This window comes from Theropithecus gelada, unplaced genomic scaffold (genome assembly GCF_003255815.1).
Source record: "Theropithecus gelada isolate Dixy unplaced genomic scaffold, Tgel_1.0 HiC_scaffold_15884, whole genome shotgun sequence".
Classification (NCBI taxonomy): Eukaryota; Metazoa; Chordata; class Mammalia; order Primates; family Cercopithecidae; genus Theropithecus; species Theropithecus gelada.
In genome coordinates, this window is record NW_020257641.1 from 889240 (window position 1) to 961328 (window position 72089).

The 72089-nt window shown below is 39.9% G+C and overlaps 1 protein-coding gene across 6 annotated transcripts; it reads left to right on the forward strand.

Annotated features, from left to right (window-relative positions):
- The first annotated feature begins 17808 nt into the window (after window positions 1-17808).
- LOC112617169 (insulin-induced gene 2 protein) lies at window positions 17809-39572 on the forward strand. 6 transcript variants are annotated; one of them, XM_025373923.1, is made up of 6 exons: window positions 17809-17932; window positions 24488-24879; window positions 31325-31449; window positions 35286-35452; window positions 35639-35738; window positions 36857-38607. In XM_025373923.1, exons 2-6 carry the CDS (start codon window positions 24636-24638, stop codon window positions 36896-36898), a joined length of 678 nt encoding a protein of 225 aa, XP_025229708.1. In that variant the 5' UTR covers window positions 17809-17932; window positions 24488-24635; the 3' UTR covers window positions 36899-38607. The 6 variants fall into 6 exon arrangements, with proteins under 6 accessions (XP_025229708.1, XP_025229710.1, XP_025229713.1 ...); XM_025373925.1 differs by having other exon boundaries at window positions 17815-17932; window positions 24488-24495; window positions 36857-39572; XM_025373924.1 differs by lacking the exon at window positions 17809-17932 and adding an exon at window positions 17941-18057 and having other exon boundaries at window positions 36857-39572.
- Window positions 39573-72089: the final 32517 nt, after the last annotated feature.

Below are 72089 nucleotides of genomic sequence, written 5' to 3' on the forward strand. Positions count from 1 at the left end.
AAGCAATCTGTACCAAACAGATCTTTGCGTCCTCCAGAAATATTTTGCTGGTTGGTTCCATGCACATTCGGATGACCAGAACATTCTTGAACCCATTCCATTCCTATAACATCTTGTAATTGAGAATACTATAGCACCAGGGGTCTTTAAAGAGGTTTATGTGAACCCTAGGGTGGGGGGTGTTCAAGGGGATCCACTAGACTAGGGAAAAAATGCCAAAACTTAAAAAATTTTATCATATCTCTTTGAAACTTCTATTTTTGAGACCATTTTATAATGTGCATATAGTGAAATAGTACATGTTTATAATTTATAAATAAATATAGCTATTGAAGGTGCATGGTGTTGTTTGTTTTACTAATGGAGCACATGATCAAAAAACTCATAGACCATCAGTACTCATTATTCATCTATGAAGTAATTACATTCTGAAGTTTTAGGTAGACATGGAGTTTTGAGAACACTCTTCAGCTCAGACCAATTTAAAGATATGTTATTATCATTATTATAATTTTAGAAACTGGGTCTTACTCTGTCACTCAAGCCAGAGTGAAGTGGTGCAATCATAGCTCACTGTGGCCTCAAATGCTAGGGCTTAAGTGATCCTCACTCCTCAGCCTTCAAGTAGCTGTGACTACAGGCACACACCACCATGACTCATTTTTAAATTCTTAGTAGAAGTGGGGGTCTCGCTATTTTGCTCAGGATAGTCTCGAACTCCTGACCTCAAGTGATCCTCCCACCTTGGCTTCCCAAAGTGCTGGGATTACAAATGTGAGCCACTGTACCCAGCCCTGAATCTGTATTATTGATATGCAAAATGCTATATTTAGTTAAAAATACATTAAATAGCAGTACGCCTTGTGTGGTTCCATTTTTATATTTAAAAAGTATATGTTAATATTTGTATGTACATACATAGAAAAATGTTTGGAAGAGCATACACCAAAATGCTAATGATTATCTCTGTGTGGCAGGATTATGAGTGACCTGTGTTTCTCTCTATTCTTTGCCATACAGCCTGAATGTTCTGCCATAAAGAGAAAATGTTTAAAAAATTTCTAATTCCTTTTTTTAAAAAACAACTCCATTTTTGACTCAACATTTCCCTACATTGCAATGATGAATTATGAAGCCCTATATCATTCTTAGTATCATCAATACTTTTGATGCTTACAGAAAATCGCTTGGTGAAAAAAATGGTTAGAAAGGATTTTGCTTTATGCTTGTAAGAACAGCACTTCATCAGCTGTGTCTTTTGTCACTAGATATATCCCTCTGTCCCCCAATTAACTACAAAAAGCCCCTAAGTCCAATTTTTAACTTCTTGGTTACGGTTGTACATCTTTTTCCTCAATAGAATCTTTAGATATCAGGCAAAAGGTTTTAAAAGTATTTTACAGTGTTAATTTAGTGACCCAATATTAGTGAGTCTTACATTTCTTTGCCTTTCTACTGTGGCAACCTAGCTCTGAATAGAACTCAGCTAAAAAAAGTGGTTATCTGAATGACTGATCTCTCTATATAAAGATACCTTTTAAAAATAAACGTTTGGGCCGGGTGCAGTGGCTCATGCCTGTAATCCCAGCACTTCGAGAGGCTGAGGCAGGCAGATCACTTGAGGTCAGGAGTTCATGACTAGCCTGACCAACATGGTGAAACCCTGTCTCTACTACAAATACAAAAATTAGCCAGGCATGGTGGCATATGCCTGTAATCCCAGCTTCTCGGGAGGCTGAGGCAAGGAGAATCACTTGAACCTGGGAGGCAGAGGTTGCGGTGAGCTGAGGTCGCACCGTGGCACAAGAGCCTGGGTGATAGAGCGAGACTCCATCTCAAGAAATAAATAATTAAATAAATAATGTTTGGTTCCCATAATTATCTAACGTTTTATGAGTAACTGAAAGGTTTTCCCTGGTATATATGTTTTTTATTTGCCGCAAATCTATTTTTCTCAACACTTTAGTCACTGATATGATACAGTCAGCTAGTTGGATGGAATTATCTCTCTACTTGCCATTTCTATGTTAGAGTTCCAATCCCTAGGAATGTGTAGACTATTTTTGTCACTACCTTTGCAATTTTAGTTTCATGTTTTGTAATATGAAAAAAAAAAACTTTGGAGACTCTTAAGATTAATGTTGAGAATATTAACCGATATATGTATGTGTATATATGTGTATATATATTTTATGTATATATATACACACATAAAATCTGCTATGAGCCCCTACCAGGCTGAGAACTCTTTGAAGGCACAAACTGGATTTCCTTCCTTACTATAACCCACATGTAGCACCTTACTGTGTAGATATTTGCCATTGTTTATTCCACTGCGTTGCTGCAGATTTTTTAATAGGCCCTTGAGCCCTCTACACAGTTGACCCTGGAATGACACAGGTTCGAACTATCCCGGTCCACTTATATGCAAATTTTCCTCTGCCTCCGACACTCCTGACACAGTAAGACCAACCCCTTTTCTTCCTCCTCTTCCTCAGCCTCACCAATGTAAGATGAGGAAGATGAAGTCCTTTATAATGATCCACTTCCACTTAATGAATAGTAAATATATTTTCTCTTCTTTGCAATTAGTATCTTTTTTCTCTATTTACTTTATTGTAAGAAGAAATACATAATACACATATAAAATATGTGCTAAACAACTGTTTACGTTATAAGTAAGGCTTCTGGTCAACAGTAAGCTATTGTAATGGTAGTTAAGTTTTGAGAGATCAAAAGTTATGCAGGGATTTTCGACTATGCGGGGGGCTGGTGCCCTTAACCCTGCATTGTTCAATGGTCACCTGCGTTTGTTTTGTGTGTGAGGAGAGGAAGGCTAATATGTCCTACTCAACCATCTTGGTGATGTCACTGCTCTGTACCTAGCACTGTATCTGGCCCATGGCACTCACTGAATGTACTTGCTAATGTGACTTCTAAGATGCTAGACCTCTCATCAGCCTTATTAGACTGAAATTCTGAATATTCCTTTCCCATCAGGGATGAGCAGTGACAGTCTCTGGCTGAGGCCAAGGAGAAAGAGGGCCAGGAATTCCTTCTTACCCTGCTTCTGAGCATGCAAACTCCCCCTTGGGATATAAAGCATGCAAGTGTCTTGTCCCTCAGCTCTGGACACACTTACCTCTAACGTGTGATTTAGGGATGCAAGAAGATAAACAGTGGGAAAAGGAATTTCTTTAGCGAATATGAAAAGAATTAAAGGTCAAGAACATATTGCCAGCTCCCTGTCTATCCCACCCACCTCAGTCTCAGTCAGACACAGCATGTGAAACACTCCCTCTGCCTCTCCACTTCTAACCCCTGCCATACATATTCTGAAAAGGAACACCATGTTTGAACACCATGTGTGGCTCCTGGGGCGAGCAAACCCAGGATGCACATGCTCTGACAATGTCCATGAGTTCCACCAACCTCTAGGAAGAGTGCAGTGATGGATTGCACTTACATATTATTTGGTGAGTGTGTGGGGAGGGGCTGGCTGGGGAGAGCCAGGGTGAAATAGGCTCAGTGTTTCAGGAGGGCCAAGCACAAATACTTGATCCCATCATTTCTTGAAGGGACTGTGAGGACCACAGAAGAACTTTGGTTTACACTGTGGGAGCAGCTGTTGCCTCAATGCCAATGGTAATTTCTTCAGCGGTGGTAGTGAGACAGAGTCCTAATTGTAGAGGGAATTCTCCATCCCTTTCTCAGACTACATAAAAGATACAGTGCCAAAGCCTGCTGGATGTTGCCATTGTATGACTGCTGGCATGCCTGGCCTTGGTATTGTTTTAGCAATTGTCTCTCAGAGAAAGAGGCAACATTTGTTAAGAGAGGAGAACAGATTACTGGGTGGCTTCATTTAGAACAGTTTTCCGGATAATATCAGAAGTAGAGCGCACCTTCTTGCTAGAATATAAAAGAAAAGAAAGCAGCTGAATCAATTGGGAAGCTGAATAACTGAACAACATCCCACATAATTATTGGAGCAGCAAAGAAATGCCTATGTTATTTGCATCATTTCTTGCTTCAAAAAAAGAGAAGCTTAAAAACACCAATAAAGACAGATGTAAAATCTCTGTTTCAAGACTCCCAGTTGACACTGATAGATTCCTGTTGAAAAAAAAAAAAAAGATGTTTCCAAAAAGTAAAATAAAATCTTACTGCAAATATAGTAAAATTGCAAAGGAGGGGAGAAAAGTAGCCTCAGATTTGTGAGAAATGTCAATCTGCAAAGTCCATTATCCAAAGACCTTGTACATCAATACTAGATTTGAATTATGGAGCTGGGTTGCACCTTCATTTACATGGTATTTCCCCAAGTAGCCAGATAATATCAATATCTTGCATTTATATGATGATCATCTTCCCAGATGGCTTCATTAAATTGTATGTTTTATGAGACCCACTTTCTGAAATGTGGTCATCTCTGAATGAGAATGATGCTCCTGGGTAACTTGGGGCAAGGGAAAAATCGTGTTTTGCATTTATGCTGTCTTTCTATCAGTGATCATAAAAATCTTCAGTTAGCAAGCATTTCCTGAGCATCTGCGTGGGCAGAGCCCGAGACGAGACTCTATGTGGTAACATACGGAAGATTAAAAGGTGTGGTCCCAACCCTCCAATGCCTCAGTCTCCATTAAGAACAATTTTCTGTTTCACAAATGTGAAAACTTGTGGCCAGACAAGTTTAGAGAATTGGAGAAGATCATGTAGTAAATTTGTTCCAGAGACAGGAGCCCTTATTTCTAGGGCTGGGTCTACATAGTTTTGAGAATAATACCTAAAAATGTTTAAAATATGTCAAACCTGCATTTAAGTGTTAACACTTTGGTTTTTGTTAAGGGAGAAAAGACCAGTTCCCAAATAGGAAAATAAAAAAGGGTCTGTTACATTGTCAATATGAATTTGTAAATACTTCTAAATATCTAAGACTTGTGGTAATTATAGTGGAGGGACAAAAGGAAGGCAGGCTTCCAACTCTGAAGAATTTGGCTGATTTTAGAAGTAAAATCATTGCTGATATGTGGTAATTTCAAAGAAATAAGAAGTCTCCCTTGTGCCTTGAATGAAGATTCAATTTGTCGGCTTATTTCTTCCTACCTTGTAAAATTGCAAGTACTCTGGGAGGAGTCCTACATTCAGTCAACCAAGAAAAATGTCTGGCACATGCCAATCACTCCGTGAACAAATTCTGAGGAATTTAAACTGTGTAGATGAGTTTCTCATAGCCTTTCCTGAGAACCTAGATTTTAATGGGTTTGGAAGTAGGGTGGAGTGGGTAGAGGTCAGAGGTAATAGGTGCCAAGGAAGGAAAGAATAGCCAAGAGTGAAAAGGAGAGCCTAGGGGTTGGGGAAAACTAGTCTTTTTAATGTTGTTTAGGGACCACGGTGTGCAATGTACTGTATATCTAGAAATATGGGGATACAAGACTAGTATACTTAAAATACCTGCAAGCATAGAGATTAGAAATCTCAACTCTAATTCTGATCAATTTGGAATTTGGGGCAAGTCACTTCACTATACCTGGGCTACAGATATTCCATCTGTTAAACAAGGATATAGACTAGATAACCTCTAAGGTCAATTTCTATTACATAGGATTCTGTTATTCTAGCTATATGAGAATACGGGACCATTTGAAACAGGAAGTAGAAGAAGAGTTGTTCCGATGCTTACTTATCTTGGTGGAGAGAAGAGACAACATTAAAATCTAAAGTCCAATAATCTTTTCTTAGTGTAAGTCTAGTCTACCAATCAAAATATATTGGATTCTATACTGTCAACCATAAAAGGCCTCAGCCAACTTCAGATGCATTTTGAATAATAGAAGATTCATCTCTGTTCTAGAATTCTATACTTTTTTTCTTTCTTAAATTAGAATATTTTTAAGAAATGTCTAACTTGTGGCCCTACCAGTTGGTAAATAAAGCTTTTAAATGTTTACTTAAAAATTAAACTGTTATCTCCAAAACATTCTACATTTCAAAAACCTTTCTCACGAAATAAAAATGCTAGATTATATATTAAAATTACAGGTGCTGTGGGAATTCAGAAAATAGAAAGATCTTTGTGGTCATTAGGTAACCAGGAAAACCTTCAAAGTAAAAATGAGGTTTAAAGTTGGGCCCTGAAGGAACTTAAGACTGGAATTTTTGGAGAAGGGGGCCTTCTAGTTTTAAGAGGATCTGCCAAAGAGCAGGGCTTTCCAATGCACACAGATGAACTACAATGCTTGAGATGAAGTTTTCACTGCTCCATGACTACTAAGAAAACTAAAGGGCAATGTAGTCAGTATGTCCAATAACTAAATCAAAGTAATTTAAAGGGCTACCCCTTATTCTGAGACAGTGTCCTTCCTCATTTTAGTGTTAAAACATCCTTTTATAAATGATAGTGGTAGTAGATAATAGTTGTTTTCTTCTTCTTATTTTTTCAGATGATGTCTCTCTGTTGCTCAGGCTGGAGGACAGTGGAGTGATCTTGGCTCAGTGCAACCTCTGCCTCCTGGGTTCAAGCAATTCTCCTGCATCAGTCTCCGAAGTAGCTAGGATTACATGCACCTGCCACCACGCCCAGCTAATTTTTGTATTTTTAGTAAAGATGGGGTTTCACCATGTTTCAGCATGCCTTGAACTCTGATCTCAAGTGATCTGTCTGCCTCAGCCTCCTAAAGTGCTGGGAGTACAGGCATGGCCAGATGTTTTCATTTTGAAGTGATGGTATCAAATTTGTCCTCCATATGATGGTCTCTCTTGTTCTTTCTCTTCCTTTGAGATTTTGCTGGCCAATGAAATCTAAAGATCTGTGGACTACCAGGTAGGTGAGTATTTCTAAAATGTTTCCTTTATTGTAGCCTTTATTCACGTACACCAAGAAGTCAAGCACAGCTTTCTAGCAAGAGAAAGAACCACTTAATTTTAGAATTTTGTTTTGCTCTTCTTGTGATACTGTCATGGTAGTAAATGTTGATCAGGCTTAGCTGTGATGTTGATAGAGTCAAGCTTAATATGTTAGACCTAGGATGTGTTTCAGGCCTTTCAGTGACATAGCACCTAGAAAACAACATCTGCTTCGTTTTCAACTTTTACTTGGTTTCCAACCCATATTCCACATTGGCAGCAGATCAGCTGCTAAACTGTTTACCAAAGTCCTTGCTTTGTAGAGATTAAATAAAGAAACGATTTCATAATTCTCTCTCATTCCATTGATGTAGAGTGACTAGATCGTTAGATTTGCGGTATAAGCATGCCAAGTTTTTTTCTCAGAAGCCAGTCTTGGGCATTCAAAGTACTGCTTGCCTCCTCTCCTGGACACAGGGTATTCCCGCCCCTCTAAGCCACCAGGTATATATTCATTTCCCTCTGGAGGAAACTGTGAGGACACTGTTTTAGAACAAAACTTTACGGTCTTCCATTTCCACAGTTGCCGTTCTATCTTTTGGTCCCTGACTAAGGAGTACAGGGGAACTTTTCATTATGGTAATAGGGCTTGTGCTCTGAGAAGAGATAATGAGCTTGCTATATTTTAATTGGAAAATTGTGTATGTGTTTTTATTAGCTCACTATGATCACTGAGCTGATATGGGAAAAAAATAGAAACACAAACTCTGATTACATTTATTTCAATCCAGAGATGAAGGAAACAAAGGCCCAGGTTGGGTAGTAACTGGCTCAAGGTCACCTAGCTAGCTAGCTGAAGTACAAGGACTTGAAGTTGATCTAATGTTCTCTCTCCTACCTCCCTCCAATACCCCATCGGAATTGAAATCATTGCAATAGCCACTGCCAAGTACTTAACAATGGATATTTGATGGTGGTCCTTTAAGTCTGCACCAGGGTGGTTTTTAGTTTTTTACTTCATCAGCACAGGAAGGCAAGGACATCGCACTGACTCTAATATTTCATCCTTAGCTCTGGATTCCCTTGGTTTTACATTTCTGACTCTTCCCTCAGTTTCTTGTAGGGCTTTATGATTTAATTTAATTTCAGCTTATGGCTGGCTTTGGTACCCAGAAGAGTGGTAATTTGTCCTTTAAATTATTCACCCAGGGGAGTCGGTGTTCTTAGAAAACGAAGCGGGGAGAACCTATAAGCTTCGTCCCAGCAGAGGGATACATGACACACACTGATGCCTCACTCACTTGTTCTTCTCCCACAATACCTTATCTCCCATGTTCAGCCTTGGTTCCTATAATACCTTGTATTTCTGCAGCGCTTTTCACATTAACAAATAAAGCAATTTACAGCGTATTTACACACTGACTAGTGACTAATTATACACCTGCAAGCACTGCAATCACTCCAGACAAGCAACATTCCTCTACATTAGCTTCCCTGTAGGAAGGTGTCTTAGAGCTGTTTGCAGAGAGAATTCGGGGCAACAGTCAGTCTTGGCTCTGACACTCAGTTGTTGAATGTGGGGGCAGTTATATAATCTAGGATGCACCTCTAGACATTTTAGCTCAGGCCTGAGCTAGGGGCTAGAAAGATTACAAAAGAAGAGAAAGAGTGGATCGATCTGACCCTAGTAGACCTCACTAAAACTGTTGATAAAACCAGGCAAGGCCAGGCATGGTGGCTCATGCCTTTAATCCCAACACTTTGGGAGGCTGAGGCGGGCAGATCATGAAGTCAGGAGATCGAGACCATCCTGGCCAACATGGTGAAACTCCGTCTCTACTAATAATACAAAAATCATCTGGGAGTGGTAGCACATGCCGGTAGCTACTTCTAGCTACTCGGGAGGCCGGGGCAGGAGAATTGCTTGAACCAAGGAGTGGGAGGTTGCAGTGAGCCGAGATCACGCCACTGCACTCCAGCCTGGTGACAGAGCCAGACTCCATCTAAAACACAAACGAACAAACAAAAACCAGGCAAAAACATTTGCAACAACTCACAAAGAAATCATGACATTACAAAATCACCTGCCAGGGTGTTCTGCTTTAGGCAGAACTGAAGCACAGAATGCAGGAGACTATTGCAGTTGTCAATTAAAAAGATAAGAGATGAATATTGTTAAGAGCTACCATTTAATGAGTGCCTACTATGTATTTATACATTCTCACTTAATACCACTGTCATTTAACCCCCTCATAGTTTCCAATTATCACATAAAATTAATTGAAGTTCTAATACGTAAAATAATGTTCTCGAGATTACACAGACGGTAAGGGAGAGCAGGAATTAAAAGCCCAGGTCTGTCTGACTTTTAACCACTCCATTATGCCGTCTTCGGCCTAAGAAAGGGATGGCAAGCATTAACAAGATGCAAATACCTAGTGTGTAAAAGTGGGTTGTGCAGAAAGCATAAGAAAAGGATTGGTAGAATCCATTTAAAGCGGTGCTAAGAAAAGAAATGATATATTTTTAAAGTTTAATTTTTGGCAATATAGTGGGGTGGAAGCAATGGAGGAGCTCCTAAGAAACTAATATAGGCTCAGAGGATGTTCTCTGATGAATTTAAACAGAAAATAGACAAGTAATCACATTTAAAGATAAAGTAGCAATATAAGCCTGCAAGAATATTAGGTGCTAATGTCCAGAATGTAAGTGAGTTATATGAAAAATGCTAAGTTAGTAAAAGGAAGCCTACACCACTATGGAGAAGGGAAAACAAGTAACAAATATCTTTACTGCATGGAGCCTAGGTTCTGTTTGTTGGGCTCTGCTAATCCTAGTGTGGAGGCTTTAAAACTTGTCTGCAAATGTTCTCACTCTCCTCTCATTGAAAGGTGGAGTCCAGATCTCCTTTTTTTCCCTCTCTGGGATAATCTCAGTGACTGGTTGGCCAACACAGTATGGCAGAAGTGCCCATGTGTAACCTAAGAGGTGATACAGCTGCTACCTGGATTGATACAAAGCAATGAATCACTGAAACACCTGGTGAGAATGTCATAGCAGAGAGTTTCCACCAAGAGAAAAGCACACATTCGCTGATGTGAGGCATTTACTCCTGAGAGACCAAAGAACAAATTCGAAGTGTAGTAAGTATCAGGTCTAAGGAGTGACATAAGGGTGAAAGATGAAAATAAGTATTAAGGTCAGGCTGGAAACAGGTCAGACTGTGGAGTGCAAGCATTCACGACTGCACGCTATGAACAACAACCAGTGTAACTGGGTCAGGGCTGATGTGATGAGCCATACAAGGTACATTTTTATGTATGACACAGAAATGTTCCCAAGGTCAAAGGAGCCTGGAAGTCCTAGACACTCACAATGTTAACAGACAACAGGAGGAAAGGAGAACTCCCTAACCTCTTTAATTCCTACTTTCTCTCCAGATGAACAATTGTCAGATAGAGAAAGGCAGCACTAACATTGGTTTTTAAAAAATAAGGTAGATGAGGAATCTACAAGTAAGCACCGGCTACTGAAGCTGTGTGTAAGTCTCATAACCTGGATGAGGTACGTTTCTCAGACACTAAAAGAACTTTAGGATAAAACAGAACTCCTGTCAATCATCAGGAAGAATCTTGAGAATTAGGGTATCCTGAAAATGGGTAAATGTCTTCTTCTAAAAACAGAGGTGAATCCTGTGAACCCTAGATAGGTGGGCTTCAGATCTGGCTTATCTTTCAGAACAGATCCTCAAAGAGATTATTTATAAGCCCCCAGCGAAGGAGTCAGCATGAGTTAGTCAAGACAAAGTGGTTAACCTGAATTTCTATATGAATTTACCAATCTCTAATGACATGATTCTGAATATGAGCTGGGCACATAGAGAATGACTGTAGGCAAATAATTATTTCTGATGAATGGATTTATGTTAACCAAAAGGCACATCTCCAGAGTCCACCACAGGCCCCTGTCCTTGATGTTGCATTATCAAAAATGTTTATTACGAATAAGGTTCTGATGGCAGGATGGCGTGCTGACACAGATTGCAGGGAGCACCATTATATGAATGCTGGAATCTGTACCAAAAAGATCTTGATAGGCAGTAACTATGGACATGGTTTAATAAGGAGAAATTCAACAGGGAAGCCCTTTTGTTTAGGCACCTACCCCTCACTCCCAATAGGAAAAAAATCCAAATGCCCCCAAAATTTTACCCCAACAATAAAATAACAGGATAGAGAGAATGTGGTTTGTGCACATGGAAAGGTTTTAAGAGTTGTCTAAATTTAACAGCTCAATACAACTTAATAGTGGGATGTGGCTGCCAAAAATGCTACTGTGATGGGATGTTATGTTAAAAGAAGTTTATAGAACAAAAGATGTGATGGTGCAGCTCTGGTGTTTGTTCTGGACGTGGTCCTATGAAGGCACAGCGACAGACTGAAGCATATCTAGAAGAAAGCAACCATTATGGTTAAAGGATGGAGAACAAGTCATATGGAAAATGACTAAATAAGTTGGGTATATTTAGACAGGACGAGGATCTTTGGGGAGCGTGGAGCTGGAAGCGGATTTAGCAATTTAAAGGCTGGCATACAGAATTGAGTGGCAATGGGTGGGAGCCATAAAGAAGCTGGGAAGACTTGAATCCTAGGAACAACTCTCTTGTACCTGGACCTATGCAAAGATAAAAGCAGTTTCCTCAAGAGGTGAGGAATTCCCAAACCTGAAGGCATTCAACAGACATAGGAAGGTCATTTGTCAAGGATAATAGCAAAGTGAATAAGAAAAAATCTGCAAAACTATGACCTTTTACCACTACTTTATCACACTTATTCCTTACAACAGGAGGCACTTGTATGATGAAGAAATGGAAGGACAGAGAAATAACTTGTCCAAGAATATGCAGCTGGTAGTGCAGAGCACAGCCTGCAAGGCAGATATGCCTTATTCTAAATAGTGCATATGCCCCAGGCTTCCTCAAATAAAACTGAGCTCTTATTTCCAGGAGAGGACACTGGATCAATCTCTAAAAGGAGAAATGGGATTTGCTGAAGCTAGAGTAGCTAATACATCCTCTGAGAATATTAAACATCACCAGGAGTCTTCAGGCCATCTACGAGCTACACATACTGTTTCTCAGTTTGGAATGTCTTTTCTGATGATGGTTCTATCATAGCTCAATACCAAAATTAATTTTATAAATCTAAGATCTGCTTCTTAAACTCTAAGTTCTTTTAGTTTTCTCCAATCATTACCAAAGTATTAATTCCTAGCCTTTATAAAAAGTAATGCTTCTCAAATTCCAAGGGGATTCAATTTAAAATCATTTCACATAATTTCTTTACTTTGATGGGAAATTCTTTTGATAGTTTCTGGTTTTGGCAAGTCCCAATTCCAGAACAAATCTAAATTCAAGTCCTTGAGTTTCTATAGTGTGTTTTATGTCTGTTACATGAGCTAGCTTTATACATATTTCTTTCATGTAAGTTTAATTATTGGATCATCGTGTCCTTCATCTGCTATCAAATGAAACCCTCTGCTTTTGTGAACAAATGCATATAAATATATACATACATATAATTAGCAAGTCAGAGGAAATTCTCTGCTACTTCCATCAGTGTCTTATAAAAATAATATACACTCTTACACAACCGCGAGTCTAGCTTAAGTTCAGTTAGAGATAAGAATACATATACTGTCTTCGGGAGGGTCCTAACATTATATAAACCCCACTGTGTGTGAGTTCAGTTTGAACGGAGTGTCCCAGAGCTGAAACAACAGTACGGTGAATTAGCAGGACAAAAATCTCTTAGCAAATACCTTGTTACGTTTTTTGACCTCAAATTGTATGGGCCCTTGTAATAATTAATAGCTAGTGTCGCTTTTATATTCTGGGTCTCTATCATTGCCTCTCTGACAAAGAGTTTATAGTCTGCAATCTTTCCAGTTGTCTTCTCACTCTGATGTTTTACACCTCAGTAGCTTTGTCTTAGAGGTGTATTTTGCATTTGCTTGCTCATCCATAGTGACCTCGCTTGGGCTTTGTTTAGTTTATTTGTTGCCTGATGATACATACCAAGCCTTACAGGGACCATTTGACTTTATATACATTCAATTTATTGACTTTAGTTGTCACTGCTTCTGTACAGACCCATCCAAAAATGCCCCAAAGTGCTATGCCACTAAAAGATCAATGTCCTCATTTTCCTTTTTTGGAGCTTTTGATGTGCAAACCTCCCCCTGGCCCCCACCATCCACCTCAATATTGATGACATTATACATCAGTTTCAAGATGTCCTTTACATTACTATACTTTTAAGCTTATTTACTTTATGCTTTTCTTCATAGTTATTTTGCAAATGTTTTGCTTTTATGATGTATGTGAGCTTAAGCCTAAGACTTCTCTCTCCAGTTTTATGTTTAAAACATTGCAACTTTTTAAGGTTTAAGTAATATTATGATCAAAATAATTTAAGTCAGTATGAGGGGTACATAAAAATTATTTGTGTGAAAATGCTGTTCTAGGATATTCCTATTACATTTCTGAATGCATCGTATAGCATTCTTCTTAAATATTTACCCAATGTCTAAAATTGGTTTGCATTCCCTGGCTATGTCTCATCTATTACATTTGCTATGTGGCCAAGGAAAGCCTGGAAAGTATTAACAACTCATCATGGATAATCATGAATTGATTGTGTTTAATATCACTGTAGATAAAAAAAATAGCTTTATTGACATATTCAAGTATGGCAATGTCAGGGTTTTTCTTTTCTTTCTCCTATCTCTATTGTCTTTTTAAAAATCCCACACACAGCATACACGTTATGCAAGTCACGATTTCAACTACCTCCTATTAAGTCAATAATTCCAGATCTTCATTTCTAGACCAATTTGCTGATTCAAGTTCCAGATGCACATTTCCACTGCTCTACTAGACATTTTTACCTGAATGTTCAACAAGTATTTCAAACTCATTCAACCTGAAATTCAATTCTTGTACTCTTACTCTAGATCAGTGATGTTACTTTCACTCAGTCTCTCAAACTCAAAAATTTGAAATCATCTTCCACCTTCTTTTCTTCACTCTCAACATTAGCAGTCAGCAAGTCCTGATGATTCTTTGTATCCTCTGCCATAGACTTTGTTCAGTTTGCACCATCTCTCAGCAGACAATCGCACTAGCTGCCTACGTAGATTCCCTGTCATCAGTTACCTACATCAATCTAGCTTAAAATAGGAAAAATATATCTGATCTCATTGAGAGTTCTCAGTTGACTTGCTTCTGTACATGTGGGCTGACCTAACTTCTGCATTACCAGCCTGTGAATTTATTGATGCCAAGAGCTCGGTCTTATTCATCGTTGTGTCTCAGGTTTAACAGAGTTCCCACATGTAACTGCTGCTTACTATGTGCTTTTGAATGTTGACAGGACACTAGTGAGTGGCTAAGAGCATAGGGTTTAGAATCCAATAGATCTAGGTTCAATTTCTGCCTTCTCTGCCACTTAGCTACGAAGTGACCTTGGACAGACTAACATTAAGTCAGTGATTCTCAACAATCAGGTGGGGCTCAGGCACTAGAACTTTTAATATATCTATGGGTGATCCTAACATGCAGCCAAGGAATCACTGCTTTTACCCTTAATTTCTCATTTGCTATTTGGTATCTATTTCAAATGGGTTTGAGCATGTGAAATGAGATTTAACTTAGCACAGTGCCTGGCACACAGAAAGTGATTAACATCAATCATGATGTTAAAATACAACTTCAATTTGTAATTTTCTTTTCAATTGCTACCCCCAGCTCTGCCTCTCTTTCAATTCCCAGAATGCACCAAGTTTTTCAGCTTTTGTGCTCTCACACCTGTTCTTCATCCTGCTCTTAGCAGATCCCTCTCAATCTTCAGCTCACGCATAGTCTCCAGGTATTCCCCTTTATTCTCCATCACAGTATAGAGATGTTACATCTTCATGGCACTTGTCTCAGTTTGTAATTACATATTAATTCCACCATTTACTGTGTTTCCCCCACAGGACTGTAGTTTCACAAATGAATGTGCCTTGTCTGTATTGATTTCCTCCTAAAGTCCAGTGCCAAGTGTCCAGTACCTGCCAGGTGCTCAGGTGATAGTTGGATTAATAAATAATCCATTCTGATTTCTCAAAAAAAAAAAAAGCAAAATTTCTTGACGCTCTATGTCCTTCAACCATATCTCACATCAAAACATCGTAACAAAAACCAAAACGAAAAAAGTAGAATGATCTCTAGTGTGTGGGGTTCTAGCTACTGACTAGGAAAATTGTAATATTAAAAAAATTATCTTGGATGTTTTTAATTTGGGTAATGTTTCCAAGTCCAAGGTTCTTCGAGGCTTACTGAATGGCTTAGTCATCAACCTGTAGGCAATAATTAATGTGACTCCCACAATATCTCACTCCAACAAAGTCAATAAACTTTTGTGGGTGTTTGTACTAGCTAAGTAAAGGGCTTTTTGTTTTCTAACTTATCTTTTGATCTGTTTGGTTGGGAGACCAAACAACATATAAAGCTAATGGAAAAAACCTTTCTTGAAGTCAATAATTATCACATTGTTGATACTTCTACCTATGAAAAAGACCTCAGAAATCATCTAGACCAATCTCTCATTTCACAGATGAAAAGAAGAAAGCCTAAAAAAAATGAATTTAGTGGAAGTGATTACACACATATTGTCTTAGTGCTGAAATACAATCCAGGTTTCAAGGATCATTCACCAGCGTTCCACTGATCACATTACACGAACTTCAAAACAGCTCAGAGTTACTATGATTTCTTGATGTTCTTAACTAATTTATATTCTGGTATCAATTAATTTAGTATTTCAATGTTTCCATAACAAAAATTCAGTCCAAATTCATGAGCTTGATGTTTAGAACTCACATGTCTCACCATACCTCTTTCTACATGCCAGACTCTGCAATCTGTTTCATGTTTTTCCAACTCTGAGCTTCCACCAGAATGCACAGGCTTACCATATCTGCATATTTATCTTCAATGCCAACTGAAAGACCACATCTTCCATGAAAACTGCCCTCAAACCCAGTCAAAGAAGAGAATGGCCCTTTGTATTTCTCCTAGGGATTTTATATTCTGCCTTGTACTGCCGTAGGAATAACTGCATTAGATGCAGGAACCTTGGGAACTGGTGCTATATGGTTTTTGCTTTTAGGTTCTGTCACTACTTGCAACTAATACATATTTAAACTAAAATAAATGCCCCTCTAGGTTAAAATTTTCCATAAGGATTTTCTTGAACGCAATTTCTAAGTGTCCGAAAAAAGCTCGGTTGGAGTAGGCATGAACTGGACATACAGGACTTGTATTGCTTTAAGGAAATACATGATGTGAGAACATTTTCAAATTATTGTCTCTTTTCTGAGTGCTTTCTCTTTTCTTGTAAAAATCATCGTCCATTGTGCATAATTGGCCCAGATCTTTCTTACTGGTAGTCTGAAAACTTACAGGAGTGAAATTTGAGAGCTACAGAAAACATTAGAGAAAACACTAAGAGATATAGGAAATATTAGAGAAGCATCATGCAAATACTTGCCGAGAAACATTTTGTTGGAAATTCAGATTCTTTTTCAGTTTTCAGAAATAAATGTAGATAAAAAGGTCAGAAAAACGAAAATCTATCTTATCGTTTATCAGTTCAAAGTAAATAAAAGGAGTTTACCATCTGACAGTCCTTTGGAAAACTATTATGCAATTATTCTCGGCCCAGATTTCATCTAGAACATTCAAATCCATTGTAATCTTACCAAATCCATAACATGTTTTGGGTTAAGCCACCTCCAAATAGAATAGTTCAATAACTAATATACTCAAGAGAGATTTTTTTTCTCTCTCTTTTTAAAAAGAGTTGCTTAAAAAAACAAAATCGGGGGCAGCTCAAGCCTGTAATCCCAGCACTTTGGGAGGACGAGGTGGGCAAATCACGAGGTCAGGAGTTTGAGACCAGCCTGGCCAATATGGTGAAACCCCATCTCTACTAAAAATACAAAAAGTAGGCAGGCGTGGAGGCACGCACCTGTAGTCCCAGCTACTGGGGAGGCTAAGGCAGAAGAATCACTTGAACCCGGGAGGCAGAGGTTGCAGTGAGCCGAGATCATGCCAGGGCACTCCAGTCTGGGTGATGGATGGGGCGAGACTCCGTTTTAAATAAATAAATAAAAAAAAATTCAGAATAGGGAAGCAACTCCTTATGACGAGTACCTTTCGGCACTTATATGGGCTTGCTTTTGCACTGACGGCACCACTTTCATTCAAAAAAAAGAAGTTCGCTTGCACAATCTCCAAAGACCCGTTTGGCTTGGTTTCATGTTCTAAAAGTAAGGTTTTAGATTAAGTGAAAAACAATACTTCTGACACATAATTATAAGGTTTTTAAATTTTCTCTATGTTAGTGTAAACTTATAAAGTCCTTCCTATGAAAACTGTCCCCCAAATCACGTTACTTGGTCGTCCTCGAGGAACGATTTTGAATGAAAAGCACATAAAGTGCTGTAGCATGGAGACGAGAGACAAATAACTATGCTCTTCTCCCAAATTAAGTTATGACTTACTAGGGGAGGAAAAGGAGCAGTATAAAGCCCGGTCCTCTGCGGGAAGTACTCGGAGGCCTGCCCCGGAGCGCGCTCCTCTCGGCTACGAGATGAGGGGCACGCAGACGGCCGCGCCTCTCGGTGAGTGTGCGTGTATCAGTGCATGATTCCTTTACTCCGCCCACAGGGTCTGGGCATCCGTCATTACCCACGGCTGCCTGGTCAGCAAACAACAGCTGATCCGACAGCCGCCAGTCACCTCGACGGTCCACGCCCACCGCTAGCCTCCAGTCTCCCGCAGACCGGAAGCCCTTTTGCCCCGGCTCGCAGGTCCACCCTTTATTGACAGCAGGAACCGGAAGCTCTTTTGCCCCGATCGCCTGCGCGCGGCCTCGTTGGCCGCACAGGCGCAGTGGAGCTCGGGCGGAGTTGTGGGAGTGGAGGAGGAAGAGGCGGTGGGGGGTACGGGGGCTGGTCCCAGAAGATGGCGGAGGCGGGGGTGAGTAGGGGGTCTCCCGGCGAAGCGCGGGTGACGTGGTGCTGAGGAGAGCGGCCTGAGGAGGAGGGTGGCCCTCGGGAAGAAGAACTACTTGTGTTGTTGCAGCCTGGGAACCCTGGTGGCAGGTGCGGGGAGCCAGGACCACTGATGGGCCTGCAGGGCAAGAGGCTCCGCTTACCTGAGATGGGTCCGCGAGGTCCAGAAGGGGACTGCGGGATCGGGGTGGGGTCATAGGAGGCGTCCAGGCTCCTCGGGCAGTGGATGAGTGTCTGAGCGGGAAGAAGTCTGGAGGACGGCGGGAAGGGCGAGCCAGAGGTCTGATGAGGTGGAGGTCAGCGAGCTGTCAAGCATAGAGCTGCCAGGACTTGGGGGCTTGTAACTTGGGAGAGAAGACTCAGGTTTGGGCCGGGGTTGGATCCAAAGAAGACAGGTTATAATCCATTCAAAAGATAGGGCATTGGGTTGAGGAGTAGGACTCTGGCATTTTGGACTGGAATTGGTTACCTATGGAATAGGTGTTTCGGTAAAGCCAAAGAATTCTTGCCAGGGCCTGGAAGTGGATTTGATGATAGTTACTGGATTTTACGGTTGTTTAGTGGGGATTGGCAATATGGAGAAGGAAAGCAGTGTGGATTATGGGAGTGGGCGCGAGCAATGGTGCTAACACCGTGTCCAGTTAACGTTGGAAAAAGTTGTTAAAAGTATGATATTAGCTAGATACTCTAGGAAAATATACCATGAAGAACTTGCTGTTTTGTAGGATTGATGAAGAACTGCTTTAAAAACGAATGGTTAGGCTTGGCAGCTGGGCCGCTGAAACTGTTTGGTATCAGTATTGCGGTGAAGCTGAGGACTGCAGGGGAATGCGTGCTCCAGTCCTGGTGCAGAAAAAATAAAAGCAGCCAAACAGTAGCTAGATGGTGTTTTGTAACTTCTGGATTTGGCCCTGATAGTGAACCACTGAATGAAGGTAGATGAAGGGAATGCTACTAATGGGGGCCCCAAAGAAAACGGAAATTAGACGTGTACCCTTCCTGTTTTCTCTTGCTCAGTACTGTGTTTTATCATTGTGTTATGTCACAGTTATCGGTTCATGTCTGCTATCCAGTGACCAGGCTGTGAATCATGTACCTTTGGGAAAGAGGTTGATTCTGTTTAACTGACAACTGTTGCTTTTGCAGATGGTCACAGGGAAAGGAAAGGATAAAATGCAGTTCAGTAGTTTAAAGACAGTTTTCTTAGTTCAGAAACTTAAAACGATGGAGTAACTTTTTTAGGCACTGAGATGTGACATTTAAAAGCTGTAAGAGACTGTGAATGCAACTAGCTTACTGGTTTCTGTGTTTGGGTTTTAATGTTGAGAGGAAAGAGTTGCAGTGTTTCTAAGGCAAATATTTCTTTTCTTCCTAGAAATTTTTAACGTTTTTAGCCCATGATACATGTAGATGTGTTTTTATTTAGGGAGAATTAAACTGTTTCATTGATTTAACTATGTTTTTTTCTAATGTTAGTGCTTATCCTATTTCAAGAATGGTATTCTAATTAAGAGAGCATATGATGAAAAATATGTGAGGTAGTAATTCCACTTTATTGTTTAGTAGCTTATGTGACCTAAGCACCCGAAGAGACAGGGTTATCGGAGGGAGTAAAAATATTTCTTTTACTGCTAATCATTGGAAGAAGAATGGTCTTGTCATTTGGTTTTAGGGGGTGTTGCAGTTGTTGCAATGCAACAGGTTCTTAAGGTTACTGGAATATTTTGTATGTGTGTTTGTTTTCAAACGCTTGTTGCCTCTAAGTTGTTTCAGTGGCCAACATGAACTTTGATTTTTATTCACAAAGCTCATAATCACTTATAACTCTTTTTTTAACCTAAAAGTAATAATATCAATCCATTAGTAGGCAGCCATACACCTGGATTAATGTTTTTCCAGTATTGATGATTCATCACTGATCTATGCAAATTATTTGAACTGTTTTTCTTTCTGTTTAGTATTGTACTTTCCAGAAATTTTAGGCCAGGGCTCAAAGTAGAATTTTTCAAGTTTAGTGGAAAGTTTTTCTTTGTGAATTGTTGAAAACATTATTTTGGTATTTGGTAGTTTACCAACATGATTTTAAAAACAGTTTCTTGTGTGGCACTTAAATTGTTTTGTACCATGTTTGTGAATGGAAGCAATGTGGTGAAGCAGAAAGAACTCTAGACATGGGGTCAGAGTGGGTGGGCCTAGTCCTGGTGCTACCTGGTAACAGTTCTGTGATCTTAGAAAGTTACTTAACCTATTTTATTTCGTAATATGGGAACTAACAGCACCTGCCTATTTACCAGGATTGTTTTCGAGAATCTATGGAGATATTGTCCTTTAAACAGTACCTTTATACCAGAGACTTCTTCCCTGGTCAGCCAATTATTTGTCAAGTAATCTAAATTTTTCAAATATAGATTTTAAAAAAAATTTTGGAACCTCAAGTTTATCATTAATGTAAGACTAATATTTAAAGATATAGAACCACTTTGTTTTAAGAAAATGGTATCAGTACATAATCAGAAAAACTTCAAAATAAACGAAGGGAGCTTACTTTCCCTTGAAAATAACCCACTCCTCTAGTGTGCAACTGGTATCATAAACATCCTTTTAAAGGAATTTCATTGTTGCATGGTAGGGGGTGAAATGGTTTTGTGGAAGCCTCTATCCCTTTGATGAGTCTGGTCATTTTCGGGCATTCACTATGCATGTTTGTGGTAATAAGAACTGATGGTACTGTCTTAATCTTGTTACTCCAGTTGACCACTTTGCTTGTCATTGGCCTTGCTAGTAGAGTGAGAGAACTGTTAGATTACTGATTCTTTACTTTGGATCATGGACTTTTTTGAGTACTTGATAATAATTATGGAACTTTCGTCCCAGAAAAAAATGCATATATACACAACTTTTTTGCTTTGTTTTGCATGGGGGTCTCATACCCGTTGGAATAGATGATCTCCCAGTTCCCTGCTATTTCTTAAAGCTTTTACTTTTTGTCACCAGTAATTATATACTATTGTATTATGATGTAGTTACAAAATTAGCTTTTTGAATCTCATTCAAATAAACATCAAACAAATGTGTTATTTTTAAGGAGAACTTTTGGGGCAAAGTAGGAAACTGAACAAGCTCTGCCAGGAAAGGTTAAATAAACAGCTGTGGTAGAAAATGTAAATAAACAAAGTCTCCAGCTGTCTTGAAATAGAATGAAGTATCTAGCAATCAGTGGCTCTCATTGTGGTGACAATTTTGGTTATCACAAATCGGGGAGGGGGCATTTAGTGGGTGGGAGCCAGGGATGCTAAATGTTTTACAATGCTTAGAACAGTCTCATACAGCAAAGAATTGTCCTGCCTAAAATGCCAGTGCCCTTTGACAAATGCTGGTGAGTGTGAGATGGGGACTAGCATGACTGAAATAGCTTTTTTAAACTGAAGTTGTTTTCCTTTTTAAACATACTGTTACACATAAAATACCCCTTTCCATTAATTCCCTTTTGGAAAAATCACAAACAGAAACAAATGATATACTATCTCAATGTGGGTTACTCAGAAAGTATGCCCATCTTCTAGCTACTGTTAGCAGCACATGAGGGCAGTGTGCTATGTCTACTGGGATTTGAGGAAGTAAAGAGTCAACTTGTTCTCATACAGAGTGTTAGTTTGCTATTTTTTCTTTTTACTTTAAAACATATTTTTACACCTTGATCTAGTACTTTTAAAGAAAATTTCAAGGCGATTGTGCATTTATTCGCATCGTCTTCGTGCAATTGTATAGTCACTTACTTATTTTGGCTTACTACCTTAGAGTGTATTATAGTTGAGATGGTATTTCAACATCTAACCATCTTTTCAGTAACCAAACACCTTTATATAGAACCATGTGCCGAAAAAGAAGTCTGAGCAGTTGAGATGGAATGGAATTCAAGGTATAGAGGCAAGAGGATGAGCTTCGGAGTCAATTAGACCTGAAGTGAAATTTCAGTTTTGGTACTGCATGTCACATGACCATAAGCAAATTGCTGAATCTCTTTGACTTGGTAGCCTCATCTGTAAAATGAGGATGATAATTCCTACCTTTGTGATTGTTTTAAAGAGTAGAGTTACTATATGTCTGGCATGGACTAGGCCCTCCATAAATGGGTGCCCTATAAAGAATGATGATGATGATGATGAAGATGGAGAGTTCTGTAGCTACTGAACCTTGCCAGAAGCAACCAGGTGATGATGATGATGATGATGATGATGATGATGATGATGGATAGTTCTGTAGCTACTGAACCTTGACAAGAGCAACCAGGTGATGATGATGATGATGATGGATAGTTCTGTAGCTACTGAACCTTGCCAAAAGCAACCAGATGATGATGATGATGATGATGATGATAATGATGAAGGAGAGTTCTGTAGCTACTGAACCTTGCCAAAAGCAACCAGGTGATGATGATGATGGAGAGTTCTGTAGCTACTGAACCTTGCCAAAAGCAACCAGATGATGATGATGATGATGATAAAGGACAGTACTGAACCTTGCTAAAAGCAACCAGCATGCATGGCATGCTCATATGCCTGGATTCCACAGCAAGGAATGCTCTGCAGGACCAGGTCAGGAGGAGATGTTTCTGGGCATTTTCAGTTGGTATTTAGAATATGTTTTCCCATGAATTAGCTACACTGTGGGTTAGTTTTTTCAGTCCCTTAAGCCATAGAGTTCAATTACTTTATAGACTAAGTAGGTCAGTGAGGACTACTAGCCTGGGAACAGAATTTCCTCTTGAATGTTGAACACACAGCTTTGATGTGGCACAGCCCCAGGCCTGTTGTCTAAGTGTTTATCACATGGAACTGATAGGCTGTGGAGGTTACTAATACTTACAAATATTCTCATTTTCATACTCGTTTTTTTTTGTAATTCAGCCCCATTCTCTGCAGTTTACATGAGGGCTTTGTTCCAAAATTCTTTCAAAGGTTGTTTGAGACTGGAAAACTCAGAGGAAATGTATATATTTTAAGTGATGATTAGGAGCTAGGTTTGCTCTCATAAAGGCCTACTTTACCCTAAATGGTTTGATTCAGAAAGAGTTAACCCAGTTTAAGCAAATATGATTATGTGGAGCTCCCACTGTGGGCTAAGCAGGAACTTTTCTGGGTGCATAGGCACAGTGATATTAATATAATCATAAATAAGACCTTCATGAAATGTTTACAATCCATAAAGCAACTATACCTATAATTACAAAGTAGTCATTCTAAGTGCTACACTTTTTAAAATAAACTGCTTTTGGATTAAAGGAAATATTATTTCTGTACCGACTTATGAAAGTGCCGAAGATACATTGTTGGATGGAGTAAAAGTAAATTACCTGTGTAGTATTTTTTCCCATTTAAAAACTGTTAGCATTCATAGAAAACACATCGAATATGTGACAGTTTGGGAGACTGAACATTATGGTAAGAATGAAGGCTTTCGAGTCAGACTGCATACTTTTGAATCCCAGCTTGGTCTCTTACTGGAGGTGTGCACTAGGTCAAGTGACTTAACCTTTCTTTGCTTTTTTGCGTCACCTATAAAATGTACATAATAATTGCACTTAACCTCTGAAGGTTATTGTGAGGATTAAATTAATTACCACATGTCAGGTGCTTAAAACAGCACATAGAATGCCCCAAAAGGAAAGATCACTTTGGTCAGAGGAATGAACAAATACCTAGACTGATTGTAGTAGCAAAGTTTTAGGTTTTAGAAGTCAGGAACCAAGTGGATAAAACTCATTAGAATCTAGCCATTAGATTGTTCTTCATTTTCTTCACTTCCTTTCTTTTGTTTGTCCTCCAGCTTTCTTATAGTCCCTTCTGTGATTGCAACAAGGGCAGACTGTTGAGGCAGGGGTGGGATACCGTTGTGCCCCTGGGGAGAGTGAATCAGGTCTGGTTTCTGTGGTTGGTGTATATGTAGGTGTGTGCATGGTGGCCTGGTTTTGTAGAATGTTTTTGTGCGGATAACCAAATATATAAGCAATAAACATTAAAACAGGTTATTTTGTCCTTCTATGGAGGTTGTCCTCGTGCCTTATTTTATTGCAAAAAATACAGTGTCTTCAGTCAGAATACGCTTACCTGTAAAATATAAAATACACTATTGTACTGATAGGCTTAGAGATTTAGGGAGAAGAGAACAGAGAGCAGGGTTTTACCCTCCCGATTCTAGTGGAAGTGTCAGATTACCTGTTCTGCTTTTCTCAGAGATAGAGCAAGCTGTTTCTACTATGATTCTAACCTTTAGGTCTCTTAGGTCACTTTTTCTGTCCTAGTAAATGTAACGATAGTACTTTATTTTTTATTACATGTTGCATATAAAAATACTTTTGAAACTTTTTCTTATTCAATAAATGTTAATAATTTGAATAAATTAGTATACAAGCTTGTCATTTTCTCATTTGTCCATTTAAATGAACTAGTATTGAAATCAGTAAAATTACAATAATCATGTATTAGATGCACATTAATTTCTTTTTTCTTATCTCTTTCAGGATTTCTGGTAGGTCCTACTTTAGGACAAGATGTGGTGGTACTGTTGAAGCATCAGTCTTTGATTCACAGACACTTGAGCTTTTCAGCTGGGAAGCCTTTCCTTTTTTTTTTTTTTTTTTTTTAACAGCTTACTGAACCTATGAAACCATGGCGGAAGGAGAGACAGAGTCACCTGGGCCCAAAAAATGTGGCCCATATATCTCATCTGTCACTAGCCAGAGTGTGAACTTGATGATTCGAGGAGTAGTGCTATTTTTTATTGGAGTATTTCTTGCATTGGTGTTAAACTTACTTCAGATTCAGAGAAATGTGACGCTCTTTCCACCTGATGTGATTGCAAGCATCTTTTCGTCTGCATGGTGGGTACCCCCATGCTGTGGCACGGCTTCAGGTATGTGTAGGATGTTTCTGTAATGCTTAGAAAGGAAATAGGGTAAATGAGTATGGATGTTGTCTGAGCAATAAACCTTTTTTAAAAAGAAAATATATTTATTGAGATACAATTTAGATATAATACACTGGACCTGTTTGAATTGAACAACTTGATGTGTTTAGGTAAATGCGTACAGTCACGTGGCCACTGCCAATCCAGCTGTGGAACATTTCCATCACCCTCCAGAGTCTCTCGTGTCCTCTTGTGGTCCATTCCCCAACCCAGCCTCAGGCTACCACTGATCTGCTTTCTGTTGCCATAAATTATTTCTCTGGGTTCTAGAACGCACTATAAATGAACTCATAAAGTATGTACTCCTTTCTGTCTCATTTCTATCTGTCCTGTAAACTTTTAACATTTACTTCTAAAAAACAATCCTGTTTCCCTTAGGGATGAAGCATTTAACCCTTTAATTTTGTTCTTTCTTCAACCCATTTCATCTAAGTGTTATTTTAAGTTATTTTGAGGACGAGCACCACCATCTGGTTTTAAGGGTTTGATGCGTGTGTTGTGGTCTTGTTTTTGAAGTAATAAAAACTTGAAAACTTGAATAATTCAAGTTTAAAGCTTCATGTTGTATTTTTTTAGATTTTTGTAAATGCCTTTTTCCTTGGTATCTTATTTTTGTAAGTACCTTAAGAATAAGAAATATTTAAAGAGATCTATAAGGTAGACTCTTTGCATAAAATTATTATCCTATTAGTTACTTTAGATTTTTTTTTTTTGGTGGTGGGCAATGTGTAATGCATAGAGTAGAGCATTTCACAATACTTTATTGAAGCCATACATCCACAGTGGATAGCTCTTTGGTGTTTTCTAATGACCAAGACCAATAGATTAATACTGTTTTTAATAATAATAGAAGGAAGCCATAATCATGTGGTAGAAGATGATTCTGATTGAAGGAGAAAATTGCTTTTTTAAATACCCATTTAGTGTCTCATACTTAACATATATGAGTGAATATCTTGCAACATAATATGTGTCCTTCTTGGCTTCCATCCAAAAGCTGGAGGTTGAAGGGTGAGTTTGAAGGGTGAGGTTGCACTTTAGAGAAGTGTTAGAATGGCCTTGTGAAACTTACTGGACAATTATAGAATCCGGTTGCACGGTTAGAGGGGCACTGTTGTAGTGAGGCTTTAGTGCTTATATACTGATGTCTCACTATTATGGGGTTCACATTAAAAGTGAAGTCATGAAGGCAGTGATTCTTAATTTCCCCAGGGTTGTCATTCTCCAAGTGAAAAAGCAAAATAGTCCAAATAAAAAACAAATTAAATTGTATCACTCTCTGCTGTATGTACGGGTCCTCACACATTTTTCTTTCATTTAAATTCAGAAGAGAAAACGTTTTCTCAACAACTTTTCTAGTTCTTTGTTTCTTTTCTTCTATGCTGTAGTCTGGCTGCCAGTAGAAGCTTTGTGGGACATGGAAGAACATACATGTATTTTCAGGAGAGAACAAAGGGAAGGTCAGAGAAGGGAAACTGTTGCTTAGTGAATGTCTGCTAATGTGCTAGGTACATCCTGTAATCCCAGGGTTCTGTAGAGCAACTTTGGGAGAGAGATGTTTGGTTTTGTGCCTGTTTGGGGGGGATGAGGACACTCACTGAGATGAAGAAAGAAAACCAGTGAGCCCAGCGTCCCAGAGCCAGTGAGTGGTGTGACTGGGCCCACATGTCACATGTTAGGGAAGGGAAAAGGAAGCTACTCAAACTTTCCCCTACTCAGGATGCCTCTTTTCAAGCCTCCAGACTGAGTGCCAGACCTAGATGGAATTCCCTGGCATCTGTTGTGCATTTGGGCTGGGGCAGGAGAACTTAACTGAGGTTTCATTGTACCTCCACTATGACGAGTAACAGGGCTGCATAGTGTCCTTCTGGTCCTTCTGCCCTGTAATGTCAGCACTTTTGCCATAAAGTTACATTTTAGAAAGGAAAATTTCTAATGCTAATACCACAGTTCAGCTGCTACTTTCCTTCCTATTTCCAGCCACTAGGTTTGTCACACTTACGAACTTAACCTCATACCTTTTCATTTGGGGAATTTGCGTTTACATTTCTTGCTTAAGTATCTCTTCTGAAAGCAGTTTGTACCATGAGGTACTTGGGCAAAAGAAAGAGAGGCATTAGGAAATCTAGATTCCAGCGAATTCTGCTACCAATTTTGTTCGTTAAGTCATGGTGTTTCGTAGATGAGAGTGAAAGATACCAGATTTGTGCAAGTTACCAGAGATGGAAAATGGATTCTTGCAAAACCTCTGCTCTGCTATCCCCTGCATCATTATTTTAGGGAAAGTATCATGGGAAAAGAAGTAAATGATTTAAGAAACATAGTGTGTTTGAGTTTGTGTGTATATGTAATATGCATATGTTTTTGTGTATGTGTGTTGGTGTGGATTTTCAAGACCTCTCTAGGGTCTTACCATCTTAAGTCAGAAAAACTGATAATCCTTTGATTTTCCTGTTCAACTAACATTCAGAGATCGAGCAGCTACCTTTTGGAGGGGCTCCAGAATCACCATCTTCTTTGTGTAGAAAGTACTCCTGGTTATTTGCCACCTTTCTCTATAGCACAATCCTGGAAAATTTGCTAGTGGTGCTTCTGGAGGGACAACTAATAGAGAACTTTGGTAAACTAATTTTGATGACTTTTTTTCTTAATTCCATATTTTTAGTTTGATAATGCTGATGTTACAAGTTAACTTCCTTATGTATGCCATGTACCAGAATTGGAATTAGAAATATTTTCAGCGTTATTGAGGGCCACAAAGAAATCTTTCTAAAGAATAAATAGAAAAAGACAACTCATGTGGATAAAATAAGTAGAGAAGTTGCCTCAAAAATCACAAGTAGCCTGGTTGTGTCCAAACGTACGAAAATAATATCTAATGTAAAAAGAAAAGAAAAATCTTTCCTGTTTAGTTTTACAGTCCATTGCCCCATTCCTGTAGAACCTTGTAAGATTTCTTGCTTTGTCTCCTTTTCTACATCCAGTTTCCAAGTTTTACATCTTTACTCTGTCTCTTTCTTCGTCCATCCATCCCTCAATGGCTGTGCTTGGAGTCTTGAGTCTTTTCTCTTCCTGCCTCTAGTTTTGCACCCACCCGTTTCTCAGCCCCCTTGTGTGGTACCCTCACTACTAAGAAGATGGCCTCTGTCTGGGTACAACAGTGATGACATTGTTTTCCTGATTGCCCATTGTCTACAGGGTAAAGGCTTTATAATATGGCCCTTGCCTGCTTTTATCTTCTTCAGAGTCTTTCTGGACTCTGCAGCTCCCTTTGTGTCTGAAGCTTACAGCTTCCTTGTAATACCAGCAGTTTCCAGTTGTCCATGATTGTCCTCAGTCACCTCCCTTTAATGAGAGCACTGTTTCTGCGCCATTTACTGCTGAATGCTCCTGCCTAAAGTGTCATCTCTTTCTGTGAAGCTTTTCTGACAGCCCAGCACCTTGCCTTCCTGCAGCACAGGCAAAGAGAAGCCTGGGACCCCTCTGTCCTGTCAGCTGTACTTAATGCAGGATTGTATTTAATTGTTTTGTTTCTATGGTCACTTTGCAACTGGAATCATATCTTACTCTTTTGCCTTTTTTTTTTTTAGACAGAGTCTCACTCTGTCACCTGGACTGGAGTGCAGTGGCACCATCTTGGCTCACTGCCACCTCCACCTCCTGGCTTCAAGCAATTCTCCTGCCTCAGCCTTCCAAGTAGCTGGGATTACAGGCGCCCGCCACTACGCCCAGCTATTTTTTTTTTTTTTTTTTTTGTATTTTTAGTGGAAACAGGGTTTCACCATGTTGGCCAGGCTGGACTCAAACTCCTGACCTTGTGATTCGCCTGCCTCGGCCTCCCAAAGTGCTGGGATTACAGGTGTGAGCCACCACACCTGGCCTTGCCTTTTTAAATCTCCAGCAAATACCAAGAACCAGACATATTGTCAGGGCTTAAGTATTTGTTGAAGGAAAATATTATCTTGTAGTTTTCCATCGAAGTATACCTCATGGAGTGTTTTCGTTTATTCAGTTCCTGTTTTCTTACAAAATGTCTGGCTTTGACTCTGTTCCTTTTAGCGCCTCCCTGCATTAAGCACGCTCCCATAAAAAAGTGATGACTTACTACTGAGGTTTTACAAACTTCTTTAGTGTTTGGCTTTGGTAGACTGTAACTAGTTACTGGGAAATAACTTAAAGATATCACAAGTAATGTGATTTTTGCATCAGAGAACCATTTGATTTATAAGCAGGACTGTGTTTGCATATGATTTTGCACAGCCATGATTTTAACAGTCTTTCTTGTTGTTGTTTTTTTTTTTTTTTTTTGAAAAAAACAGTACAGGAAGAGGAAAAGAGGCCCAGACATATTCTGTCGAGCTCTCAAACAGTGGAACCTCACAGTATTGCATGTATTGCTATCAGACTCTGCCATGCCTTTATTTAAGGGAAAGAAAGAAGACATTTAATGGGAAGTGACAAGCTTCTTTGAATTCTCCCTCTTCAGTGAGCAGCTGAGAACCATGCATACTCAATGGATTTGATTTTTATTGGCAAATCCCAGGGTTGGCAGTGTGGCAGTTTAAATTTCTTTTTGTGTTTTTGCTTTCTCTCCTCAATTGTCTCTCACTTGCAAGTCTGACATCACATGCATAAAAATATAGTCAATTTTACTTATTTATATCTTGGCACACACATGTCAGTATTCTCTATGTAATAATTCTTTACCTGTGGCATCAGTTGCTCAGGAAAATTGACTTGGAATGTCTGCTCTTAGTTGACTTTACTCAGCAACAGGCAAAGGGAGGATATATATCGTGGGGGGACCGGGGTGACAAATGAGCTGTTAGTTTTATGAACCCTTGAGAAAAAAAGGTGATATTTGTTTAGTTACATTTGAACTGTTAGGGATGCTTGTTGCCGTTTTATCTGTATAGAAATTTAAAAATCCTGTCAGTTAAATCTCGGAATTTTGGAGCAGTCTTTTAAATAGGAATATAGTGTGAAACTTCTAGACTTACAAATCGTTATTGGAGCTCTGCATTGCCGAGATAGTTCTTAATCTCTTAATGTTCTATGAGCCATCTATACTCAGCAAATGCCTAACTTAAAAGAGTTGTGGACTAGAAAATGCATACAGTATTGCAGCATCTCATCTTGAGATAGAAGGCTGGTCACACAGCCTTTTTCAAATGCTGCACCATTGATCTGCTAGCCTGTGATTTTTGATACTAATTGGTTTCTGTTTTTCTTCGAAGAGTGAATGCATTGCCTGTGAGATATAGCTGGCTAATATTGTGTAAGGGGAGGGCCTCTTGTCCCTCAGGCACTTAGATTTTGGCATCGTAATTTCATGATTCCTCTTGAGTGGTACTGGATATTTTAAACATGCTTTTCAACTGATGTGACAGTAGTGTCTTTATTGCCAGAATGGCACAACATAATCATCCTGTTTTTAGGAAGATTAGAATGTTTTCATTAAATATTCTTTTTAATAACTAATTTAGCATTTAAAATTCTTTCCCACTAAATGAATAAAATGTTGAGGTTTGAGAAATATTTAAGAAAGGGAGAGAATATTTTGGGACCCAATCATTGACATTTTATATACAGTTATATATAATTAATGACACAGCATTCAAGGTGTTCTTTCCAGAACTAAGGGAAGTACTAAGATGATTTCTTCTTCTAACAGTGCATTTAAAATTTAACTGAAAATTTTAAATACCTGTACACCTTGTTTCCTCCATTGTTTCTATGTGCAGAATGAGTCTACCTGTAGATTTCTGTTGTGAGTTTTCCTGCTTTGACAATATGACCTACAGCCTCATTAAAGGGCTAGAGTGGAAAGGAGTGTCAGTAAAAGGCGCTAGATGCGGAAGACTAAGATGGGAAGCTGGTAGGGGTGAGACTGATCTACGTAAGAGGCCAGCCAGAACCATCAGAACATTGTGTGTATGATGAGCTTGTTGTATACTTTTATGCTTCTAGATTTTCTTTAGATTTGTGGCATGTAATACCTATTTTATGGTTTGGAGTTTAGAGAGAACATTTCTTAACTGCTAACTGGTTTGATACTTTTCAGGTCTCATAGGTATCAGTAGCAGAAAAGTAGCATGAATCATCTAGTCCAGTCTGCTAAATTATGAATCATATATTTGAAGAGTGTTTTGTTTATTATAATTTAGAATGTTGTTGTAATCATTTGCAATACTTTCTTCATTGGTGTTATCCTCATTTCATTTCTTTTGGAAGGTAAGTTAAAAAATATCAGTGATTGATATGAAATAACTTGTTTGTTTGTTTTTTAAGAATCTTTAAAATGCTTGTGGTGGTTGTAGTGATTCTTTTAGCTTAAGTGTTGCCAGTACAACATTGGAGATAACTTAATTTTTTTCTTTTTTCCCCACAGCTGTGATTGGGTTATTATATCCCTGCATTGACAGACATCTAGGAGAACCACATAAATTTAAAAGAGAGTGGTCCAGTGTAATGCGGTGTGTAGCAGTCTTTGTTGGTATAAATCATGCCAGTGCTGTATCCTTTACTCTGTAATGAAATGCATGATAACAAAGCTTCCAATAAACCAAAGGTTAAACAGCTCCTTACAACTTCACTGTTGTCAAATTGTGATATGCCCACTTAGTCAGAAGAAGAATGTGAACCATATTGTTGAAACATCAGTGTAGCAACTGTGCAATTACAAAGTGGGGTATAGCCTTTCATTTCAATTCGTATTTTTCAATATCACTTAGAAACTTTGCAAATTTAAAATATTTACCTGTTTTCTTAAATTTGGTTACTTAATTACTTCTGTGTAGTTAATCCAAAAATGGAACAGGTACATTTTCAGAAGAGTTTTTTCCTCTCTTTAATAATTGCTAATAAGGACATGTGGTAGCTTCAGGTGCTATTTTGTTTGTCTTTTGTTTTTCTTTTTTCTTTTTCTTTTTTTTTTTTTTTTTGAGACGGAGTCTCCCTCTGTTGCCCAGGCTGGAGTGCAGTAGCGCGATCTTGGCTCACTGCAAGCCCCGCCTCCTGGGTTCACACCATTCTCAGGCCTCAGCCTCCCGAGTAGCTGGGACTACAGGTGCCAGCCACCATGCCCGGCTAATTTTTTGTATTTTTAGTAGAGACGGGGTTTCACCATGTTAGGCAGGATGGTCTTGATCTCCTGACCTCATGATCCGCCTGCCTCGGCCTCCGAAAGTGCTGGGATTACAGGCCTGAGCCACCGCACTGCACCTGACCAAGAAGCTTTTTTTTTTTTTTAAAGGTAGACGCATTGGTTTTAATCAATACTGACAAACCATGTAAATGGCATAAGTAGAAATACCAACTTAGACCTTGGTCAAAAATAAATTTCTTTCCCAGTACATATTTTTAAAGTTTTATTGTTTGAAGATTCAGACATTTTATTTAGTGGTTAATGAGTGTTTTTACAGTGTCCCAGGCAGCTCCTATTTCTCTTGCCCTTTCTACCTTCTGTGCCCAGAAAAAAATGTTTGCCCTCATAAGGTTTTTCTCCTGTCATCCTCCTTATTTCCTCTCTTCTACTTCCTCCTCATTCGCTCTGACTTTCCTTGGTAGAAGAGGAACTAGGAAATGCTGTTCCTGTCTTTTCTAGGAGATGTGGTTTAGACAGTGAACGTGGCAGGAACCTTGGGTACTTGGAAAAGCAGTAAGTGTGACCCAGGCTGCCAAAAGTTTGCTCTTACAACTCTGCACTGGACTCAGGGCTGGCAGAGTTAGCTAGCTGGAGAGAGAGGGTGGGTCGTGTGTCAAGTAGATCCCTGTGTCTTTCACAGAAAGTACTGAGGTGTTGTGGATAAGCTTGGGGGCAAAAAACATGGAAAAGAGAAGGGTTGTAGATTCTGAAAACATCTCTGCCTTCCTCTGCACAGTTGTGCTGGCTGTTGCAGTTCTGTGAATTTGGAAGTCCCTCAGTGGCTTTTATTATTTTTAATTTCCTTTTGTATTGAGGACATTTCCACGTGTTTATTTTGGTGAACTTTTTGAGATTTAAGATTTTATAAAAAATCTAGTGGTCAGGAGGGCTTAAAAAGATAAGATCATATACCATTATATCTAGAAGAGAACTTAGAAATCACCTAGTTCCACTTTTTTTTTTTTGTGTGTGTGTGTAAAGATAATAAGACAAATGGAAGCTAGAGAGGTTAGGTAATTTACTAAGTCATTTATTCTGCGACATTGCATTAGAGCTGAGAACAGACCCGAGAGAGCCTGACTCAAGTCTAGGAACATCTCATTTGCCTACACAGAAGCCTCAAAACTGTCAGTTCCTCTCTATCTGGTGGATTAGATGCTTCTCTCTCAGACATTTCCACTTCGATTTTTGTTTTTCTGTAGAGAAATTTAAATAGCCTTTCTGAATTTTTAAAAACTTATTAAGTTTAAAATCTTTACATTTCTTTCTCAATGAAATACTTAATAGCCTTTCTGAAATTTTAAAAACTTATTAAGTTTAAAATCTTTACATTTCTTTCTCAATGAAGTACTTAAATATAGCAATCTTAGATATCCTGTTGTCCTTTAAGTAAAGTCCAAAATGTTTACCAGATTTATAGCATACACTTCTAATATTAGGTTACTTAGACTTTACAAACTCATATGGCACTATTTTTTTATTTTTTGAGATGGAGGCTTGCTCTGTCGCCCAGGCTGGAATGCAGTGACACAATCTTGGCTCACTGCAAGCTCTGCCTCCTGGGTTTACGCCATTCTCCTGCCTCATCCTCCCGAGTAACTGGCAGCCTCCCGAGTAGCTGGGACTACAGGCGCCCGCCACCACACCCGGCGAATTTTTTTTATTTTTAGTAGAGTCAGGGTTTCACCGTGTTAGCAGGATGGTCTTGATCTCCTGACCTCGTGATCCGCCTGCCTCGGCCTCCCAAAGTGCTGGGATTACAGGCGTGAGCCACCGCGCCCAGCCCATATGGCACTATTTTAAGACTGATATATCTGTTTACTCTGGAAGCCTCCTTACTTCGCTGTGACTTTTAATTGAGTTTAGTTAACAAACATGAAACTCATTTAATACCAAATTCCACTCCTTACATGAGTGTTTATTTCATAGGGAAATCAGAGCTCTAAACCTTTTCTTTGAACTTTAAGTATAATGATAGCAAAAGAATAAGAAAAGCTTTTCCAGAAAGCATATCCATATGAACTGTAGATTTCCTTTTAAATCAAGCCTTAACAAGAAACGACCTTGAAGGGGTTGCCCACAATAGTCCTGAGATGCTGAGAAATAAGCAAACTGGGTGTTTAGGATAGTTGCTTGGTAGGGGTAGGGAAATGGTGAAAAACAGAGTGTTAAAGGTAGTGGGAAATGGCTTCGTATGCATTTTTTTTTTTTTTTTTTTTGGACTTCTCTGTACTTGTAGCGTGGTCAGTTTGGTGATATGTGTTCCTCCAAAACGTCCCCTGCCTTCCCCAGTAGCTGGTTATAGAGCCAAGAGGTGGCCTTTGGGACATAGATAATGCCCTTTTAATGGCACTTGAAATTAATTCCTTTAGTGTAATCCTCTAGCAAAGAGATGAGAAAACTGAATCTGTAAAGCTTCATTTTACCCAGAGATTTTGGTGTAGAAAAGGGCCATACTTTTGTGAATAGATGCTTAAGTAGGTGATGAAAATAAAATATCATTTGAACAAACTGTCCTATACCAGAAAGTCTCAGGCACCAAAATAGCTTGGCAGGTTGTAAGATAATGTTCACTTCAAGGCTTTATCCTCAACAAATTAAAACTAGAACAGTTGACATAATAGAAAGGGATACTGTGTCCTTGGTACTCTTGTTTCTGAACTGCATTATTATAAAATGTGTCTGTCAGTAAATCATAGAGAGAATGTGGTACCCTGTTAAATAGCTGTCAACTCTTCTATTTTCAAGTTCCTATATGATTCTCAAGTAATTCTAAACCTGCTGGAGAAGTAATATTGGTTTCCTTTTTTGCAAAAGTGTGTTCTTTTAGTGATACTTGTGTTCTGAGGCTTCTAGTTATTTTTAGCAAAGAAAGCATTTCTTAAATAATGGCTTATAATTGGGAATGTATGTAGACTGTTTATTTTTTATTTTTTGGAGGGGTTACAGGTTGGTAGGATCTATTGATTAATGTCTTTTATGTATCTGGTATTGGGTAAATACTGGAGATAGTTTTAATCTCACCTAGCTTCATACATTGTACTAAGAGACTGAGGTACTTGAGTAGAAGCAATTAATTCCCTTCTCAACAGATGCTAGAAGCAATTAATTCCCTTCTCAACAGATGCATCTCTTATTTAGAAAAATGAACAGGTGATATTATTTGGTTACAAGTTTTAAGATGACTTCTTAACACTGATCTCAGAAAGTGGATTTTGATAACAACATACAGTTGTCTCTCACACTGGCTGCACTATCCATTGGACTGTGGTGGACTTTTGATAGATCTAGAAGTGGTTTTGGCCTTGGAGTAGGAATCGCCTTCTTGGCAACCCTGGTCACTCAATTACTAGTATATAATGGTGTTTATCAGTAAGTATTAATCCTTAAAATTTTGGTGCTTGTTTGCTAGATAAATAAATGTTAACTGCTTTCAGAATTGAGATTATGAAATGAGGTTAGCCAGTTTAATCTACAGAGTGGTTTATTTTCATTGTAATTATCTTAAGTGTCATTGCAGTTCCTCTGTGGGTATTAAAGACATGTCTGTTATTCTAGATATACATCTCCAGATTTCCTCTATGTTCGTTCTTGGTTACCATGTATATTTTTTGCTGGAGGCATAACAATGGGAAACATTGGTCGACAACTGGCAATGGTAAGCTGATGCTTATTAATCACTTTTCTGAATGAGATGTATGACAAGTTTTATCTAAAAGGTAGTCCTATAAGGGAAAGCAATTTGTGAAGACAACATTCTTTGATTGATTTTTTGCACTTCCATTGAAATAAATCATTTGGAAGAATTTAATCACAGGTGTTTTAAAAGTTGAGAAGCCACTGGAGAAAAAAGCTCAAAATGTGTTATGGATAGGGCAATATGATTTATTGACCATATGGGGGATATTAGTGGTTTTTAAAAAACTAATATACAGGTTTCCACTATATCAAAAAGGGACAGTTTTGAAAGTTAAAAAGGTCACTATTAATAAGTATGTTGCTACAATAAGTATAAATTAGGACCATCTCTAACAAATCAAGACGTTTGATCATTTTAGTCATGAAGGAAAAGGACATTGTTGATGATTCCAGTCATAGATGGCAAGGGTTAGGGAGTGACATTCAGAGGCCACAGCAGTTTTATGAATAAATGCTGTCACTTTTACCTTTTTAGCCAGGTTAGGAGAATTGAGTGATTTACTTTGCTGTATTTTTGGTAAAATAGCCAACCAATTATCTTACCCTATTGGTTTCCTTTATTTTGAATTGTGGGTGTACATTTTTATAGCTGTACTTTAAAAATATTGTTTTGACTAGAAGCTTTTGTTAATGTAATAGATTTTTTCTTTTATATCATATAATGATTTGAAAATACAGTGATCTGAGTTCACCACAACAGCCCTGTCCTTAAGTTCGTGAACTGTTCTTTGCTAACTTGCCTTATTGAGTACTCAAAGAAACCTACTTTGCTTCCTTTCATATTAAAAGATTGATCTAAATTCTAAATCATATACTGCCACTATTTGCTTGTAATGCAAAAATCTCATCTTTCTTCTGCTTTTGGCTGTGGCTTTTTCACTTCCAGAAGGTGAATTATTTTTTTCCCTGTCCCATTTGTCATTTAATCATAGTAATTATGTAACTCTCAGATTATTTGAGGAATAAATGGGCACATAGTAATAAAGTGTTCATTTTTAGAGCTTTTCAGTTTATTTGGAAGCTGTTATTCAAAAGAAATCTTCATCTGTTAACCTTTTAACCTTTTAATTTTTGCAGTATGAATGTAAAGTTATCGCAGAAAAATCTCATCAGGAATGAAGAAGGCAAAAAATATCTTTTGTACAAAAAAACAAGATGAAAAGGATGTGAAGTGGTAGATATACCAACAAAACTTCAGACTGTAAAATTGCCAGGATGCAGTTTTTCCCTTGATTGGCATGTGTGTATATATGGATAAAATACACATATACACACACATATTACTGCAATCTGTGATTGCTTCATCTGTAAATCAGTTGCAAACCTTTACGTATTTGACTTAAATAACTGTAAGATATAGATGTACTACATTAAAAAGTGTTGATTAATAGATGAAATTTTTAAATTAATTTTTTAAACATGCCACACATTGTTTCACAATGTTAATGTGCCAAAATATTGTTCCTGTCATGCAGAGTATAAGAATGCTTTGAACAATTTGTAAACTTAGTGAAATAAAATAAGAAAGCCAAAAACAAACAAAAAGCATATGGGGAGCTGGTATTTTCTGTTTAGCTTACTGTTGTGCCTTTTTATGTTTCTAATCACAGCAGTATGAGTTATGAGTGCCCTAATTTGTGGTTAGTTTCTAATTTAATGCTGTTTCATAGAGTTTGGAATGTTTTGATACAGGGTGAGAATGGACTTCTGGTTTGAAACCTGCATTACTGGAGACAGCCCAAAGAGTAATTTTCTGTTTTGACAGATCTTACTGGAAGTACATATGCTAAGCAAAAGAGGTTATCAGCATTAAATTGTTTTGGTTCTAAATTTGGAACACTATATATAATTAAAAGTAAGGACTACTAGAGGATTTAATTAGAATAAATACATGTTTTGGAAATACAGTGACCTCTTGCAGTGCCACAAAAGTGCAGAGTGGTATTAGCTGTCATCTGCAATACAGAATCTCATTGCGTTTGCACATGGAGCATATAGGAAACTCCAAACAGATCAAAATGAGGTTTCTAATTCTGTTGGGTTCTGTCATCTATTGGGTTCTATGAAGCAAACCACTGTAGCTTTAGCTGGGTTCAGTCATATGACTCGTTGTTAGTGGAATGCCTAGTTTTTCATCTTATATGCAGTCTGGGGAGTAGATGGGTACATAATTTCTTATGTATTCGTGTGTCCATTAGTGAATAGTTCAAGTCTGTTTAAGAATGTTTTGAGATGGCATTCTCTGCATGTTAAAGATCTTAATGGCAACCAGCACCTCTTAAGTATGGTTTAAACATATTCTTAGCTAAATTTTTTCCATTAGTTTTTGAAATTGATGGCAGTTGTCTGATCCACAAGGGCAAGATCTTCTGAGTACTCTGGAGTGTGTGTATGTGTGCATGCATGTGTGTGTTGGAGTGAGTGAGTGAGAGAATGTGTCTGTGCATGTGCCCATGCTTTCCTAGAATGTCAAGTAGATATTTTTACATTTTGAGTTTTAAAACAATTGCTATCAGACTGAGATCTTGTATGCCAAACTTTAATCTGCTTTTATGTTTTCAGGCTGAAGGTGTGAAAATCCTAAGAGGATTTCATATTGAATATGTGTACACAATCTTAACTATTGTGGTGGAAAACATACTACTATAATTTATTATTATATCTTCCAGATAATGTTATTCATTTAGAACAAATAAGGTATATTTTTTAGAATCAACTTTGTAAGCACTATAAAATCTTTAAGAAGTTATAAGATCTATGATGTGTTTACCTTAAAAATTGCTGTTGAAAGCAACATGTATTAAATACGTAATTATCATCTGGGTTAAGAGTCTGTTTCTTCTTTGTGGTAAGTCTTAGAATATGGTACTGTGGATTAATCTAATGAAATTAACATGTGTGGTTGAAGTTACCAAGAAATTATGAAAGGAAACTAAATACAGTTGACCCTGGAACAACAGGAGTTAGGGGCACCACTCCCCAAGATAGTTGAAAATCCCATGTATAACTTTTGACTCCTCCGAAACTTAACTACTAATAGCCTACTCTTGATCGGAAGCCTTCCCAATAAGAAACAGTTGATTAACAACATATTGTGTATGGTATATATATTATATACTCTATTCTTACAATAATGTAAGCTAAGGAAAAGAAAATGTATTTACTCTTCATTAAGTGGAAGTGGACCATCATAAAGGTCTTCACTCATGCTGTCTTCACTTTGAGTAGTAGGCTGAGGAGGCGGCGGAGGAGGGGTTGGTCTTGCTTTTGCAGGGGTGGAAGAAAATTTGCATTATTAGTGGACCCACATAGTTGAAGACTACGTTTTTCAAGGGTCAACTCTATATAGTATTGGTGAGATTGAATGATTATCATTGGTGTTCTTAAATTATTTTCAGGTCATCTAGAAAATAAGATAATTATAGCAAAAAAACAAAATTGTTTTGATATTTTGATAAATATATAAATGTATAAAACCTATTTTTTTCATTGAAAGAAAGTGGGAAACATTTTTTAAACATTGCTAGATTGGTAGTGCTTTCTTTGATTATTTCAAGTTATAGAAATTTGCACAGTTGAAAATGGGATAAATTCTACAAAAGTGCAAGAAAACAATTCAAATTAGCCAGAGCCCTGCTAAAACTTTTAATGTAAAATTTATTTATTTGCACTGAGCTGTTTTACCTTCTTTAAGACCATTGGGACCTCTCAATGATGCATATGTTTCATACATCTTGTATTTTCCAGGCAGAAGCCAGACTTGGTTAATATCAATAAATACTTCTGTATTCCTGTTGGCTCACTTACCTTTATAATGAGGTATATTCTGTAATTCTTCCAGTGATGGTCTGAATAGTAGAGTCTTAGCTTTGTGTGTCTGAAAAGGTCTTTTTCATTCTTGAAGAATAATTTGGCAGGCTGTAGAATTATAGGTTCATAGTTTTTTTCCCTCCCTCAGCACTTTGAAGATTTTTAACTCATTGTCTTCTGTCACCTAATGTTACAGATAAGTCTGCCATTACCGTAATTTTCTTTCCTTTGTAGATAATCTGTCTTTTCACTCTAGGATATTTGCATGACTTTCTCTCTATCCTCTAATATTTTTCAGCTTCATTATGATTTGGCTAGTTGTAGATTTGTTTTTGTTTTTTGTTTTTTGTTTTTTTTTTTGCTTGGTATTTGGTATATACTTTCAATCTGTGAGCTCATGTTTTCAATTCTGGAAAATTCTTAAATGTGCCTGCATATTGGAATCACATGGGGACCTATAGAAAATGCTGGTGTCTGGGTTCCACCCCCAGAGACTCTGATATAATTAGTCTGGGGTATGCCCTGAGCATTAGGATTTTTAAAAGTTCCCCAGGTGATTCTGATGTGCCACCCAGGTTGCCACTTACTGGTGTAGTTATGCATAAAATAAGGGGGAGAGTCCAGGTGAGAGAGATGAGATGGGTAGTGACATTGGAAATGAAGAATGAGGGGCACATTTTGGAATAAAATCACCTGAACTTAGTGACTTGGGTGTGAAGGTTAAGGATAAGGAAGAGTCAATGGTAAGTTCATTTATTTATTTATTTATTTTTTTTTTTGAGACGGAGTCTCGCTCTGTCGCCCAGGCTGGAGTGCAGTGGCCGGATCTCGGCTCACTGCAAGCTCTGCCTCCCGGGTTTATGCCATTCTCCTGCCTCAGCCTCCCGAGTAGCTGGGACTACAGGCGCCCGCCACCTCGCCCGGCTAGTTTTTTGTATTTTTAGTAGAGACGGGGTTTCACCATGTTAGCCAGGATGGTCTCGATCTCCTGACCTTGTGATCCGCCCGTCTCGGCCTCCCAAAGTGCTGGGATTACAGGCTTGAGCCACCGCGCCCGGCCAAGTTCATTTTTTTATCTTGAGAAACTAGGTGGATGATGTTTCCATAAACTAAAAGAGAATGTAGAGAAGCAGACGAATGGGTACAGTTAACAAGTTTGGTTTGATATGTTGGGGTTGAGTTATGTAGGGCACATCTGATAAAGGTGCCATAAGCACTCAGATATTTGAGTCTGGGCTGTTGGATGTAAATGTGGAGTCATCAGCATGTGAGAGTAATAAATGATGCCTTAGGAGTGGATGAAATCACATAGGGAGCATGTTATGGTGAAAAGAGAAGAGCGATCAGGAGTAGGAGGAAAGCTCACACCTGTCATCGCAGCACTTTGGGAGGCTGAGGCAGGCGGATCACGAGGTCAAGAGATCGAGAGCATGGCCAGCATGGTGAAACTTTGTCTCTACTAAAAATACAAAAAATTGCTGGGTGTGGTGGTGGGCATCTGTAGTCCCAACTACTCGGGAGGCTGAGGCAGGAGAATCACTTGAACCTGGGAGGCGGAGGTTTCAGTGAGCCGAGATTGTGCCACTGTACTCCAACCTGGAGACAGAGTGAGACTTAGTCTCAAAAAAAAAAAAAAAAAAAAGTAGGAAGAAAACCAGAAAAGTGATGGGGTGAAGCCAAGGTAGGAGGAAGTTTCAGGCAGAGAGTAACTGGTACAATGAAGTACAATTGGAAGGATGAATTAATCTTGATAATAAAGGAGAAGATGTTGTTTTACATTGAAAATGTTTTTCTAACCTGCTGTATCTTAACATATAAAATCCCTCCTTGTATACTAATAAAATAGTTCACAAAATATCTTAAAGAAAAGCCTGATTATATACTGAATCTTTTATTGGGAGTGAAGGGTTCTGGGGCAACTAGCGAACTTTGAAAGAATGATGGACGTTTGGACAACATCTATGAAGAATGGACATAGGAACTGACTAGAGATGAAGAAAGAATTGCCAGACAGTTTTGAGGCCATCAAGGATCCATGTGAGGATGGAGGTCAGATATTTGCAGTAGAGCCAATTGACATTGTTCTGCAATGTCTTAGTGGGCTCAGCAGCCCAGGAGTGTAGACCCATTGTGATGTGAAATACATTGATTGTAGCTGATAATTCACTGGTAGGCATGGCACAAAGATATGTGAAAAATTAATAGAGGCTCCCAGTGAAATATCCACAGACGTTATCATGGGATCCATGCAAATTGGGGAAGGAAGTTGAATCAGCAGTGCTGACCTGATGGCGTGAGGAAATGGGGTGAAGTCAAATGACTGCAAGTGTTGAGATTAAAAATCCAGTTTAAGGGTAAGGGTGGTAAGTTTGGAGTTCGTAAGCAAAGAGGAATATAGTGGAACATTTCCAGATCTTGATGAGGTCCAAAGAGTGATCTAAACAACTGTATTTACATAGTTCACTGAAGTGGGTAGAGATGAACAGCAGTGGAGTGGAGTGGAGTTCCAATGCATGGGTGACCAGATGTTAATGTTGGTATTGATGTTACCTGGAGTGATCTCAAAGGTCAGGTGGGAAGGAAGGGTGTCATCTATACTCTTTTTCACCATTTGAGCAGGGACTTATCTCAGTGCCTTGACTGTATTGGGATTTTAATTAGAATCTCTTTCCCCCTCTTTTATTTATTTAATTATTTTTATTTATATTCTTATTTTTTTGAGACAAGGTCTTACTCTGTCACCCAGGCTGGAGTGCAGTGGCATGATCTCGGCTCACTGCAACCTCTGCCTCCCGGGTCCAAGTGATTCTCCTGCCTCAGCCTCCCTACTAGCTGAGATTACAGGCACCCGCCACCACACCCGGCTAAGTTTTGTATTTTTAGTAAAGACGGAGTTTCACCATGTTGGCTAGGCTGGTCTTGAACTCCTGACTTCAGGTGATCCACCTGCCTCGGCCTCCCAAAGTGTTGGGATTACAGGCTTGAGTATTTATTTTTTAGATATTTATCACCCTGGGTGTTCTGAAATTTTACTACAATATGTTTAGGAGTGGGTCTTTTCCTGTTGGTCCTGTTCAGTCAGATATATCTTTTGAATTCTGGGAAATTTACTTCTGTATTTGCTGTTAGTGTTCCTTTTTTCACTTTCTCTATTCTTTTCTTCTAAAAGTTCTGTATTCTAGATATATTTGACCTTCTGTTTCTGTTTTTTATATAGCCCTTAGCTTTTCTCTGTTGTGCTACCTTCTAGAAGAATTACATAACTGGTGTTCCAGCTCAGCAAGTTGCTCTTCAGCTGTATCCATCCATTCAGCCCAGCAGTTGAGTTTTTAATTTTATTGATAGCAATTTTAATTTCTAAGATTGCTGTACTTTGAAATGGAAGTATATTGCCATTCTTGTATTTTTTCTGAGAATATTAATTGCTCTTCTAAAGTTCCAAGCACTTCTAAAGAGCCATTGCAGGGAAGGGTGGGATGAGCCTGCCACCAGCCGATCTCCAGTTGTGAGTGCCCCCTGGTTTGCCTTGGGCACATTGCCATGCTTCTTGAGACTGTCTGCACTAAACCACTCACATCATGGGGTAGATACCATGCTGTCTCTGCCTGGTCCAAGGTTGGCAAGTAGGAGAAGTGTAGAAGGGTTGGCCAGACTGGCTGCTTTCACAGAAGCCTGGTTGAACCCATAAGGTCAGTTGCCCTGCATTTCCAGCTCCCAGCATCAGCTACCTCTGAGCTTAGGATGCCTCTGGTTTCATATTTAGCAAGTCCTCTCCTTGAGTATTTCAAGCTGTGGTTTCCCTCCATCCAGCTGCTCACTGTTGCTTTCAGGGATTCCTTGTAGTTTCTGGTTCACAGAATGTACTTATTTTGCAGTATAGTTGTGGATTCCTTTTCTTTTTAAAAATCTCTTTCTTTTTGTTATTTCTATGGATTTAGGATAGGTGGAAGAAGCTGCAGCATGCCTACCCGACACCTGATTTGGCTTTCCCCACCACTTTTTTATACTACAAAATCATGCCATCTCCCTGATCATCTGTCTTTACCTTTCAAAAACTCGGTTTAGTTAGGAGCTGAGATAAATAGGTTAAGTCAGTGGTTTCTTACTAGGCCTCAGTAAAAATCGGGATGTAAAGGGTTTTTTCCTCCTTGAAATACATATAGTTCATTCAGTTCATTGTGCCAGCAAGTATACTGGCATCTGCTCTTTTATGCCTCCCTTCTTTTTATCACTGATGAGATCTGTGAAACCTGTCATCTTTCTTTGTGATTTACAAGATAGACTTTTCCAGGCTATGTCAACTGTTCTGAAGACAATGTTGTTAAGTATCAGATTTGGCAGATCAGATAGATAATGATGTGCCTTGGAAAGACTGGGCTATTGATGAGCCTCGTGTCAAAACTGATTGCCATATATGGGCGATTTTTCCTTTTCACTGTTTCCCTGGTTTCAGTTTCTGTGAGGATTTTCATGAACAAGGGCAGTTTTGATTCCAAATCAAAATTGTGCTCTAGTAACCGTGTCCTCTGCTGCTTTCACGTGGCAGCATTTGTAACTGCTAATCATTCTGTGGCCTCCCCGAAGGTGGGCTTTAAAAGTAATAAGCACTTGGGAAACATATTGCCATTGCAAAACAATCGTTTTTGATTGCCATTCTGAAAACCGTAAATCCACCTACTGCTACTGCGCTTCCCTGAGACTGTTTCATTTGCAAGATTTGCTTCTCTTTTAGAAACACTTTTTGGGGAAACTTGCACAGAATGTGATCATGGTCCAGTTCATTGTGATGAGCAGTTGAGTAGACAAAGCAAAGAAATAACTCAAGTGCTGAAACTGTTTCAGAAGAAAAGTTTCTAAAATGCATTCCCTGGGAATTTCTGCCATTGGATCAAACTCATTTCTATTCCCTTTATAGTCATCACATGTCACTCCTAGATCTTTTGGGAATGTCTGCTCCACCAAAGTATGACAGTGGCAGTTCTGTTTTGAAACAATTCTTTCTGCTTATATTAATAAAGAAGCTTGAGATTTTCCAGCAGGACATTACAGAGAGGCAAAGTGCTGGCCCATCACCTCAGGATCAGCTGGATGCACCTGGGGTGGGTAGTCTCACACCCTGGGCTTGGGAAGCTTGCAGACTGACAAATTTAAGATGAAACTTAAAGATGTTTATAAAGACAAATCTTTGTGGCATTTTCAAAGTCCCAGATCCTCGTGCATATCAAGATCATGTCTGTCCTCAAGGCACATCAGGGCATGTTGAAGCATATCTTCCCGGAATATGTGTAAAATTCATACTAAAGTTGAGTTTGGTTCAGTTTTTCCCCCAGAAAGAATAAATGAGTGATCCTTAAATATTGTGGGATAATCTGATTTTGAAATGGCAGCTTGTTTTCATTGATGCGTAACTTGGCTTTACATAACCAGGTTTATTTCCCACTTACGTGACATACACACTCCGGTTTGTGGGAGACTGTGCCCCACTGCAGACAGGCAGCCTCACTCGCTTGCCAAGGCAGGGGAAGAATGGGCATGGGTTCTCATACTCACTCTTCTCTGCTTGGGCCTAGAAGGAATGTGCTGCACTTCTGCTCTGCATATTGGCCAGAACTAATCCTGTGGCCCTAACTGCAAAGGGGCTGGAATGTGTAACCTGTCCTCCAAAGGGAGAGGAGAACCAAATGTTGGTGATCCCTGGCAATGTCTGCCACAGTTGTAAAACGTTTTGCGGTACTCTGTTCACAACAGAATACTTTTCTCCCTTAGTGATTGATAGTGAACATGACTATAAGAAAATATTTTTTGGTGGCAAAGTTTAAACCAAAATTATGGTCTTTAAAAAACGTAAAATGTAAACTTTGTATCTAAGTCTTGGAGTGGTGAGAAAGAAGGAAGGGGTTCACTTTCATCTTTTCCTCTCACCTAAAAGGAGAAATGTGTGGGAGGGAATGAACCAGGTGTCTCTCTGGTGCTTCCTGGGAATATCCCCAGCATACTTCTGTGGGTATTGACCCCATTTTACGGCTGCCAACGCCCACATTTTTCTGGGTGGCAGAGCAGTTTCAAACCCTGGTTTGACTTCACTCCGGTGACCAAAGACTTTCCTCATCACCTGTCTGCTGTCCCTGAAAGTCCCTTCGCTGCTCCTGCCTCATGTTGCATATGCATTTCTCACGGAAATAAGTGACTTGGCATTGTAGGCATTGCTGATAGAAATGCAATCTTAGCTTTTTAGGAGAAAAGGGAAAGACTTTGCAGACGTATTCATGTTGAATGTGTTCCTCCACTCTGGAGTCTGAGTTTCTTTAGAAAGTTAATAAAAAGCATTTCTAGAAAGCCTGGGAATGTCCTTGATTTGGACCTCAAGCCCCTTTCCGTAGCAGCTGTTCTGCCCTGCCACAGCTTCCAGAGACCCAGACCCATGTGGAAATCTGACAGACAGGAAAGAGATAGTTTTTTAATTTTTATTTATTTATTTATTTTTGAGAGATGGAGTCTTCCTCTGACACCCAGGCTGGAGTGCAGTAGTGCAGTGGTGTGCTTATGGCTCACTACAGCCTCAACCTTCAGCCAGGGCAAGCAGTCCTCCCACCTCGGCCTCCCTAGTAGCTGGGACCTGAGGTGCGTACCTGGCTAATTTTGTTTACTTTTTGTAGAGTCGGGGTCTCACTGTGTTGCCTAGGCTGGTCTCAAAGTCCTGGGATCAAACGATCCTCCTGCCTCAGCCTCCCAAAGTGCTGAGATTTAAGGAGTGAGCCACTGCACCCAGCTGAAAAGAAACAGTTTTCACAGGTTTTGACTTCTCACCTTGTAAAAAGGTTTAGTGTGAGAGAAGTCTGTATGAATGACTGTGCTGGATGGTGTCATTTTTGATGTGACCCCATACTATGTAAGTGGCTAGTTTTGTGGGAGCCGTGTGCCTGGGCTGTATTGATGGTGCGTTCTTTAAGAGGAAGAGCAGCGTGTTGACACTGGTCAAGAAAGCTCTGAAAGGTATGGGCACAGGTACCAATGGGGTTCGAAGGAAGGAGCAGACCCAGCTGGAGGAGGTCAAGGCCTTTCTCCTTGGATGGTATGGACAGGAAACCCATGTGCACAGATACGTGTATGCACTCTCAAGAACAGAAAGTCTGGTCTGGTGGTAGTAAAGGTTGCAGGTAGAGGAAGTGGGTGGAAGGGAGGGCTTTTAAAACATAGGGCTTGGCTTCTCTTTGAGGATTAAACATGCACTCATGTTTCTTCTCAGGCAGGGCATGCTTCTGCTCAGGCGGGATCTACATCTGCCCATGGGGGTTCTTTTTAGGAGGCCTGCAAGTAAGACTGCCCCACCCACCATAGTTCCTGGTGTTCCCTTTCTTAAGCAGCATCATTGTCAGGCTCTTATTTAAAATGAAGGCCAGGTGCGGTGGCTCACGCCTGTAATCCCAGCACTTTGGGAGGCCAAGGCAGGCGGATCCCTGAGTCGGGAGTTTGAGACCAGCCTGACCAACGTGGAGAAACCCCATCTCTACTAAAAATACAAAATTAGCCTGGCATGGTGGCACATGCCTGTAATCCCAGCTACTCGGGAGGCTGAGGCAGGAGAATCTCCTGAACCTGGGAGGCAGAGGTTGCATTGAGCCGAGATCATGCCACTGCACTGCAGCCTGGGTAACAAGAGTGAAACTCTGTCTCAAAAAAATAAAAAGAAAAAAGAAAAAGAACATTCTGAGTCTGATCAAGGTGTGAACTTGGGCTGTGGCAGAGAGAGCCAAGGAAGAGTCAGCTGTGGGACAGACAGAATGCAGGCTTTAACTCTGAGTGAGTTACTTGCAGACTGGGACGCTGGGCATGTTCCTCATGCTTTCTAAACTTCAGGTTTCTACCTGTAAGATGGAGACACAATACCACCTTTCCTTGAGGGCTGTTAACATTAAATGTGATAACGTTTCAAAGGCTTAGCTCATAAGGGCCGTCCAATGAAATATTAGTTCCATTCCCTCTCTCCTCATTCACTTCAAAGCATGAGTATGGAGCCATGACATTGGCATTTCCTTTGGATTAGGTTGCTTCCCTAATGCTTCTGTCAAAGTAAGAGGAAGCAGAGTACACGAATCACTGTGCCTGCTGACACCTTGCCACAGCTCGACTTGTCGGTTAGTTAACAGGGAGCAAGTTCCTAAGGACGTAGGACAGAAACTGGCTGGTTGTTATTATACTGATTAATTGATTGATTGACTGCAGGGCTGAGGGTTTGGCCAGTTCAGGCAGGGGCTGTTTCCATGGAGGGAAGCTCAGGTAGGGTGCCGCAGGATGGCACGAGGCTGCTGGAGAGCAAGGAAAGGAGGTGGGAGGGAGGAGATAGGTTTTGTCAGCATCTTATTTTCACCTAGGGATGATGGCTTTGTCCTCATACTTTATAGTGTCACCACGGTGGGAGTGCAGTCTCCTGAGGGAGGAGTTACATTTTAATTAGCCACAAGGTACCTGATTTCTGATGTATCAGTCCTTTTCTCCAGGCCTCATTGTTTCAGATTATTTTTGCCCATGTCCTCCACTTGCCTGCTCCTTTCATTTGTATCAGAAGGAAACCACCAAGCAGCCTGGAAACCCTCTTACCAGACCTCAGGATATTAATTGTCGAGTTCTCTCCCACAGTTACACAAGTGCTGAAAAAGTGGTTCTCTTTCAATAGTGTCTTGTCAAAATGCCAGGCACAGTTTGTTTTTGACGTTTGCTGCTACTGTTAAATAATAGTCTTGCTTCTGTCATAGCTAATGTTGACTTGAAGGCATTTGGAGGGCATTTCTCAACTCCAGCCTTAACAGCAAGACCTGGGTCTTGACAGATATTTTTCTTGCTTGCCCAAGGCAACTGAGTATAAGGGTTGCAACCTTTGCTTTTCTAACCTCCAAGAAAATTTCAAATGGGTATGCACCATCTTAAGCCATAGATCCAGTTGTATTCACACACACACACACACACACACACACAGACATAAACCCACAGACACAAAGGCACACATACACAGACAAGTGGAAGTTCTTGAAGTTTTGCCATCCTAGGAATAACATTTAAATAAATTAAACAGTATCCCATATTAGGACCCCCCAAATCTCGCGGTTCTGCCTTGGTAAATCTCTATCAGTTAGAATGTCATACTTAATTACACATCTCTTTAAAAATCAATATGCATTTTTATTGTTTCTGTATTTGCAATGGAGCAAGCCCCTGAACGCTGCTTGTCTAGCTGCATGCACAGCGCACCATCTGTCAGAGAGAAGCTGGGTTCTTCATGCACAGCACTTTCTTGCATTACTATGTCCATTAGAAATTTCATTTCTCCTCCTTTTCCCACTTTTATGCAAAGGCAGCTTTTGAATTTTTCCTCTCATGCCTTATAGGTGACGTGTAGAGACCTTCTTCTAATGGGATAGTTATTTCTGAAATGTTCACCATTTATGAGGTAATGGAGAGGAGCGCAAGAAAAAAAATGGGTAGAGCGAGGGAGAACTGCACAAGAATTCTGTGGAACTGCATAGGCATTGGCATTATTTGTATGTGAAGAGGCCAAGAAATGCACAGTTGGTTTCAAAATAAATACCAAAGGAATGGTTAATTACACAAGTCTGTTTTGCATTTCCAGGAAAATAGAAATATGTCAGTCATTTGGGTTTCCAATAACTAAGGCAACTTGGGTTTGGAGGCTTATTTATATATGGAGTTGCAGATTGTAAGCCTAATGGTGTGTTCTGCTACATACTTTTCTGTGACTATCTCTATGTCCCTAAATTCCATTTCACTTTCTACCTTTGAGAATCATTTTTAGAGATTTCCAAAATTACAAAATGTGAGCATATGAATTATTCTGTCATCACCTCTTACATCTCTCAATTTTTAGAGATTTCCCAAATTACAAAATCTGAGCATGAATTGTGCTACCATCACCTCTTTTTCTTTCGTGAGGTAATATTATTTGAGAGACTAATTTTAGATGTCAACAGTTTGCCTTCCTCCGAGAGGAATATGGATTTCTTTACGATAAACATGCAATTATCCCATGATGACTCGTGTATATTAAACAGCCATTTAACTGACATATAAGACCAGAAGAATGGTAAAGTTGGAAGAGACACTAAAATTCATTTAGAACAGTCCAATCTTGTCATTTTACTAATGCAGAAGCAAAGCCACAGATTGATTACATGTTTGTCCCAAGTTGTACCACCAGTCAGTGGCAGAATCAGACATTTCAGTAGCTTTAGCAGGATGTTAACATTTCAATTTATGAAAGATGGAAATTGAATTTTATAACTATGCAAGGTTTACAGCAACGTAGCATGTATGTTGACAACTGGTAGAAAATGGGCATTTATGAATTATGAATGTTTCTATTATGAAGGGCAATTATTACCTTAAGTAGTAGCTGGTAACGAACACTGAATGTCTATTAAATGCTTTACATATGCCACCTCATTTCATGACCCCAATAAAGCCATAAGGTTGATATTACTATCTATAGAGTGTAAGGTCAGTACTTCATATGTGAAGAAACAGAGGCTTAGATTACACACAACCTGCTAAGGCCACACAGCTAGTATGTACAGCTGGGGATAGAGCCAGGCCCTTGTTCTTTTTCCCAGGATGCAATCTGCACTGCCTGTGGGTGTCAACACAGAAAGCTGGTGGAACCTGGTTTATTCTTCTACAATGTTAGATGTGGAATTTAAACATATATGTAGAAGTTATGCTCTTGCCCTTTCTAAACAAATGTAGGCTTTAATTGAGGCAAGGAACAACTTCACTAGTATAATTCTTGGCAAAGAAAGGAGTTCTGAGCCTGAGATTTACTATTTTGTGGTACAGTAAGTTGGATGTCTTGAAACAAGAGGTGTGGGGAAAGATTTGCGTCATGACTTATTAAAGTGGAAATATTTCTAAATCAAAGACTTGGGTTACATAGTCTTTGAAGCAGAATGTAAGGTACACCTTACCAGATGCAATTTCATTTATGACTTAAATTTGAACCTCTAAGTCATTAAATATAGTCTTCAATTTTAAGATGAAGTTGGCATGTCCACAAGAAAATAACTATGAAATGCACACATCATTTTCTCAATTTTCATTAGACTTGCATATGAAAAAAATCACAAGCATTATTTATGAAGTCTGAAGTGATTTCTGCATACTTTGATCTTTTATATTTTGACATTCATGACCTTAGTGAAGACAGGATAGTAAAAATATGATTAGGCTAATTGTCAGATCAAGGACTCTGATTAATGAATATAAATGGAAGAGGTTGATTTTTTTTTTCCTCTGCCCCCTTTACCCTGGAAAGAATAAATTATTTTTCTTCCTCTGCCCCCTTTTACCCTGGAAAGAATATCCTAGAAACCACATTAAACTGCACTTCTACCTGAGCACATCCTTCCTAACTAGGCTAGTCATGAAACTGGAGCGCAAGGCCAGGTGGAGGAATGGGGTTGACTCAATGGCAATCCAAGGCTGACAGCTGTGTTAATGGATGACTTAGGCAAGAAATAAAGTGATTGGCTCATGAAACGAAAAGCAGGACTGTTCTCATGGACAGCTGGGATTCAGACTTCAGAAAGCCTCCATCAGGACTTAGCTTCTTTCCAGCCCTTTGCCCTTTCTGCTGTGTTGGCCTTAGTCTTGCACTTCACAGGGATAGGATGGCTTTGGCAGCTCCAGCCTCGTGTCCTCTCCCCTCCACATCCCACCTCTCTGAAGTCTCAGCAAAAGTCTCATGATTTATTGGCTTTGTTCAGGTCAGGTGTCCATTGCTGAAAACCAATTCCCATGGCTTGTTCTCCACAGAAAAGAATAAAATATGATGACAAAAATGAGGGTAAATGTAAAAAACAGAAAACAAGCAAACAAAAAAAAACTGTCCTATATCAGAGCCAGAAAATCATAATGAAGTGGAAGCTGCAAAAGCAAGAGAAAGGCATGAGTTACAAAGAGAAACAGAAGCTGGAGATGAGGAAAAGGGGAGGATGGGGGAGAGCGGGAGGGAGGGAGGGAGAAAGCATCTGACGCTCTGTGCTTCCCCTGAAACCTGTGCTTTCCTTCCAATAAGCTCTTCAAAAAATGATTTAAAAGTTGAATGGTTTTCTGTTCTTTGTAACCAAATGACCATGACTAAGATGTTTTGTTAATGTTCCCTTTACCAAGTAAGGCTGGATTCCATGTGACATGTAAGTTATAGAGGCCCTACGGTTAACTGTGTCCCTCTGTGGGAAGAGAAACCTGCTTGCCAAACAGATCAGAGATTTTTTTTTTTTTTTTTGAGCAATTAGATATATGGTTTGAAATAAATGATCTTGGAGGCCCATGAAATTTGAGATTCTGGGGTTCTCTGGTTTTCAAACAATACCTACACTCAGTTTCATGCAAAACTCACCATTTTTCAGCCATTTTTCCACCCAGCCCAACTTTCTCACTTGGTGTAAAGGAGGAGTTGCTGTGGTTAAGCATAAACTGGCTGGATTTCCTTTTAAGTGGAATCTTTGCGAGTGAGAACATTTAGGCCAAGGGGGTTGGAGACACCATTGAAGCAATTCTTTTGAATCTGAGCTGAACCACAAGGAAACCATTTCCGAATCTTGTTTGAAATGAAAACTAGGAAAACTAGGGAAGGAAATTCTAGAATCTCTCCAAGAAATTCATCCCAAATTTTTAGCTGCTTTCATCTTCATCTGGTATTTACCACATACTAATATTAGGTTAGAGGGCTTGGGAGTCAATTTGGTCTTTAAGATAATAGGAATGCATTTTATTCAGTTTCTGCTGTAAGGCCCAAAGTAGGCAGGTAGTGGGACTACTTTATAGTGTCACGATTTGAGATGAAGACCCCTGTTTCTGTTTCCATACCTCACAGAGATTCTGTGTCACTAGAGGGCCAGGTTTCTGGGGCTTGCTGTTGATCTCACCTTGCTGGCTCATCGTGATTGAATGCAGGTGGAACACCACCAGCCGCAGCATCAGAATGCCTTTCTGAAAGCCTCTTGTGTGGATTGTCCAGGAGTGTCACCCTTAATCATCTGGCTTAGGTCCCTGCCCCAGCCAGCTAAACAACTTTGATTTTTGGCAAGTCAAGTAATTCCGTTGGGATAAGATGTCTTTGGAATTTCCGAATGAAATTCTCTTATCTTGCCAAAACCATTATGTCCTTTCTTAGTAAAGTTGATACACTGGGTCAGTCTCCCCAAACATGTCATAAACTCCTTTCTTTTTTCATAATTACTGGAATGAATGTGGAATGGAACCAAAAAATAAAGAAAATCTCACCATCTGAAGCCAAACTATGCAGGGAGACGTTAGATCACTTTTGGCAACAGAGAACGGCTCTGTGAGCTGGACTTGGAGATAAATACCAGCAGCTCATCCCTTTATGTACTGTATTTTAATGGCCATCCTCTCCCCTGAGGGCTGACTAGTATTCTCTCCTATTGGCTAACATTAGTTCTTACTTGTTGTGGGAAAGTGCCTGTTTCCAAGGGTGACACCCACAGTCTATAAACAAAGAATGAAGGTCATGTGCATGGGAATTGGAGAGAGAGGAGGTGCTTATAAAAAATACAAGTCTTCTCACCTAGAAATATTTAGCCCCTGTGGAATTTTAGTTTTCTTTACTTACAATCCCCCCCAATCCTAAATCATTTTATATATCCTAGTAATATTAAACGTGAATGTATTCCACAGCTGAGTGATTTATTCAGGACTCAAAAAGTATACATTATTTAGATAGCATTTGATTACATCATCTTTATTTCTCCTATGGTGCTGGCCCTGCAGTCCTGTGAAGTGAAGTAGGCAGGGGTTGCTATTAAACCATTAGCCCATGTCATTCAGCAAATGGCAACCTCTTGCTACCACAAATACAGCTTCTGTGCATCGTGAGGGGCAGTGATGCACAGCAGGAAGGCTCTGGATAAAGGTCCAAATACCAGGGGTCTAGTTTTTAGCTCTGCCGGCAGCTTGCTAGCAGACTTGAGGCTCTGTTTCTTCACGCATGTAGTGTAGCCAGTGGGTGAGCTGGTCTCTAAAAGCAGCAACAGAGCACGGTGGCTCAGGCTGGGGTCCTAGCTTTGCCGCTCACTAGCAGTTTGAACCTGGGCAAGTTATTTTACATCCACGTGCCTTGCTTTTTTATTTTTATTTTTTTTGTAAAATGGCGGCATTATAAGTTGATGTAAGAATTAAATAATCTAAAACATACAAAATATCTAGAAGAGAACTTGTCTCATAGTAAGTGCTTACATGTAATTATTAGCAACATCACCATTTAAAATCCCCCCACCAAGCCATGAGTAGGATCTTGTCCTACCCACTATGGAGATATAAAAGGAGGACTGAATTTTCCAACTTGATTTGGGAAACAAAATTTAAGTAGAGGAAAGTTAGAAAACAATAAAAAATTACCCAATTGAATAAAAAGTTGATTCTTCCTCCTCCTTTCAAATAATACCAATAAAAATGAGAAAATAGAGACCTCGTTGAATTTGGGGGCAGGGGCCTTTCTTTATGGCCAGAGTGATGTTTGATTGGAAATGATCTACAGACCCTGTGATTTCTCCATACTCGACTTTCCTCCAGGAACTGGCTCCTCAGCCTCTCCACATCTCAGTTTCGAAAAAGCAGCACATCCTCTCAAATCGATTCAACTGAAAATAAAGATAGAAAAAGACCTAAGCGACATAATCATAGATGTCATATTATGTGCCCTGAAGGTAGGGAATATATTTTAGTTTCAGGTGCCCATGGAACAGCCACAGTAATTAATCCTACCATTGACCATTGCAAAGAAAATCACGATGTCAAAAAGTAGCAATAATGTAGACATCATTTTCTCTTCACAATGCAGTAAAATTTAAAATTAATTCAGAATTGGAGAATTTTATGGAAGTTGTTATTTAAACAACTTTTGGGTCAAAGTTGGCTACAAATCCAATTTTCAGATTCCTAAAAGACAATGATATTGAAAGTACTACATATTAGGTTCTGAATCGAAAGGATAGAACTAAAGCAGTACTCATAGGAAATGCCATAGCCTAAATAATTTTATAAGGGGAATGAAATTGAAGAAATTAAGAATGAACCTTCAAAATTAGAAAAAAGGAGGAATAAAATAAACCAAAGAAAACTAGAAGGAAGAAAGTAGAGATAAAAGGATAAATGAGTTAAATAACAGAGGAAAGAGCAAATTAAATGATAAGTGAATAACTGGGTCATTGAGGAAATAAAAACAGCAAAATAGGTAAGTCTTATCAAAAATCAAGAACGAAAGAACAAACACAAACATAATAAGTAACAAGAAGAAGATAATGCAGAAACCAAGGAAATATAAAACTATTTTGCACAATTTTATGTACATAAACTTATGAATCTGAAAGATATGGCTACTTTTCTAGGTGAATATAATTCACTGAAACCAACTCCAGAACATGCAAATAGACTGATTTTCATAGAAAAAGTTGGAGAAAATTAAGAAGGAACTAATATTCAAAAGCACCAGGGCTAGAAGTTTCTCAGTCAAATTTAACCAAATCTTTAAAGACGGGGCCGGGTACGGTGGGTGGCTCACGCCTGTAATCCCAGCACTTTGGGAGGCTGAGGTGGGCAGATCACGAGGTCAGGAGATCGAGATCATCCTGGCTAACACAGTGAAACCCCGTCTCCACCAAAAATACAAAAAAAATTAGCTGGGCGTGGTGGCGGGCGCATGTAGTCCCAGCTACTCGGGAGGCTGAGGCAGCAGGAGAATGGCGTGAACCCGGGAGGCGGAGCTTGCAGTGAGCCGAGATCGCGCCACTGTATTCCAGCCTGGGCGACAGAGCAAGACTCCATCTCAAATAATAATAATAATAAAATAAAATAAAAATAAAAAATAAATAGAACAGAGGACTCCAACATTATTTCAACCATTTCTGAGCCTAGACAAAAGGAAAAAGAGACTTCCAGATTCTTTTATCACGAAAGGATACCACTGATAACAAAGGCTGTACAAAAGGAAGTGATCAATGAATTTCACACGTGAATATTGATTCATAAATCTTAAAACATTAGCAATCAGAATTCAGCAGCGTCCCTAAAGCAGAATACTTCATAACTAAGTCAGCTTATTCTAAGAATGCAGACAGTTCATCAAAATAGACCTAAGGAGAGAAAAAAACCCCAGCAATGTGTAATAATCTCTATAGATACTAAAGATGCATTTGACAAAATCCCACACAAGCTTGTATTTGCATAAGAAGCTCTGGAAGGACAGATGAGAAACTAATGATGTTGGTGACTCACGGGGGCACGAAATGGGGCAGGTAAAAGCATGAGTGGGGCAAGGTTCTCAATGTACATCTTTTTATATCATTTTCCTTTCTGAGTCATGTAATCATTTTATCTGTTCAAAAATTAAAGTTCCTAACCAATGCTAACTACTTTAGCTACCATTTTAGCTCATACCAGGCACTCTGAGCTCTGTTCTTGTTGCCAAATTAAACTCCAAGTGAATCACAGACACGAGCAGTATTATGTCACAGAATTTTAGATCAGAGTTAAATAAAGACCAAATGTGCTTGTTAATTTCCTTCTATAAGGTCTCTTTGCTCCATGTGGACTACAGAGAATATATTTTAGTTTCAAGTGCCCATGGAACAGCCACGGTAATTGATCCTTTGCAAAGAAAGACCATTGCAAAGAAAATCACAATGTCAAAAAGTAGCAATAACTTCAGGCTAACTTGGACTTGTTCTTGTGCAAGCAGCCCTATGCATGGGTTCTGATAAACCATATACCATCCCAAGCCCATACTGTTGGTCTAACGCTTGCATTGGATAAAAGAGGAAAACAAAACCTTAAGTGATTTGCTCAAGTCCTTCTGGCAGAGCCTGGACCTCCAATCTTTCCATTGCTTTCCTCAAAAAGGAACTGCAAAGTGATTAACTGGGCAGTATTGCCCAAGACCACCCGAAGGGTCCTGATGTATCCTTAGACATGTATTGCAGCATGCTGCAGTAATTCCACTGTGTTTATCGAGGATCTACTCTGAGCCTGTACTGGCGACACAGAGCTAGAAGCTATACCCCCTTCCTCCAGAGAGCTCAGACTTAGGGATAGACAGTCTGGGTCACCTGCAAATACCTGTTACTACAGAACTGCACACAGGATGCACAAGAAGCCCACAGGAAACCTGCAAAACCAGCCCTGGAGGTCAGGCAAACCTTCCCAGAGTTTTAAGGGATGAGTTGGAGTTTGTAAGATAAAGAGGTGAGGAGTGGTACAAACCCAGTGTGAGAAGAGAGACCTTTGCCAAGCTACCTCTCTGCATGCACCTCCCTTCCCAACCATTTTCACTCTCCAAGTGTCCCCTCCTCAGAGACAACCAAGAAGACACCCTCTTTTTTCTAACCCAGGGATTGGTTGGTTTGTTGTTTGTCCTTGTACCCGGGCCCAGTTCAATGCTTGAATCTACTAGGTGCTTGGTAAATATTTGTTAAATGAATGAATGATTTATAAGTTGTGTTCTTGAAGGAAAGTTGGCCAGAATTTTTGCATCAGTGTGTTCAGTTTCTCCTGTGGCAAGCATGAAAAGCCATTCAGGTGCTTATAGTTTTCTGAAAGAGCCTGTGCTAAGTGTGTGAAGGCACAGCTAATGACTTAGAATATTGGGCTCGAGAAGAGTCATTCCCTAACCTGGGTCCTCTTATCCCTCTTTGCTTTGCTCCGCCCCCACCCCTCTCTCCATGTACTACACATAACTCATTCTCTGCTCACAAATCAGCAAGGAAGGCAAGGAAGTCTTTTGGTGAAAATTTTGGGGGGCTGCCTGAGGGCTATATGCATACGTTCCATTGTTATTTATTATTTGCTGTGTGATATTCAGCTGCTCTCTTAACTTCTCCAAGACTTAGTTTCTCCCTCTGCAAAACAGAAATGTCATCATGTCCACCTTGTTTATTGGCCATGTTTTTGCAACTCATAACAGAACACCTTGTATGTAATAGATGCTCAATAAATGGGGGCTGAGTCAGTTGCTACTATTATTGGCGATGGTGACAGTGTGTTTAGCGGTTCATTCATCAGTCTCAGCACACTGCAAATACCAATCAGCAGAACCTCCTTCTCCATCCCATTAGGTCTATGTGTGCAGAGAGCAGTAATGAGTAGACAAAGATATTGAGAAATTAATTAATCAGTACTAAATGAGTGAGGCAGTGAAATGTGAAGTCTGGGAAGACAAAGACAAATACAAAAAATAAGACTAAAAGCAAGGACTTTTTCTATCACAAGGAAAAACACTCCTCTAGGTTAAGGACTCAGGACTCTTGTTGGAAGTAAAGTGTTGGTGTGTAACCTAAATTCATCATCCTTCAACTTCCTTTGAATTCTTGGAGGATCCTCGCTTGTTTTCCTCCTTCTCTTCTGCTTGCTTGTGTCAGATTTCCCTGGACTCTGCCTCCTTGGCCCTCCCTTGAATGTCAGCATTTCCCAGGTCTTCACCTTTGGATCCTGCTGCCTGCCATCCTGACCCACCCAGTCACCTAGAATAGGGACCTCTTTTTTTTTTTTTTTTTTTTTTAAAGACAAGATCTCTGTCAGCCAGGCTAGAATGCAGTGGTGCAATCATAGCTCACTGCAGCCTCTTCTTCCCAGGCTCAAATGATCCTCCCACCTTAGCCTCCTGAGTAGCTGGGACTACAGGCATGCACCGTGAATCCTGGCTAATTTATTTTTATATTTAGTAGAGACAAAGTCTCGTTATGTTGACTGGGCTTCAGTAGTCACTCTTGATTCCTCTTCCTCTTTCTCTTTCATCAATTGCTATATCTTAGCAGTTCTCAAACATTCTCTCCCCTCTGCCACAACTCCACCTTCAGATCCCAGTCCTAGCAGCTGGATTTTTGTGTCAGACCTTGAACTGTCTCTGCTTCCAGCTGTTGCCCATAATCCCCTCTCCTGATATGTCATCCACACTGTAGTTGGAGTGAGGCTTCCAACACATGCTAAGGAACCCAAACTGTCTTCAGAGGGTTTTTCTACAGAGGTGGAGGTCAGGATGGGTACTGGGAGGTGGGAGGTAGGTACTTGTCTAGCTCCACAGCAGAGGTGCTATGGGGCCACCCTGGGGAAAGGCTGATAACCTATGGGAAGGCTTGACAAAAAATGCCCAGGAGCTTCATGGTGGTACCAGGCAGGAGGGAGGCATCCAGGGTTCCTCTCCACACACAGTGCGCCTCTCTACTGTGCTGCTCCCAGAAGACAGTTGGGGCTTCTTAGCATGGTGCCCCAGCCCTTCAGGACCTGGCTCCTGCCACATCTTCAGCCATACACTGCCCCTTCTCTCTGTCCCTCCCACACTGAGGACAGCAGTTCTGTTCTCAGCCCTGGGGCGGGCAGCCGGGGGGGCTTTGCTCATATTGCTCTTCTTGCAGGGCACAGTTTGCTCCACCTCTTAGGCAGAACTCATTTCAGGGACCATCTCCTCTAAGAAGACTTTGCAGACAACTCCCCCAACCCCTCACTCAGCATACACCCCCTTTTCTCCCAGGACATCGGGCATACTTAATGCATTGTAACAGGCTCACAACATTTATGACATCATATTGTGGTTGTCTCTTAGCTGACTGTCTACTTGCGTAGGGTAGTGGTGAAGGTGCATTCTCTGGAGCCACCCTGTCTGGGTTCACATCTGGACACTACCACCCATCAGCTGAGTGGCCTTCTACAAGTTCCTTAACCCCTCTGTGTTCCTGTTTCCTCCAACTGAAAAATGAAGATGGTCATAGCACCTGCTTCTCAGGTGGGCATGAGGATGAAATGAGGTAATAGCCATAGAGTGCTGGGAACAGGATGTGCACACAATAAGCCCTATAAGAATGTAATATTATTATTAGACTGTGATCACCTTGAGGCAGGGTGATCTGCTTTATCTATCTCTGAATCCTTAGTTTCCAACTAAGCCCCTGGTATCAAATTAATGATTAATAGTCATAGCACTAAGGATGATAAGAGCAATGAACACCTGCAGAGGTTACACTTTATAGCCTATAAAATGTTTTCACATACTGTATTTCATTTAGTTGTCAGCACACTGCTGTCAGGTAACTAAGGTTATTCCCATTTCACAGATGAAGCAACTAAGACTCAGAGAGCCCTGGATGAGTCCAATATGTTGGGGGATTCTAGACAGCCATCTGAATTCAATACTCATACTTTTGGAATATGGACGTTTTAATAGCCAAGACTGACTTAGCATCTTCTCTTTCTCTGGAAGTCTCTTTTCCAGATTCTGTCTGGTAAATTTCCACTTGCACTTCAATTCCTAGCTTTGAAGTCATCATTCCAGAGGAGTCTTGCTGCCTCTTACATGCTGCCTCGGCTATTCAATCTGTGCCACCCAACAGCATTTCTCTTTTCCTTTCTGACTTTTCCTGATGTTCCCACTACCCTGTAATCTCTTTAAAGGCAAGAACCATTTATGGTTCATCTCAGTATCTCCCATGCCTAATATGGCATTAGAAGCTGAAGGTGCTGGAACCAAACTGAACTGAAGCTTGGTTCCTTCAGTATGTGATATGCACACAGGGTAGAGTATGATGTGGATGGTAGGCAGAAGCACACTGTGTGTGGAGGGGGGCCCTGAACTCCCTCCTGCCTGGTGCCACTATGAAGCTCCTGGAAATTTTTTCTCAACTCTCCCCATAGGTTCTCTGCCTTTCCCCAGGGCAGTCACAGCAGTACATCTGCTGGGGAGCTGGACACAGCACCCACCTCTCATCTTCCAGGACCCATTCTGACCTCCACCTCTGTAGAAAAATCCTCAAGGTCTGAGGTGTCTTCACTTTAGGGAGCCAAGAGTGGCCATCAATGCAACTACTTCACCCTAAAAGAGAGGGAAAAGAAAGAAAAACGTAGTATGCCCTTTCAAAATGCTGCCAATCCTTTGTGAGCCTTAGTGGAAGGTGCATATCCCAAAACTTTATCTATTGAAAGAGCAGTGCCTTGTATTCAAAATATTGTTTCCTTCTCCTTAAAGCCTGGTTCTCCATCGAATACAAGTCTTAGTCGCCTCAGCCCAGAGCTGCACACTCCCTGAAATCACAAGAAGAATGCCTGGCTGAGATTTGGACCATAATTAAGGTCCCTCCCCGGAATAGTTAGGGAACTTTAGCAACTGATAATGGTGCTAGAGTTCAATTTCAAGGGCTACCCAATGTGAAAGGACAGATGATTTTAAGTAGTTTATTTCTTAATGTTTTGTAGCCTTGATGTCCTCTTTTATAAGTTGGAGGCCATGATATTGTTTTGCAGAGTGATTGAAAAGATGAAATAATATAAATAGATACAGTCATTGTCCTCAGGGAACCTCTTGGTAGCCCAACCAGTGAGCCAAGTCTTTTGCAGACTAGGTGTGATTGGAGCCAGTAATGGTCCCCATCTTCACCCTCACTATATCCATGTCCATTGCCATGCATCTGTACAGTACTTTCCTACCCGGACTCTGGACTCAAGTTCGTGGCTTATGTTGGTCAGTGGAATAAGGCAGACAAGATGGTGTGCCAGTCTGGAGACTAGGTCTCAAGAGTTCCTGCATGTTTCACTTTTCCTCTTGCACTGCTTTCATCGTTGTGAGAATGACATGTCTGAGGTAGCCCGCTGATTCCAGAGGTGGATGAGAGACACCCGGAGCAGAGCTGAGTCACTGCAGCCAAGGCTGGCCTAGACTGGCTAACACATGGCCAACCCCCAGATGCCTCAATGCTCCCAGCCGAGATCAGCAGAGCTGTCCAGTCAAACCCAGTATAGAGCAGTGGTGGGCCCTGCAGACATACGCCAAATAATGTACATTGTTTATCTTCTGAGGTTTTGTGCAACAAAAACTGCCTGAATTGAGATCAGTGGTGAAATAGAATGAGAGCATTGATATGAACACAGTTTACAAACTTTTAAAGGCTATAAAGATCATTCCAAAGGAATGCAGGAACAAGGAGAGAATTGTGTCAACAAAGTCTGGCACATGGCAGGATTCCACTCTTCACAAACTTCTAAGGAAGAAGTAGCTAATTGAATCTGAAGTTTCATTCACTAGAAACGAATAGAGAATTTACAATAACTTCTCCTGGATAGAAAGTAAGATCCGTCATATACATGTTAGACAGGAGAAGCATTTGATCCCTTATCTTCCTAGTTAACATGATCTTTAACACTGATTACGTGATAGTCTTCCTAGTACAAAAACTGCATGATGTCTGATACCATGTGCCTTAACACTTGGGAGGATAATAAACGTGGGAGCCCACAGGCTGGTTAGGGCACAAGTGGTCCAAAAAACCCCAGGGCCTTATGAACAGTTTATAGTTCATAACTGTGTGTCTGTAGGTTTGGCTTCTTTTGGCTTGAATCTTGCCTGAATATGGTCAGATTTTCAGATAAGCTTTGTGACTGTAAAGGTTTTCCTAGGTGACAGATGGTAGTGGAAAGGAAGTACATGCAAAAGGGTTTCTTTTCTTTTCTTTTTCTTTTTCTTTTTTTTTTGGAAACGGAGTCTCGCTCTGTCACCCAGGCTGGAGTGCAGTGTCATGATCTCAGCTCACTGCAACCTCTGCCTCCCAGGTTCAAGAGATTTATCTGCTTCAACCTCATGAGTAGCTGGGACTACAAGCACACACCACCACACCCAGCTAATTTTTGTGTTTTTAGTAGAGACAGGGTTTTACCATGTTGGCCAGGCTGGTCTCAAACTCCTGACCTCAAGTGATCCACTGCCTCGGCCTCCCCAAGTGCTGGGATTACAGGTGTATTTTCATGTCAACAAATTATCTCCTGTCTCCATAAAGCTCATCAGAACTTTTTTCTTATCTGTGTGCTCCCCTACCGCATCCCCCTTGCTATTTGTATTAGGAAGACTATCACAATCAGTGTTCAAGAAGAATGTTAACTAGGAAGATAAGGGATCAAATGCTTCTCTTGTCTAACATGTACACAATGGATCTTACTTTCCATCCAGGAGAAATTATTGTAAATTCTCTGACTATTAGTTTCTAGTCAATGAAACTTCAGATTCAATTAGCTACTTCTTCTTTCAAAGTTTGTGGGAGTGAGTGGAATCCTGCCATGTGCCAGACTTTGTTGACACAATTCTTTCCTTGTTCCTGCATTCCTCTGGAATGATCTTCGTAGCCCTTAGTTTATAAACCATGTTCATATCAATGCTCTCATTCTATTTCACCACTGATCTCAATTCTAGCTGCCTGACTTAATGAGCTTGGCCATCCATCAGCCTAGGTATATGTCTGGCCTGGCTAGTTGCTGAGTGACCTCAATCGAGTAACTTAAATTCTCTGAACTCCTGTTGCTTTATTTCTAATGGGGTTAAACAGCACATAGCCAGAAGGGTTGTTGTATTAACAGCACCCAGCACAGTGTGTGGCATACAATCACACTGAAGAAGTGTTAGCGTCTTGCTTCCTTTAGGTCTCCCATCCTTGCCTTTATTTGTTTGTTTGTTTGTTTGTTTATTTATTTATTTATTTATTTATTTATTTATTTATTATACTTTAAGTTCTAGGGTACATGTGCATAATGTGCAGGTTTGTTACATATGTATACTTGTGCCATGTTGGTGTGCTGCACCCATCAAGTCGTCAGCACCCATCAACTCGTCATTTACATCAGGTATAACTCCCAATGCAATCCCTCCCCCCTCCCCATGATAGGCCCTGGTGTGTGATGTTCCCCTTCCTGAGTCCAAGTGATCTCATTGTTCAGTTCCCACCTATGAGTGAGAACATGCGGTGTTTGGTTTTCTGTTCTTGCGATAGTTTGCTGAGAATGATGGTTTCCAGCTGCATCCATGTCCCTACAAAGGACACAAACTCATCCTTTTTTATGGCTGCATAGTATTCCATGGTGTATATGTGCCACATTTTCTTAATCCGGTCTGTCACTGATGGACATTTGGGTTGATTCCAAGTCTTTGCTATTGTGAATAGTGCCGCAATAAACATACGTGTGCATGTGTCTTTATAGCAGCATGATTTATAATCCTTTGGGTATATACCCAGTAATGGGATGGCTGGGTCATATGGTATTTCTAGTTCTAGATCCTTGAGGAATCGCCATACTGTTTTCCATAATGGTTGAACTAGTTTACAATCCCACCAACAGTGTAAAAGTGTTCCTATTTCTCCACATTCTCTCCAGCACCTGTTGTTTCCTGACTTTTTAATGATCGCCATTCTAACTGGTGTGAGATGGTATCTCACTGTGGTTTTGATTTGCATTTCTCTGATGGCCAGTGATGATAAGCATTTTTTCATGTGTCTGTTGGCTGTACGAATGTCTTCTTTTGAGAAATGTCTGTTCATATCCTTTGCCCACTTTTTGATGGGGTTGTTTGTTTTTTTCTTGTAAATTTGTTTGAGTTCTTTGTAGGTTCTGGATATTAGCCCTTTGTCAGATGAGTAGATTGCAAAAATTTTCTCCCATTCTGTAGGTTGCCTGTTCACTCTGATGGTAGTTTCTTTTGCTGTGCAGAAGCTCTTTAGTTTAATGAGATCCCATTTGTCAATTTTGGCTTTTGCTGCCGTTGCTTTTGGTGTTTTACACATGAAGTCTTTGCCCATGCCTATGTCCTGAATGGTACTACCTAGGTTTTCCTCTAGGGTTTTTTTGGTATTAGGTCTAACATTTAAGTCTCTAATCCATCTTGAATTAATTTTCGTATAAGGAGTAAGGAAAGGATCCAGTTTCAGCTTTCTACTTATGGCTAGCCAATTTTCCCAGCACCATTTATTAAATAGGGAATCCTTTCCCCATTTCTTGTTTCTCTCAGGTTTGTCAAAGATCAGATGGCTGTAGATGTGTGATATTATTTCTGAGGACTCTGTTCTGTTCCATTGGTCTATATCTCTGTTTTGGTACCAGTACCATGCTGTTTTGGTTACTGTAGCCTTGTAGTATAGTTTGAAGTCAGGTAGCGTGATGCCTCCAGCTTTGTTCTTTTGACTTAGGATTGTCTTGGAGATGCGGGCTCTTTTTTGGTTCCATATGAACTTTAAAGCAGTTTTTTCCAATTCTGTGAAGAAACTCATTGGTAGCCTGATGGGGATGGCATTGAATCTACAAATTACCTTGGGCAGTATGGCCATTTTCACGATATTGATTCTTCCTATCCATGAGCATGGTGTGTTCTTCCATTTGTTTGTGTCCTCTTTTATTTCACTGAGCAGTGGTTTGTAGTTCTCCTTGAAGAGGTCCTTTACATCCCTTGTAAGTTGGATTCCTGCCTTTATTTCATTAGTTTAAACTCAACTCTCCCTCCTCCTTTGAAGCCACTGCACCTGTTGTCTCTCCCATTTATGTGGCAGCCAGTTGGCCTTCCATATCTCAGATTCCACATCCAGGATTTCAACTGTGAATCAAAAATATTCGAGAAAAAAATACAATGAAAATAACAACCCAACAATAAAACATACAATATAATAAATCTTTACATAGCATTTGCATTGCATTAGGTGTTATAAGTGTTCTAGAAATGATTTAAAGTATATGGGAGGTTGTGTGTAGGTTGTATGCAAATATTACATCATATTGTATAAGGGACTTGAGAATCTGTTTATTTGGGTAGCCTCAGGGGGTCCTGGAACCAATTCCTCTGAATACTGAGGGATGACTATATTACCACACAACAGTTCTGATATTAGATCTTCTATTATTCATTCCATCTTGTATTTACATTTATTTTTTGACAATATTTGTTGAGCACCTGTTCTATGCCTAGTGCTAGGCATTAAGGTTAGAAGAGTAAATAGACCCAGTCTCTGCTCTGAGCTTCCCAGCTAGATTGCTTACTCCCTGAGACCAGAAGCACTCTAACTGATGTTCCTTTAACCTCAATTAATTAGGACTGTTTATGTTATAAGTTATAGAAAACCTTAGCCGGGTGCCGTGGCTCACGCCTGTAATCCCAGCACTTTGGGAGGCCGAGGTGGGTGGATCACCTGAGGTCAGGCTTTCGAGACCAGCCTGGCCAACATGGCAAAACCCCTTCTCTACTAAAAATACAAAAATTAGCAGGGCATGGTGGCAGACACCGGTAATCCCAGCTACTTGGGAGACTGAGGCAGGAGAATTGCTTGAACCCAGGGGTTGTAGTGAGCTGAGATCGTGCCACTGCAGTCCAGTCTCAGCAACAGAGCGAGACTCCAACTCAAAAAAACTGAAGGAAAAAAAAAGAAAGAAAGAAAAAGAAAAAAGGAAAAAAAAAAAGGAAAGAAAGAAAAGGAAACCCAACTCAAACAGGCTTGATCAATAAAGATTACTCAGCGGCACCCAGATGGAAGGCACATGGGCGTGGAACTGTGGCTATGCAGGTTGATTAGGGTGATATTCCTCCTGTTTGATTTATCTATCTGTCCCTTTCAGGATTTTTGCAACAGTTTAATACCACTAGTGCTATTAGCAATGTTTTCTTAAAGTGATTTACTGTTTCCCTAAATAAACTTACTTTAAAAATAAACTTTAAATCAATACTCTAAAGGAAAACAAATATCCCTGCCATAGGAGGTAATGACAAAATAAGTACAATGACAAACATAAGTACAATAAAAATGATCAAATTCTGACCAATGTTGTTGGCCCAAGCCCCTGAGTCTGAGGCCAGCTTATTCTTTATTGAAAAGAGAAATTAGAAAGAGTTGGAGTGGTGTTTTTAACCACCAAACTAGCATCAAACTAAGACTTTCTCTTTGATATAATCAGAATTGAAAAAATAATTATTTTCTCAATATAGGCTCTACCTATATATAATGTCCAAGCTCTACCTAAATTTCACTGCAAGTGAATTATATCCATCCTATATAAAGGCACATACCATGTAATCAGAGTGTACTCAGACCGCTAGGATTCATGCTAAGGGCCAAAGTCATACGAGCTGCCCATGTGAGGTGAAATTCGTTGGCAGGGGCTGCTTGAAGGGGTAGACCGTGGGGGCAGACATGAGGCAGGAAGTAGGGATGGACTTGATGAGAAAAGAAGACAGGAGATACTCAGGGGATGATGTCTCCAGGGCTTGGAAACCAGAAATTAGGTTCTGAGGGGGAAGGGGGTACTTAGAGGTATCTCAAAGAGAATCTCTAACATAGTAAAATAACTGAAGCCAGGCCCAATGAAGAGGGCAAAAGATAACTGGGGCAATTACATTGCCTAAAACATAATGGCCTGTAAATCATGGTAAAATGATTTAGCAGAAGGTAGGAGTCATGGGTCACTGGGCTAGGATTCAGAAAATCTGTGAGCATTCTAGTGTGATTTCCTCACTGCCTAGGCAGATGTACACATTAAATTAGAGATTTCAAGTTCAAATACCTGCATGTGTCAGGCAGGTAATAGGAACAACTAGTTTGCATGGGTGTAATAGGGGGTACTGGGGGTTGGGGCAGAACACATACCACACTTAAAGACACTCAAATTCTGTGAAAACAAACCAAAAGAAAGCACTGGACCTGCCAAACAAGCTGCATCCAAGAACCACCCCCCACTCCATGTTCTTAGACTCTGGCCTGGATTATTTCTGTGTGTTCCCACATATTGGAGTCAGTACTTAAGATCCAGATCTTGAGTTGTGTTGGTTCTTGAGTTGTGTTACTTCCAGAAAGTAGACCCTAAGACATTATTAGACTTGTGGGAGAGTTATTAGGGGAAATGCCCGTGAAGGAAAAAGGAGAGGCAGCCAGAATGGCAGGGAGAGCTTTTAAATAGAGGTACAGGTGTAACACCTGGGAAATGGGGCAGGGGAAGAGAGAGTGCATAGGGGCATCTCAGGCTGCAGGACGGTCTCAGGCCATCGAGGAGTCCTCAAGTCAAAGATGTCTTCAAAGGGGCCCATGTCTGCGGGATGGGGCATGCCTCTTAATATTCCTGCTGCCCTCATCGCTGGCTGGGAGCAGCAGGGCAAGGGTGGTGTGACCCCAAGGATGGATCAGGAAGGCAGCAGCTGGAGCTGTCAATCATGCCCCCAGGGCAGGAGATCTGAGTGGTGCCTTTCATAACCACAGCATGGCTGAGGGGGATCTGATGCCCGCCCCCAACCCCGTGTCCCTTGGTAGCAGGCTTCTTGGCTACTATTCAGCTTCTGTACTGGGGAGGAAGATCCAACCTTCCTGTCTCCTTTGGGATCCCCCATCCCAAATAAGGAGAATGACTGGACCTTGGAAGTCCACAAATGATAAATGTCCATTATCAAAAGAACCTTGTGAATTGATATTGTAACCCTTCCCATTAAGAAAAGAAGTTTCTTAGCCAAAAATGTTTGGGAAACGCCTATTTTTAAACAAAGGTGAAACAGATTTCCAGGATTTCCCAGAACTGTTTCTAGGCTGATGTATATCTTGAGTCTCCATGAGAATGAAACAGTATGTAGAGTTTGTCACATTTATTTGACCATTGACACACACTCCCAAACTCCAGTTTTTTATTATATTTTAAAGAACATCTTGCAAGATGCATTTCAATGTGCTGTACATGCTGTACGTCTTCTGTTTGTCTCTCCAGATCCACTCACCATCCTTCTCCTTTTCCTCTGTGCCCCAGAGGATAAGCTTCATAAACAAGGTCTTGACCCGCTTTTACCCTTTATTAGCTTTGCCCAGTAGAACTTTTACTGATGTTGAACATGTCCTTTGTCTACCATGTCCAGGATGGCAGCCACTAGCCACCAGTTTTTGAGCACTGAGGAACTAAATTTTTAACCTTATTTAATTTTGATTAACTTAAATAGCTAAATGTGGCTAGTGGCTCTCTTACTGGGCAGCACAGTTCTGGCTTCTGGTTGGGTCTGGCCGGTAAGAAGCACCAAGAGAAGCCTGGGGAGGAGAAGGAGGGTGAAGAAGGTTATTTATTTCCCCGGGACCTCTCCCTGTGTAGTTACCTTGGGTCATCATGTCCTCTGCAAAGGCCTCAGCTCTTGTCAGACAGCCCTCGCCATACAACCACTCTCTTGCCAGGTTTAGCAGAGACTTCCTTCTCCTAGCCTTTGAGGGTGGGGGATGGTCAATGCAACCTAATGCTGGTGGCTACTGTGCCAGCTTTGTGAGTTTCCCTACGCTATCCCACCTACACAATTGTGAATGGTCCTGTTAAAATGTTGCTCAGTTACTTGGGTTGAGAATATCATCTGTCTCCTACCAGGACCCTGCCTAGTCTAAAGCAGTGAAATAAAACTTGTTTTTAATTTTGAAAAATATTTTCATTTAGTAATAGTGAAAACATCAGAAAGGACTTACGATGAGAATGACCAATCTTTTTCTCTAAACACTCTCTGTCCCTCCTCCCAATACCTAGAGGCAAGAACTTTTAATTCTCTTCAGTTTTACCTTTGATGGTTACCTCTATACCTCAAAAACATAGGCTAAGGCCACGTTTAGTGCTATGTCAACTGGAGACATTATCCATTTCTCCTGATGGGCTAGATGAGGATTTCCCTCATTTGCACCACCCCTACCTTCCCTTCCTCTCTCCTCCCAATTTTTGATAGCTCTATTAGTATTTTAAACTTCCTCTACTACTTACTACATACATTTAAAGAATAGATAGGAACTACTATTTCTTGTTTTGTTGCTTTCAACTGCATCTCTTGATCCCCTGTTTTGCAAAATGAAGGTATTTCCTTCCCAACCTTTTTTTCTTCCCTTTTCACTTCCCTGTTTCTGTCAAGCTAAACCTTTATTTTTTACATGGCGAGAGTGGAGAACATGTACATTTTGTTTTGTAGCCACTGAGTTTTCTATGCTTTGTCTGTGAGAGTTTCTGAAAATTGAGTGCCAGAAATGAGCATCTATATTATGTTGATATCGTTTAGTACAGGAGTAAGGAGCATGCATTTTCTTTTCTCCAGGCCTAATATCACAGTCCCTTTGCTAGTAAAAGAGAACATTTCTAGCATCAGGGTCAAATGTACTTCCCCCACTCCTTTAATTGCTCAAAATTATACCATATTTTAGTTTTCTTTTGTTCTTTCTATTTATTTATTTATTTTAAATTTTAGATTCGTGAGGGTACATGTGCAGGTTTGTTATATGAGTATATTGTGTAATGGTGAGATTTGGGCTTCTAAAGAACACTTCACCCAAACAGTGAACATTGTAACCAATACGTAATTTTTTAGCCATCACCCCCCTCTCTCCCTCCCCCATTTTGGAGTCCCCACTGTCTATTTTTTTTCCTTTTTTTTTTTTTTTGAGATGGAGTTTCGCTTTGTTGGAGAGGCTGTAATGCAGTTGTGCGATCTTAGCTCACTGCAACCTCCGCCTCCCACCTTCAAGTGATTCTCCTGCCTCAGCCTCCTGAGTAGCTGGGATTATAGGCACCCACCACCACGGCTGGCTAATTTTTATGTTTTTAGTAGAGATGGGGTTTCACCATGTTGGCCATCACCTCAAGTGATCTGCCTGCCTCAACCTCACAAAATGCCGGTATTACAGGTAGTCTCTATTATTTTAGTCTTTATGTCCTCGTGTAACCTTTGTTTAGCTCCCACTTATAAATGAGAATATGCGGTATCTGATTTTCTGTTTCTGAGTTTGTTCACTTAGAATAATTGCCCCCAGCTCCATCCACATTGGTGCAAAAGTCATGATTTTATTCTTTTTGTGGCTGCATAGTATTCTATGGTGTACATACACCACATTTTCTTTAATTATCTGTTGCCACTTAGGTTGATTCCATGGTTTTGCTATTGTGACTAGTGCTGCAATAAACATGAGTACAGGTGTCTTTTTGATATAGCAATTTATCTTCCTTTGGTATTCTATTTATATCATAATGCCCTTGTACAAATTTTATTTCCATGAATTTTGATTCTTTCCATTTTTTCTTGTAGAAGAAAGAATATACATCTTTCTGACTGTATTCCAAACATCATCCAGCTCTGTAGAAATTTTAATTTCTTAGACTTGTTCTCCTTAAGATAATCTTCTTGAAACTCAGTAGTTTTCTATAATTGATTCCAAGACTTTTAGTATACTTCCTATCCAGGGAATTCTTTTCATCCACATTCTGGTTGGTTGTACAGTTTTCTTTTTTCCTTTTTTTTTTTTTATTATTATACTTTAAGTTCTAGGGTACATGTGCACAACGTGCAGGTTTGTTACATATGTATACACGTGCCATGTTGGTGTGCTGTACCCATTAACTTGTCATTTACATTAGGTAAATCTCCTAACGCTATCCTTCCCCCTTCCCCCCTCCCCACAATAGGCCCCAGTGTGTGATGTTCCCCTTCCTGTGTCCAAGTGATCTCATTGTTCAATTCCCACCTATGAGTGAGAACATGAGGTGTTTGGTTTTCTGTTTTTGCAATAGTTTGCTGAGAATGGTGGTTTCCAGCTGCATCCATGTCCCTACAAAGGACACAAACTCATCTTTTTTATGGCTGCATAATATTCCATGGTGTATATGTGCCACATTTTCTTAATCCAGTCTGTCACTGATGGACATTTGGGTTGATTCCAAGTCTTTGCTATTGTGAATAGTGCCGCAATAAACATACGTGTGCATGTGTCTTTATAGCAGCATGACTTATAATCCTTTGGATATATACTCAGTAATGGGATGGCTGGGTCATATGGTATTTCCAGTTCTAGATCCCTGAGGAATTGCCACACTGTTTTCCACAATGGTTGAACTAGTTTACAGTCCCACCAACAGTGTAAAAGTGTTCCTATTTCTCCACATCCTCACCAGCACCTGTTGTTTCCTGATGTTTTAATGATCGCCATTCTAACTGGTGTGAGATGGTATCTCATTGTAGTTTTGATTTGCATTTCTCTGATGGCCAGTGATGATGAGCATTTTTTCATGTGTCTGTTGGCTGTATGAATGTCTTCTTTTGAGAAGTGTCTGTTCATATCCTTTGTCCACTTTTTGATGGGTTGTTTGTTTTTTTCTTGTAAATTTGATTGAGTTCTTTATAGGTTCTAGATATTAACCCTTTGTCATATGAGTAGATTGCAAAAATTTTCTCCCATTCTGTAGGTTGCCTGTTCACTCTGATAGTAGTTTCTTTTGCTGTGCAGAAGCTCTTTAGTTTAATCAGATTCCATTTGTCAATTTTGGCTTTTGTTGCCATTGCTTTTGGTATTTTAGACATGAAGTCTTTGCCCATGCCTATGTCCTGAATGGTATTGCCTAGGTTTTCTTCTAGGGTTTTTATGGTTTTAGATCTAACATTTAAGTCTCTAATCCATCTTGAATTAATTTTTGTATAAGGAGTAAGGAAAGGATCCAGTTTCAGCTTTCAACTTATGGCTAGCCAATTTTCTGAGCACCATTTAATAAATAGGGAATCCTTTCCCCATTTCTTGTTTTTCTCAGGTTTGTCAAAGATTAGACGGCTATAGATGTATGGTATTATTTCTGAGGACTCTGTTCTGTTCCATTGGTCTATATCTCTGTTCTGGTACCAGTACCATGCTATTTTGGTTACTGTGGCCTTGTAGTA

Bases quoted from the DNA above. Each gene is read 5' to 3' on its own strand.
- LOC112617169 (XM_025373923.1), top strand. From the start codon at position 24,636: ATGGCGGAAGGAGAGACAGAGTCACCTGGGCCCAAAAAATGTGGCCCA. The intron at 24,880-31,324 runs GTATGTGTAGGA...TTTTCCCCACAG, and splicing joins ATGCTGTGGCACGGCTTCAG to CTGTGATTGGGTTATTATAT. The intron at 31,450-35,285 runs GTATCCTTTACT...CACTGATCTCAG, and splicing joins GTATAAATCATGCCAGTGCT to AAAGTGGATTTTGATAACAA.